This window comes from Trachemys scripta, chromosome 2 (genome assembly GCF_013100865.1).
Source record: "Trachemys scripta elegans isolate TJP31775 chromosome 2, CAS_Tse_1.0, whole genome shotgun sequence".
In the NCBI taxonomy this organism is placed as follows: domain Eukaryota; kingdom Metazoa; phylum Chordata; order Testudines; family Emydidae; genus Trachemys; species Trachemys scripta.
The window spans coordinates 264,714,108-264,786,196 of record NC_048299.1 but is presented as its reverse complement, the minus strand read 5'-3'; positions in this window follow the sequence as shown (position 1 = coordinate 264,786,196).

Sequence of the window (72,089 nt, the reverse complement as noted above, 5' to 3'; positions counted from 1 at the left end):
GAAACTCTGAATCTCCTACTGTGCAGGGCAAACCATTAATTTCCACAGCAGCATTACTACTAAGCAGTCTCAAGGGACAGGACTGCTTCCATACATCTCTATACGAGGCAGCACTGAGATCTAATGACATACGTTTGAGATTGCTTCCCTACCACAACACAAACAGCCTGAAGAATGAGTTTCTCTAATGTACTCATTGTATTGTCCCCTCTGCAATACTTTAGTCTTGACGGCTTAAGTATACCTTCCTAGTAGCTTAATTAAAGCGGTATGTCTGGAAAATCACAACCTGCTAGTGGAAAGACCTCAGTTGCTATTAACAATAAAATGAGAAGTAACTTGTAGCTGATCATTTTTCATGATATATAATTTTGTAGAGAGTAAAAAAACATAAGCAGTTTCCTGCTATCACTTGCACTGAGACCAAGTTTATGCTGTCTCTAATAGCCCTGTCAGAGATATAGATAACCAGGGAATTGTTTGAACAAGGTGGTTGAGGCACGAGGATGTGAAGAATGTCAACAGTGGAATATTCCGCACTTTCACTTGGTTGGAAAGTACCTGTTCTTGTAAATATGGATGGGGGAAATTCCAGGAGTTTGGAAGTTCGGTTTGGATAAGCATCCAAAGGCTTAGATCCTTATCTTATTGGTCAAACACTCTAGCTGGATACCTAGCGAGATCAAATGTTCTCCTAATGGTTCTGATTCTAATGCTGATTCTAATTCTAACCCTTTAAAAAAATAACCTGCCAGTAATTAGGTTCTTCTTATAGTAGTCCCAACTAAAAACAGAAAATGAAGAGCTGAATAGAAACTTGTTTGTTACATAAAGATTAACCAAACTTTTAAAAGCACCAGAAAGGATAGAGACATGGCAAGAGTCTTTGGCTCAATACCCCATACTCCTGCCAAGAATTTCATGGAGCTTTAATAAACATAACTGATCTGCACATAAATTTTACGTCTCACCCACAAGATAGAACCTTCTGCAGCACAATGCCTGTTAGCACCAAGTTAGAACATGGGTTTAGTACTGACTCACTCAGAGGGGAGAGTGCCTAAGAGTTCATCATAAAATGCATTTCAAGACACCCTTTTTTACGCACTGATTCAACAAGGTACTTGAGCACATATATAACTTTAAGCGTGTGAGTAACTCCACTGAACTCAGTGGATAACTTTAAGCATGTGCTTCTGTATCTTGTTGAATTGGGAGCTATATTCCTGTTGCTAAACTACAACAAGAAAGGGATTGTGATGAGGACAGTCATGCTGAATGAGGAGACTATGATCTGTACTATGATCAGTTGGGTGTGAATGAAATAAGACGGAGAGATGACTACCCTTGGGAAGCCTCCAACTGGGCCCCAAATGTTTGTTTTAAAAATGTATGGCTATCAAGATATATTAAACTGTGGCCCTTGGAAGTACCTTGGTTAATAGACCAATTTTGCTGATTTCCTTCACAAAGTTTTTGAGTAGAAAAGCACCACTGGATTTTTTGGTCTTTAACTGAAAAAGTACCATGAAACCCAGGGCAGCTCATGATCAAACGAATTTTTCACACCTGTTTTGTGAAGGTAGAAACCACTAAGTAACCAGCTGGGCCATTTCTGTCAGTAGCAGCATCTGCAGTTTGTGGAGACCGAAGATTCATCATCTAGCTGGGGAGCAGCAGGTGTCGTCCTTTAGCCGTGTTCCAGAACCAGGCTCCATCATTCCACTCTTGCACAATTCACAGATGAGGTTATATTTGGCCACTGCTGCACCTATCCTTAATAGGATTGTGCAATGACCTGGGTATGGCACCTCTAAGAGAAGGAGGGGGAAACAGGTGGGTTGTTATGATCGGTATCTGAAGAAAAACATTTGCTTTCTTTCAGAGCCAGCCCCAGCTTAGTTGTGAAATGAACAGGACCTAAAACACTTTAGTCTTTAAAATGAAAACGTGCATAGGGGTGGCAGTGAGGGGAGGACTGCCTTCCCTTCCCTTCCTCTCCCTGCCCTCTCCCCCAAAAACCCAACCAAACACAAACAATGGCAACCTGTATTTCATATATTTTTCTCTCTTTCTAATCCCGATGTTGACACTTTTGAGTAAATTATTGACTAACCCAAATCTGAACTCACTTTCTCAGGAGCACAACAAGGAAGCTCTTTTTCCTATCTTGTGGATGGCTGGTAATTTACGGTAACATTTTTTCAGCATGTGCAGTCATGCAATATTACTTGAAGCTTTTAATTCCAACCAGAAAAAACATAGATGCTGCTCAATGTAAACCATGCCAGATAATGTTCCCTATGCACAGCATAAACGGATACTGAATGCTTCTGACCCAAGAATGTCTCAGCTAAGTTGTTTGTTTATCCATATGCTTTTTTTAAAAGCTCCAGGGATCTTACTTTATAACTGGACATTTGCAGATGAGATGCCACAGTGTTGGAAAGAAATCAATGGAAAGTGTCAGATCTGGGACCAAGTTCAGGTCCAGCCACTGGTCACAATGTTTTTGGGCCCCACACTACAAGAAGGATGTGGAAAAGTTGGAAAGAGTCCAGCGGAGGGCAGCAAAAATGATTAGGGGGCTGGAAGTGAGGTTTTTACTCACGAAAGCTTATGCCCAAATAAATCTGTTAGTCTTTAAGGTGCCACCAGACTCCTTGTTGTTTTTTTAGGGGGCTGGAGCACATGATTTATGAGGAGAGGCTGAGGGAACTGGGATTGTTTAGTTTGAAGAAGAGAAGAATATGGGGGAATTTGATAGCTGCTTTCAACTACCTGAAAGGGGGTTCCAAAGAGGATGGATCTAGACTGTTCTCAGTGGTATCAGATGACAGAACAAGGAGTAATGGTCTCAGGTTGCAGTGGGGGAGGTCTAGGTTGGATATTAGGAAAAAACTTTTTCACTAGGAGGGTGGTGAAGCACTGGAATGGGTTACCTAGGGAGGTGGTGGAATCTCCTTCCTTAGAGGTTTTTAAGGTGAGGCTTGACAAAGCCCTGGCTGGGATGATTTAGTTGGGGATTGGTCCTGCTTTGAGCAGGGCGTTGGACTAGATGACTCCTGAGGTCCCTTCCAACCCTGATATTCTATGATTCTATGACACATGGAGAGCACGCGTAATCTGCCGTCTTCCCAGCATAACTCCACATACACCAGCTGGTGAGCAGAGGCTATGCTTGTGCCACAACCAGTCCTGCACCCCTCAAGCAGCATGTACCACAGGCAAGGCTGCCTGGGTGCTGCCTCCACCTGCGCTCCCAATAGTGCAGAGCACCATCCTGCATTAGGAGAAGGGGAGTGCACTAAGTGACCTAATACGTTTTTTCCATCTGTAAATTCCAGCTCCGAGTCTGACTCTTGTCTGTGCACATCACTGCTCAGTGAGCAGTGAGCAGCGACACATGTTAAGCAGAGAGACAGAAGATTGGGAGAGGAGTTTACATTTAGAGCCATTGAGAAATGAATCTCACTTTTGTGTGTGATAAACCTACGGACGGCAGAGAAAAATCCCATGTCATCTGGCATTGGATTCATCAATTAATGTTCAAGGTCAGCTGTGGCACAAAGATAGCCAAAATAATGCTGACAGTCTATTAAATTTGCTTTGCTAGGCTCTGTTGCTGCTTCCCCCATCCCAGCCAGCAAGCAGCAGCATCCCCAATCAGGCTATGGGCTTATATTAAGGTGACACTGTCAAATACGACCATGAAGTTCCTTCCAGCATTTACAGGACAGATTGCACTCTCACTTATACTGGTGTAACTCAACTGAAGTGAAGGATGTTACTCCGGATTTTCACTGGCCCAAGTGAGAGCAGAATTTTGTTCCATTGCTCCACTTTGGCTCACTTTAAAGGCTTAATATAAATTCAACAGCAACATCTGCTTTGTTTCCTTTTCTTTCCTTCAATGTGACCCTTTTTCTTACCCATGTCCATCTTTGTCCTCAGGAAGACTTCACCTGATCCTTCCAAATGCTCTGGCATTTGGAATTAAGGTTGAACTTCCAGGCAGGCACTCCAGGCCTGACCCTGCCATCGTTTACACAGGTTAAGTATCAGGAATAACTCCATGGAAGTTTTAGCAGTGTCAGGAAAGCATCCCTATTCCACTAGAGCACTCTAGAACCTGCTTAACTTTAAACACATGGTTAAGTGCCATTGAAGTCACATGATTAAGTGCTTTCCTGATTAGGGATGGACTTAGGCATTTGCTTAATTAATTGCTTTCCTGAATTCAGGCCTGTAGCAAGGACTTACCTCATCTGGCATTGGAACCTGCCACTGCCTCAGTTTCCTCACATTGGAAAACTCCTGTGCTTCTTTTCTTAGCAAATCAGGCCAAGTCATAAAGGTCACCTCCCTGCCCCATCCAAAAGGGGTGTGTGAACAAAGCCCTCATGCCCCGGTCAGAGTCACACAGTATCTTCATCCTTTTCTATTCCACCCCAGCTCAGCAGTCCATTTGCCTTGTCCTGCCACCCTCACCAGAAATCCCAGCTTGGAACCCTAAGTAAGTACAATTCCCTTCAAAACCTCTCCATGCTACCCTGTCCAGGCTACTTCCTTCTAAGAGAACCCTTCCTCAGGGCCTTCTCGTTCTTTTTGCATCGGGGCTTCAGGACCCAGTTCTCTCTCAGCTCCCCAGTTCCCTTCAGCTGGAGAGCTCAGTCAGTCCCACTCTTAACCCTTAGCCTGTATAGGAATCCTCCACCAGCTGTCTCCTAGCATCCCACCTCTCTGCAAGTCTCTCCTAACTGAGCAGGCTCCCTTTTATATGAAGCACTCCCCATGCCCCAAGTTACCACCCCATGATGCCTGGTCACCTGACCCAACCACAGCCCCAGCTGAAGCCCGTCACCTTGGGGGTGGATAACTAGACATATGGGACTGGACCCAACTCTCCTGAAAGGGCCAGCCCACCCTTGATAGGGATTTAACTTGCCTGTTTGGGGTAAGTATTGCAGAGGTCTTGAATTAGCAAGGAGTGATCAACCAAAGGTTCAGAGTTCTCAGAGAAAAGGGGTCATGATGGATCCAGGAAAGGACTCTACAAGTTTTGCAGTTTGGTTTAGTTTTGAATAGGGTGACCCGATAACAAGTGTGAAAAATCAGGACAGGTGATGGGGGGAGGTAACAGGCACCTGTACCAGACAAAGCCCCGAATATTGGGACTGTCCCTATAAAATCAGGACATCTGGTAACCGTAGTTTTGAAATAGAAGCCAAACTTTTGGGTGCTTATTTAGATTGACCCTCTGAACTTTTGAAGATTCACTCATCTCTAACAGAAATATCAAACGTCAAACAAATCCCTTATGACTTACCTGATGAAATAAATATCAATAGCAGTCTGAGCAGCTTCCATATAATCTAGGGGTTTGCAAAACTATGATTCCCCCCTGCCCTTTCAATTTCTTTGTCAATTTTGTTGTGGGTGATTCCCCACCTGCAAAAGTAGAATGGTTTGTGAAGCGGGGTTGCTGCTTTGAAAACATGTGCAAATGGGATTCCCCCCCCCCCATTTTCATTGGAAATATACCTTTGCTTAAAAATGGGTGTAATTTCATTTGAAATATCACCCATTTGTGTGTGCAATTTCCCCTTCTGGGATAAAATTTGGATCGTTTTCAAGTGAAAAATTCAGAAACTTTCGGTGGTTTTCTTTTGTGATGTCAGAACAGATTCTGATTTTTAAAAACTGTGCAAAGACACCGACATTAGGGTTTTTCATTTGGTTGTACAATTTTTGCACTGCTCTTAATATTAGCTAACGACAAATTGCCTGCTACATCCATGGCATCTCTTGGTTGTCTGTTACTTTGATCCTGCAGCTTGCTATCCAATGACAGACTGGTGCGTCCACGTGAAGCCCCATTTAAGGCAACAAATTGCCTTTCTTTGTAGTCTTGGATTTCTTTCACCTTATGAGGTTAGAGAAATGCTGCCAAAAATGTTCAAAGTTAGGTTCCTCAAAGCTAGGCCCCTCAATTCATCCACCCAGATGCCAAATCAGCAACGTAGCTACGTGGCATAAGCTTGTGAGTAATAATGTTGAAGTCAGTGGGACTACTCATGTGCTTAAGTACCTTACTGATCAGGGCTAGGTTAAATTAAATGAAAGTTGCAGATGGCTCTTTATCTTAACAGAAAAAGGCATAAGAACCACCAATATCTGGAAGTTAAAGCCACACAAATTCAAACGAGAAATAAGGTGCAAATTTTTAACAGTCAGGGTGATTAACCATAGGAACAAATTACCAAGGGAAGTGATGGATTCTCCATCTCTTGAAGTTTTCAAATCAAAACTAGATGCCTTTCTGGAAGATACGCTTTAATCAAACACAGTTTCTTGGCCTCAGTACAGGGGTAATTGGATGAATCTCTGAACTGAAAACCAGGTTACTTATTTAGATGCTTAAATATCCACATAGGCACCTAACTTTATGAATCCAACTTTGAACATTTTGGCCATTATTTGTTGTAGGTATTTTTAAAGCTAATAGAATTATTTTTTTTAAAAAAAAGCCATTTGTTTGCATGCAGAACCAGCCACGTCATGTTGTAATAATAATCAAATCCCCCCCACCCATCAATGTCACAATGTTTGTTTTAGCAATCTTAAGTTCAGCTGCCAGCTGTTCTGTACTTTGGGTTTTATTGCAGGAAGTATAAATTCCTGTTGGCTTGAGGTGCCTTTAGAAGACTGGGAGGGAAGGGGAGCATGAGAGGGGAAAGAACAGCATGTACATGTGTATAGCTATCTTTTTTTTTTGAGTAGGGTGACAATCAGTTAAGGACTATTAAGCTTCATGGCCTTCATGTTATCAAATTGCATCTCTTTTTACCATTTCTTAATCACTGCAGTGTAATAGCATCTTTCAAATTTATTGGGACAATTAGAAGCAAGCGCAGTTCCTTTGACCCCAGCTGTTTTAAAGACACATATGGATATTTTTTTTAAACAGGAAAGAGTAGCCACGGGATCTGAATTCTTTTCAAGAGGTTTCTACCTTGAGACTTAGGTCAAGTTCCAGACTGCTGATAACATGGTATATTATATTAAACCATGAAAAGAGAAGGGAAAAAGCAAACTTGAGCTCTGGTAATACTACTGTGAGGAATGCAGACTGGAGTTAAGAATGGGCAACCCGCTTTGGAAAAAATAAAAGCACCCCTTCTCCCCAACTCTAGACTTTTGTCCAAAATTCGTCCTGAAGGTTTTGGATAAAGTTTTGTTGAATCTCTTGCTGCCCCTTCATTTTGTTAATGTATCCCTCAAGTAGTATCCCTCACCTTTGCGTGCCCATGTTCCTGGTGGGAACAGAAATGCAAGTGAAACTGAAATACCACAAAAGAGGCTGCTTTCTGCCTTTTACTACCTGAGATTCAAGCTCTTTGCCCACATCTTCAAAGTTCGACATCATCTCACCCCTCTGATCTCATTTCCTCTTCCCAGTTGTCTCTCTCTTTTCTACTTCCTTCTTATCTTCTGTTGTATTGCCCCCTACATCTGGAACAATTGTCCATTTCCTGTCCACCATGCCTTTGTTTCCTTTATCCTATTCCAGATCCCTCCTTTTAACTAACTTCTTCCAGGTCTTCCCTACCTGATGCTCTTAAGTAATAAACTCTCCACACTCTCTGCCTAGGTCCCTCACCACAGTATCTGAGTGCTTCACAGTCATTACTGTGTTTACCTTTACAAAACCCATGTGAGGTGGGGGAGTAGCTGCACTTTTACAGCTGGGGAACGGAGGGACAGGGGGGCTAAATGACTAGCTTGAGGTCACAGAGCAGGGATTTGAACTTTGGTCTCCCAACTCTGTGGCTTAATCTCTAGACCATCCTTCTCGTACCACTGTCCTGTGGTTTTGGCTTGGTTTGTGCGGTCTCTCGCATTTTAAGCTCTTCAGGACAGGAATCAACATCCTACTCTATATTTTGAAAAGTACCATGTACATTCATAGTGCATATTCTACCAGCCTTAATCATGTTGAGCACTTCCTTATTCCACAAATAGACCCTTTGTAATTCAATCATGGAGTAAGATGCTATTTACTCAGAATGTGCTACTTGGTTCAAACTCCGGCCCAAAGTGATTAGCAATAACCACTCCTCCCCCAACAGGAAGGACTGGAATTTTGCAGGAGAGCTTGTGAGAGATCTGGTTCTATTCTATGAACTCAAGATGCTCACATCTGCCTCTGAACATTTGGGTACTCATCCAAAAAATCAGTCCAGACTATAAATCTTTTGAGATTGGCCAGTCATTGTTCTATCAAACTCTAATTCCTCTCTGTCCTTAACTCATCTCAGTTGTACTTAGGTATTGCACTAATTGCTCTGGTAAATCACTCAGTGTTTGGAGAAAGCTGCAGAAACTGAAGATTCAATTTTAGCTACAGCAGGCCAAAAAAAGAAAAGAAATTGCTTCCCTCCTCCTCCACCAAGAGTTTTCCATGTTGTTTTCCAAAAAAAAAAAAAAAAAAAAAAAAAAAAGATTTTTTTCTCAACTTGCTCTTTAATAGGTCAAAAATGTGAGGAAAATTGAAAAGATATCAAGAGGTCGCTCTCTGTTCCCCTTCCTTCCTTTTTTCCCCCTCCCTTTTCAATCCTTTACGTGTTTGTACTTTTGGGTTTTTTGTTCTCAGAATTTTATTACTTTTATACGTTATTGGTCTCATTGCATTTATTGGTCTCATTGACATTTGCGTAATGCCATCAAATACCCCTATAGAGGCTTAACTGAGTCAATATAGCTACACATATAAATCATCAATAACTTAAAATTCTTAGCCGCTTTAAATATTGCTATATAAACACTGAGATATTGGTACCTTGAATAATCAAGTATTTTCAGCATAGAACCATTTGGTCAGACCCGGAAAAAGAAAATTCAAAGATCAGAAGGCCAAAAATTCTGTCAAAAAAGCCAATTTCTTTCAAGTAGAAGAGCAGTGCTTGAGAGACAAGCAAAGAACCTTAAATGACTGGCCCTTGAGCAATGATGTTAAGAATCAGAAGCCCAAGACAAAGCCAAGTTCCCAGCAAGATGCTAAAGGGAGGATTTCATGTTAATTTCTGATCGTTTTAAACCCCACTACTATGGCTCTCTTCTGGTGGAGTGTGAAAGTGGATTTGGAATGTGGAACACATTCAGAGAATTCATAAATATAACTAACCTTTGAAAGTCAATGGACCCTCAAGGAATTCTAGTAAATCCATGCTGAGTTGGAAACGTGTAGAGTATACAACTCTAAAGGCTATAGACAGCCCTTGACCTGTGTGCACAACTCCCGGTGCACCAGGATGGCCTACGAGCTAGATGTCTTTTACATTTAAAAACACCCTTTAATGGTGGTGAGGCACCTCCCAGCTCCAATGGTGTATCACCCTCAAAGCTATCCAGTGCTAGGAAGGATGGTGAATGGTGGAGGGCTTTCTTACCTCACTGCTAGTTATGGTTTCTTTGTGGGAGATAGAGAAGTTACACTTTGGTGGACCTCTGATATGTCCTTTCTAACTGACAGCTTAGCCAGCAGATGTTTTGGAATGTAGGACTCCTCTAAAAATATTCCCCAGCTTATCAGACATTAGTTATCTGGGATATACCCTACCCTATGTTAAGACCTCAGGGAATGTATTGAGTATGTCCCATGGAGCATTCCCAGGAACCTGACTGTCACTGACATTTGGCTGCTGCTACCAAAGACATCCACATGAACCGGGTCATATGATCTCCTCTGGGCAAATCTCAGTAACACCATGGTCTGTTCAGACAATAATATTTGAAAACTCATGGACGACAGCAGAGTTCCTGGAACACTGAAGAAGGGTTAACGCATCTTTAAAAAGGGGGAAAAGGAGGAGCTGGGGAACTATAGATCAGTCAGCCTGACTTTGATACCTGGGAAGCTCCTAGAACAACATACAAAACATTCAATTTGTAAATACCTGGAAGATGAAGGGGCGATCACTAGCAGCCAGCAGGGATTTACTAAGAACAATTCATGCCAAACCAACTTGATTTCCTTCTTTGACAAGGTAACTGGTTTGGTGGATACGTGGAATATCTATGCTGTGGACATACTATACCTGGACTTCAGCGAGGCTTTTGACACTGTCCTACATGGCATTATCATAAGTAAGCTGGAAAAATGGGAGCATGGTAGAACTACCATTAAGTGGACACATAATTGGTTAAACAACTGCAAACAACGAGTAACTGCTAATGGAATGATTGGAAGGAGGTCTCAAGTAGGATTCCACAGGGCTCTGTTCTGGGTCTGGTGTTACTTAACATTTAAAGAATTTGAAGAACAACTAGCCAAAGACTCAAAAAGGAATAGCACACTTTTTTTTTTAAGTACATCAGAAGCATGCAAAACAACCAGTGGAGCCACTGGACGATCGAGATGCTAAAGGAGCACTTAAGGATGATAAAGCCATTGCAGAGAAACTAAATGAATTATTTGGATTGGTCTTCATGGCTGAGGATGTGAGGGAGATTCCCAAACCTGAGCCATTCTCTTTAGGTGACAAATCTGAGGAACTGTCCCAGATTGAGGTGGCATTAGAGAAGGTTTTGGAATAAATTGATAAACTAAACAGTAATAAGTCACCTGGACCAGATGGTATTTGCTCAAGAATTCTGAAGGAACTCAAATGTGAAATTACAGAACTACTAACTGTAGTTTAAATCAGCTTCTGTACCAAATGACTGGAGGGTAGCTAATGTGATGCCAATTTTTAAAAAAGGGATCCAGAGGTGATCCTGGCAATTTCAGGGCAGTAAGCCTGACTTCCTTACCCAGCAAACTGGTTGAAACTATAGTAAAGAACAAAATTGTCAGACACATAGATAAACATAATTCATTGGGAAAAGTCAACATGTTTTTTGTAAAGGGAAATCATGCCTCACTAATCTACTAGAATTCTTTGAGGGGGGTCAACAAGCATGTGGACAAGGGAGATCCAGTGGATATAGTGTACTGGTTGGGCAAGGAGTTGAAGCCTGGGCAGAAGACTTGGATGGGGAGCTCATGTAGTGAGCCTCAGTTGTTGCAGAAGTTGGAAGCTATGCCCCAGACCTGCCCAAATCTAATGGCTTGCCCCCTCTACTCAGGGTGGAGGAACCACAAAACTCAGGCCACAACTGAGTTTATGGGGTTGGGAGGACAGGGGGAGAAAGAGAGAAAACAGGGATGGGAGTGAAGGTCATAGGACCAAAATGTGAGATCAAGAGGGGGACACTAAGCAGAGAACTCCAGACAGAGCCCACTGCTCCTCAAATAAGTCCAAGGAGCTAGTGGGCAGGGCCCAGAGGAACTATGCCCAGACACATGAAGTGAAAAGGGTCCAGAATTGGAACATGTGTACTATTTGCAAGACTGGCACAAGTGGGTCTAGGCCTGTCCAAAAACAAAAGGCCTGCCCCCTGAACTAAGGGGGAGGAACCACTAGGCCCAGGCCAAATTTGAGTACTTGGGACAACAAAGGAAAAAACAGTGACAGGAGTGAGGTCAAAGGTTAAAAATCAGGAAACCAGGGAACACCGAGCTAAGAATTCTGGATGGAGTCCACTGCTCCCGAAAGGTGTCTAAAGAGTCAGTGGACACTGCCCAGAGGAACTCTGCCTGCGTACATGAAGTGAAAAGGGACCAGAACTGTAATGTACATAGTGAATGAGGCAGGGGATTGCAGGAAGAGGAAAGGTGGTCTCACGGCTAAAGACAGCTGTCCTAGAGAATTAGATTCTATTCCTGCCTCTGCCACAGAGTTCTTATCTGAGGCTGAGAAATAAACTTAAAACCAAACTTTTCACATGTGGCCACTAATTGTTTATTCCTCATTTTCAGGGGTGTCCAACTTGAGACCCTGGGTCTGAGTTGCACAAGTGCTGAATACATATCGCTGCAATTGATGTCAATAGGAGCTATGCTTTTAGTGTATGAAGTGCCATATAATGCTTAATATTCGGAAGAATCAGGCCTTAGCCCTCTTGGACTAGGCACCCAAAATTAGTGGACACATTTGACTTTAATCTCTCTGAACCTAAGTTCACCATCCATAAAATAGGGATAGTAATAGTCCCTCATCTCGTAAACTCTGTGGGGCAAGGACTGTCTGTCCTGTATTATACAATGCCTAGCACAATGGGGCCCTGGTCCATGACTGCTCCTGTATTACTACTACAGTAATAATAACAGGTTTTATGAAAATAAATTCATTAATGTTTGTGAAACACTCAGACACTGTAGTGACAAGTGCCATAGAAAAGCGGAATTCAGAGCAAGGCTTGAATAATGTGCAGTGAATTAGGCACAAGGCCAACATGGAACAGCGAGGATAAAAAAAAATATTGAACAGCTCCCAATACAGTGAGCACCACCCATCCTGTGCACCGACTGAGGCAGAGGTCCTGTGGGGAAAAAAAGGGTTCATGTAATTTAAGACTGTTTCAGAAAGCGTACTCACAAGGGTGTGTGTGGGAGGGGGGCAAATTAGGGCTGTCCAAACAACTTTAATTCTTTAATTTCCTAACTAGTGAGTAATGGACTTTGCAACCTTAATGTTCTTTTAATGGAGTTTTTTGGATGTTACATATGGATACATTGTAATCTATATATACATTGTGACAAAGTTCCTCCACTGCCTTGGTGGGTCCTGCACTTTCGGCGGATTTGCTTGCTTCAGAGGTTCACGGCAGCCCTCAGTTTGGCCACTTTTGCCACTGGCTCAAACCTGCCGTGCACTCAGCTAACCTCAGCACTGGCCAGCATGGGGGAAAGGGAGGAGAACAATCCCCTCAGTCTCTGTTGTCCCACCTAGTGGGTCGGGGACAGGCCAGAGACCTTTCCCTCTGATATCACAGTCCAGGTCAACTCCTTTTGTGTCAAATAGGGAGTTGGGGGGTTGGGGGGGGATCCCGGGCCTGCCCGCTACTCTGGGTTCCAGCCCAGGGCCCTGCAGATTGCTGCTGTCTACAATGTGTCCTGTAACACCTGTGAGACAACTACAATTCCCTGGGCCACTTCCCCAGGACCTCCACCCAGCACCTTCTTTGTCCTCACCACAGGACCGTCTTCCTGATGCCTGATGGTGTTTGTATTCCTCAGTCCTCCAGCATCACATCTTCTCACTCCAAGCTCCTTACGTGCATCTCCCTAACTGAAGGGAGGTCTTTCTTTTTAACCAGGTGCCAACACATTACTGTTGTGAAATCCCCAATGGTGACAAAGTGGAGAGGCCATGGCTTCTATACTTAAAAACCCAGAATGCTGCATACTGTTTTTGTTGCAAACTCTTCCAGTCTAATGTTCCAGCCACATTGGGTTCTACAGGAACAAAGGACTGGAAAAATATGGCTAGAAATCTGGCATGCTATGAGAAGGCAGCAAATCACCAGAGAGTATTCCATAGGTGGAAAGAGCTTGAGATGAGACTAAAGTTAAAGGCCACCATCGATGATCAGCATCAAGAGAAGATTGCATCAGAGTCTCTTTACTGGCAAAATGTTCTGAAAAGGCTCATTGCCATTGTGAGAATGCTTGCTACCCAAAACCTAGCACTGCGTCGCACTTCAGATCAGTTGTATGTGCCAAACAATGGAAACTTCCTTAAAATTGTGGAGCTGATGGCTGAGTTTGATGCTGTACTCCAGGAGCATCTAAGAAGAGTCACCACCCAAGAAATGTACACACACCACTACCTTGGAAAAACAATTCAAAATGAGATCATACAGTTACTGGCAGCAAAAGTCAAACAGAAGATTGTGGCAGACCTGAAGTCAGCAAGAGATGACTGTTATTTTGGACTGCACACCTGACATCAGCCATATGGAACAAATGACTTTAATGGTGCGTTTTGTAACAACAACAGAAGTTAGTGAAAATGTTCCTGCAGTGGTGACTGTCAAAGAGCATTTTCTAGAATTTATTGACATTGATGATACTACAGGAGCTGGTATGACAAATGTGCTTCTTAAAAAGCTGGAAGATATGGGAATTGCGATAGCTGACATGAGAGGTCAGGGCTATGATAATGGTGCCAACATGAGAGGAAAGAACAGAGGAGTGCAGACACGGATCTGAGAATTAAACCCTCGAGCTTTTTTTTGTCCCATGCAGTTCTCATTCATTGAACTTGGTGGTCAGTGATGCAGCATCAGCTTCTAGTGAGGCTGCTGAATTTTTTAATGTAATTCAAAGCATCTATGTATTTTTCTCTGCATCAACTCATCGATGGCAAATTCTGAAGCAACATCTGGGGACATCCTCTCTGACACTGAAATCACTGAGTGCCACGTGATGGGAAAGTCAAGTGGAGGTGGTAAAGCCTATCAAACACCAAATTGGGAAGATAGATGATGCCATGGTTGCCATTATGGAGGATAATGCTATGACAGGAACTGTTCGTGGGAGAACAGTGGCAGAGGGAAATGGAGTCACAGAAATATACATAACTTCAAATTTCTGTGTGGCTTAGTGTTGTGGCATGACATACTGTTTGAAATAAATGTTGTAAGCAAGAGACTGTAAGGTGTTGCCCTTGATATCTCTGGAGCAATGGAACAACTGGACAAAGCCAAGTCATACCTACAGTCTTACTAGTCGGATGAGGGATTTCAAAATGTTCTGAAGAGTGCACAGAAGTTGGCAGAGGAACTTCACACTGAGGCTATTTTCCCACCCATTCAAGAATACAAGAGCCACCGAAGAAGATGACATTTTGATTACGAGGCATGGGATAATCCCGTAAGAGACCCCCAAACAATATTTCAAAGTTGAATTCTTTAACCAGGTGCTAGATTGTGCAATACAGTCAGTTGAAGAACGTTTCATGCAGCTCAAGGAACACAGCAGTATATTTTAGATGTTGTATGATATTCCAAAACTCCTCACTATACCTGAAGAAGACCTACACCAGCAATGCAGGGCTCTAGAGACAGTGTTGTCACATGATGACATGCACAATATTGATGCGAGTGATTTAGGTGATGAACTGATAGCCCTTTCAAGATACATTTCAGCAGAATCAACTCCAAAGGCTGTTCTGGAATATATGTGCACAAATAAGATGACCACCTTCTTTCCAAATGCTTTTGTTGCTCTGTGCATACTTCTAACACTTCCTGTAACAGTTGCCAGTGGAGAATGCAGCTTCTCCAAGCTGAAGTTAATAAAAACACATCTACGCTCCACAATGACACAGGAGAGGCTGGTCGGCCTTGCAACCATCTCAATAGAGCATGAGGTGGCCCAGACTGTGGACCTTCAGGAAGTAGTTCAAATCTTTTCAAACAAGAAGGCACGGAAAGCATCACTTTGATTATTCAAACATAAAAATGCCAGTGTTTACCATGCAGACAAGAAAAGTTAACTTTCAAATGCTTGAACAGCAAATGTAAGTGTTACTTAAAATTTTTGAACAAGGCATTTTAAGTTGTTCATTCTCCTTTATTGGGGTAGGTAGCAGAGCAGTACCATGAGAGGAGAAGAACAGGAAGAAGGCAGAATTGAGACCTTTCAAAGTTTCGGCCCAAGCGAGGGGGCATGGGGGTGTCATTTGAGCTCCCCGCCTCAGGTGCCAAAATGTGGTGGGCCGGCCCTGCCGACCTCACCTAGCTATACATATGTGGAGTACAACCTGGGCACAAATAGAAGTGAATATAGTAAGTAGGAATGGATACAAAGTAAGGGTGAATGAAAAAAGAGATGGTTGCATATAATCAAAACAGCTGGAAATGGTGGATAAAACCCACAAAATATCAGGGTGTGAATGAGAACCCAGATGAAACTCAAATCAGAATAAAAATGATTAAGATGAAATAAAATGACAGTTGTTAGGGAACAAAATTCAGATGGATAAAGATTTTAAATAGGGAACAAAGGTGAAAGGAATTTGAACGAATATGCTTTTATTAATTGTTAATTTGACAAAATTACATTAATCATACAAGGAATCAAAATAACGTTTTGTAAATTATCTTTTAAACAGAAATTAGCGATCAAGCTTTTATTTATTTAAGTAATAATTAATATTTCCATGTATTTTTAATATATGTTAAAAATATCAATGGGACATCAGCATATGCTTAAATGTAACGTGCTTAAGTGCTTTGCTGAACAGGCATGGATGTAAGTACAACTGTAAGTGCTCCTCTGAATCTGGGCCATAATGCAGGCATGATCAATAGAACTCGGAGTTATGCACCTCACCATCAAGTGGAATCCAGTAAAATGGGAAACAATGGTGGCATTCAAATTAAAAACAATGGGGTTACAAGTGGTGTCTGGAAAACCATAGGGATGCGTGATAACGTGAAGGAATTTGTTTTGTTGGTTTTTTTAATTCCAGAGTTTATTTTGACTGTCTCTAATGGATGGAAAACATTTGCAAATGTGTCAAATAATACATGGACTTATAAATAATACTGAAGTGTCAGAAATAAAACAAAAATGTATATGTAGTAAGATGTGTGAAATGCAAAACCCATATCAGTAGAGTAAACCCATAACATCTTATATTAAGGGGATTAGGTGGGATTAGTTCCAGTGTTACCTGCCATATGAAAATATATGACAACAGGTGCTTTTAAATTACCGTAACAAGGTAAGGCCTCCCCTCACAGTCAAAAATGTCAGGAACAAAAGAAACTGCTTTTTGATGAGAAGCCATCACACACAGTGTGAAACTAAAAGAAGTGCACTGGCAATAAGTATATCGCATTTGTACAGATCGATCTCAGAAGACTTTGCCCCTTACTGTAAATTCAATTGCTTTTTTTTAAAAAAATTCAATTCCTTTCATTTCTGCTGAAAAGCCTTTAGTGCAGAAAGCTGCAGTAGTGGTGAGCTTGCTACGCTCCCTCATGAGGTTATGCAAGCATTCCTATGAGGCGGGACAATGAGTGAGAGAAAAGTAGAGATAGGCCTGAACCAGAAGCCCAGGTCTGAATTTTGCAGAAGTTTGGGTGGGAATTCGGATACGAACACTACCGCTTGCACCCATCTCTAGAAAGAAGTAAAATTAGAAAATATGGTGGCTACCATCTCGGCGGACACTGAGGATTGAACCAAGGATTTCCAGATCTAAAAGCGTGAGTTTGAACTAGACTATGTAAAGGAGAACTGGAACAGACCTAAATCCTCCATCCACACATGGACCAATGAGTTACAAAAGCAGAGGTGTAAACATCACTTGGACCCAGCCCTGGTTTGGAATGTGTGACAGTGGGAAAAAAGGATCTCTTTCGGCTTAAATTGTACAGAGGTGAAGTCTCTTGTACCAAACCACATCATATTTTTTCTCTTTATTTCAGGGGTATTAAGCTTATCATATTTGATAGGCTGGACTCCAGTCTGATCTCACTAATCTTTCTAATATAGGGATCAAATGTCCCACAGCACTAAGGGGTGGTGCTAGGGTGAACAGATGTCCCAATTTTATAGGGACCCAGTCCCAATTTTGGGATCTTTTTCTTATAAAGGCTCCTATTACCCTCCCCCCCGTCCCAATTTTTCACATTTTCTCTCTGGTCACCATAGGTGGTGCAGAGCAAACCACCATAGGGGGGCAGCATAGGAGGGATTATCAACACTATCTAGAGCCTAGCTCCTTATACATTGCTGCTCTGACTCCTTTCTAAAACAGCACACAGTGAACACCACTAAAGGGCTCTCAAGCTATTTAAAAGTATATTCACCAATTCCTATGCACTGTAGTACTCCTTGACTATGGAGTATATTCTATACTTCTTCACGTAGCGCAATGTAGCCCAAGATATTTATATTCACATAGCATAAAGAGAACCTGTCGAATGTGCAAAAAGAAGAACAGGAGTACTTGTGGCACCTTAGAGACTAACAAATTTATTAGAGCATAAGCTTTCGTGGACTACAGCCCACTTCTTCGGATGCATATAGAATGGAACATATATTGAGGAGATATATATATACACACATACAGAGAGCATAAACAGGTGGGAGTTGTCTTACCAACTCTGAGAGGCCAATTAATTAAGAGAAAAAAAACTTTTGAAGTGATAATCAAGCTAGCCGAGTACAGACAGTTTGATAATAAGTGTGAGAGTACTTACAAGGGGAGATAGAGTCAATGTTTGTAATGGCTCAGCCATTCCCAGTCCTTATTCAAACCGGAGTTGATTGTGTCTAGTTTGCATATCAATTCTAGCTCACCAGTCTCTCTTTGGAGTCTGTTTTTGAAGTTTTTCTGTTGTAATATATTCCACACAAAGATGGACTACAAGCTATCAGGAACAGTATCCCTGATAATGTCACAGCTAACCTGGTGGCTGAACTTTGTGATTTTGTCCTCACCCACAACTATTTCACATTTGGGGACAATATATACCTTCAAGTCAGCGGCACTGCTATGGGTACCCGCATGGCCCCACAATATGCCAACATTTTTATGGCTGACTTAGAACAACGCTTCCTTAGCTCTCGTCCCCTAACGCCCCTACTCTACTTGCGCTACATTGATGACATCTTCATCATCTGGACCCATGGAAAAGAAGCCCTTGAGGAATTTCACCATGATTTCAATAATTTCCATCCCACCATCAACCTCAGCCTAGATCAATCCACACAAGCGGTCCATTTCCTGGACACTACTGTGCTAATAAGCGATGGTCACATCAATACCACCCTATACCGGAAACCTACTGACCGCTACACTTACCTACATGCCTCCAGCTTCCATCCAGGACACACCACACGATCCATTGTCTACAGCCAAGCTCTAAGATATAACCGCATTTGCTCCAATCCCTCGGATAGAGACAAGCACCTACAAGATCTCTATCAAGCATTCTTAAAACTACAATACCCACCTGCTGAAGTGAAAAAACAGATTGACAGAGCCAGACGAGTACCCAGAAGTCACCTCCTACAAGACAGGCCCAACAAAGAAAATAACAGAACACCACTAGCTGTCACCTTCAGCCCCCAACTAAAACCTCTCCAGCGCATCATCAGAGATCTACAACCTATCCTGAAAGATGATCCTTTACTCTCACAGATCTTGGGAGACAGACCTGTCCTCGCTTACAGACAACCCCCCAACCTAAAGCAAATACTCACCAGCAACCACACATCACTGAACAAAACCACTAACCCAGGAACCTATCCTTGTAACAAACCCCGATGCCAACTCTGTCCACATATCTATTCAAGTGACATCATCATAGGACCTAATCACATCAGCCATACCATCAGGGGCTCGTTCACCTGCACATCTACCAATGTGATATATGCCATCATGTGCCAGCAATGCCCCTCTGCCATGTACATTGGCCAAACCGGACAGTCTCTACGCAAAAGAATTAATGGACACAAATCTGACATCAGGAATCAAAATACTCAAAAAACAGTGGGAGAACACTTTAACCTCTCTGGTCATTCAGTGACAGACCTGCGGGTGGCTATATTACAACAGAAAAACTTCAAAAACAGACTCCAAAGAGAGACTGGTGAGCTAGAATTGATATGCAAACTAGACACAATCAACTCCGGTTTGAATAAGGACTGGGAATGGCTGAGCCATTACAAACATTGACTCTATCTCCCCTTGTAAGTACTCTCACACTTATTATCAAACTGTCTGTACTCGGCTAGATTGATTATCACTTCAAAAGTTTTTTTTCTCTTAATTAATTGGCCTCTCAGAGTTGGTAAGACAACTCCCACCTGTTTATGCTCTCTGTATGTGTGTATATATATCTCCTCAATATATGTTCCATTCTATATGCATCCGAAGAAGTGGGCTGTAGTCCACGAAAGCTTATGCTCTAATAAATTTGTTAGTCTCTAAGGTGCCACAAGTACTCCTGTTCTTCTTTTTGCGGATACAGACTAACACGGCTGTTACTCTGAAACCTGTCGAATGTGGTTGCTCAGACCCACTCAGGATCAGTCTATGTTTATAAATTAATTTAAGGTGCATTTGGGATCCTTCAGGGTTACATTTGTTATATGAAAATATATTTTTGTACTGTCTCAATCAGAAGGGAGCCCAGAACATCAGCATGAGAACAGAGGACCTCAAGTATGGTGTAAAATAATTATGTAATATAGCAGGAAAAGGTTTTCTAAGTTTTAATGCTGGTACAGGCTTGTGGCAAGTTAACATAACAGTAATAATGTACTATAAAATATACCAAGCTTTAAACACTAGCTTAGAGACTGATTATTCCATTTCCGGAGAGAACGGATACAGGTGTTTGTTCTCTAAGTTACTAGAGCACGTCTTCAGCAGGTGTGCATCGGCGTAGTTTCAATGGTGCTATGATGATTTATACCTGTTGAAGATCTGCACCGCTGTTTCATACTATGCTTCAAAATATAGAATCATAGACTATATGGGTTGGAAGGGACCTCAGGAGGTCATCTAGTCCAACCCCCTGCTCAAAGGGGGACCAATCCCCAGACAGATTTTTGCCCCAGATCCCTCAAGGATTGAACTCACAACTCTCGGTTTAGCAGGCCAATGCTCAGACCACTGAGCTATCCCTCCCCATATGTATTAATATGTATGGTTTGGTTTTGTTATTAACGTTTCTGACCATTCCTATCCTCCTGCATTTATACTGTTAGCCCCTCCCCCCAAATATATGATCGTACAAGTGGTGAGTGCAGTGTTTCTCTAGCATATGCCAAGCAAAAGCATTTAAATACCTCATAAACATGAATGCTTATGGTATCTTGGCTGCAAATGAAGGCAAGGGCCTTGTCTGGTGGCACTGCAGTTTGAAAGGCCTGGCACAGTTTATTTTCATGTGCTCGGGAATGCCACTCCTTCCTCTGCATTCAATTTCTCTGTCTCCAGCTTTATTTAGTCAGATGTTTCTCTTGTGCATCCAGTAAAATTCAACCACAAAAATGAGTAGTTGCTGTTTATAAATTCAGCACATTGTTATATAATCCAGATGACAGAAAATGTGTGAAATGGTGTTAAATACTCAGCTACAACCACAATTCAATCACTTGTAGACAGTTAAAATTGTGTAGTGGCGTCTAGCTTTCCAGAAGAGCTGATTCTCCCAATGAAATTTGCTCTTAGTCATATAGGTGTAGTACATACAGAATAACACCACAAAAATCAATGAACTCATTCTAAATTTTCACTGGTCTGACAGCAGCATTCAGCCTGAAAGTGTAATGAAAGTATATGTATCTACAGCACTGCAGCCTCTGTTGATAACAGTTACCATTTCGATTTGAAAGACCAGTCCAAGAGAGGAAGACTGGTATAGAGAAAATGTTTTTATTATGTATTATAAAAAATACATATTTCCTTTAAAATACAGGCCACCACACAGTATGGATCTGATGTATAAGGAATTAAATTTAATTCTGTCATGAGCAAATTTACAAACCATGAAAAAATAGCACTTTTATAGAATTTTTCATTCATAGATCTCAGAGTGTTGGAAAATTCCATAAAGTTTCTGCTCAGTGTGACCAAGGAGCTCCTGTAGCTTCACTTCAAGATTAATAGTAACAATAATTGATAACATGATCTTGTTTGATTGGACAATGAACATAGGCTTTATCAGATCTGACCACTGGTCAGTCTTGTTGGATATTCTGACTCCAGCTGTGGCAAATACTCTCAGGAAAGCAAACTGTTTTCCTCCTTATAATACTCCTCGTCTGTTGTACTGGGGGAACTGGGGAAGCTCCCTTCCTGAACCCTCAAGATGATTAGTTTACACCTAAAGCATGAGATTTGGTTACCCACTTTAGAATGCTTAACTATAAATATTATTGGTCGGAAAATTAGATGGCCTATTTAAAATCCAGCTGTAGTATTTGATCAATGTTTTCCTATGTTTGTACATTCCACAGACTGACTAGAAGCAGTACAGTAGTAAGGCTATATCCACTGGCAGGTTCAGCTCCTATTTAGATTACATGTTATCTACTCTCTGGAGTCAGGTCATAAATCACCCCAAAATGAGCAGGGGGGAGCAGGGACATGGCCTTCCCAATCCTGCATTAGCCCACCGAGCCAGCTGAACACAAAGCAAGAGGCCCGTTACACCACCCAATGGAAGGTTGGAAGATGCACGCAGTCCGAAAAACAAATGTTGATGACTAGACTTAGGAAGTCATTGGTAGTCCATAACAACAACATCATTATTCAAGCACCTAATTTATGATCAATGCTGCATATTTTGATGTGCCAGTAGACGGCACTCTTTGCATTAACCAACCATGTACACCTGTATGTAACCCTTCCGCAAGGTATTGTTGGCAGCAAAAATTTCCCATTAAAATTAACAAACACCACCAACTTAATCCCCCATCCAGAAATCTGGGGAAATTAAATACCTCTCTGGGGTGCTCTTCATAGGCAATATTTCCCCACTTGTGAGCACTGAATCTGTGAATATAACAGAGAAGCTTTATTAGAGGGAAAGGGAATGCAGCATCCACTTGGGAGAAAAAAGCAACACTATATATAACTGAATAATAAGTAAAATATCCACCCTCGTGATATCTTTGGCAGTAGTACCTTACCTCAGTTCCCCACCCACTGGTGTGAGCATCCATTAAACAAGTGTCACTTTAAGACACCACTTTCCTCATTCCCACTCTGACACACCACTCATAGTTTTGGCGTCCCTGATAAGTGTAGTCCCAGAATCTGAGCGTGTACTCAGACAGAGCTGTCTCTAGTCTCTAGAGGGGACATGCTACCAGCTCCACCACCTAAAGTGATTTCAGCTTTATTGGTGCTAGGTGGGGAGAGGCCTCCCCGGAATTCATGCAGCACTGCTACTGCCTTCTAGAGCTTCAGCAAAGAGCTCCCTTGGCAATGCCTCTCTGCAAAGTCACCTCTACACCATATCTTCTCAAAGTCTCCAGTGAAGAGGGATCAGTGGCATAGGACCCCCCGAGCAGAATCCTTGCCACCAGAGTTTCACCCCTTGACACAAGATCGGAGCCCCTCTCTCCTTTCAGTTCAGTCTCACTACCCTACGCAGTCAGCGTTTGTGTGGTGATTCCCCAAAGTGTCACTGGGTGGATTTCTGGGTAGAAAGCTTACACTCGCTCTGTAGCCATATTTCCCCCTGTTCATGAAGAGATGGTGGCAGAGTGCTTCTTCCCTCACTGAGTTTCTGTCCATCTGGAGTTTTAGATAAACAAACAGTTATGAAACCACTCCTGGACACTCCTTCCCCTCTTCAACCACAGATGGTAGCAGTGTGTTCCCTAATGTCCAGAGCTTCAGGCCACAGGGCTTACATATAACTGGACCTCTCTCTTTCATATAGCACTCCCATAATAACCAGAAGGGATTATACCCTCTGTGCAGCTGCACTGCTACTTATTCAGGGCGAAGCCTAAATGCTGAGTCTCTAGTCCTTAGTTTGAGTTTTGCAACTGAAAAAAAGACCAAGCAACATCAACACAACAAAGTAATAGAAGAAAGGGAGCAGCAAGCTATTACTGTACATGAAGCATTAGCAAAGTGTATCAAGTAGGTTTATTATTAGGAGCCACCAGCATCCGTCTGGCCATTGAAGCTCCTATGCAGGGGTAAGAGTCCTCAGAAATACGGCAGGAGCTACTTTAATTTCCTTCTCCCTCTCCTATCACATTTCCTTCTTTATGTGGCCCCCTCATATACCTGGAACACCTTTCGTCCTACAAAGGGGTCTCTATGCTAGGTCACATAGACCAATGTGGCGGGCAGCACTGGATATTTCCTGTACCACATGCTGGATAAAACGTGGCTTAGATGCCACAAAGACCAATGTGGTGGACAGCACTGGATATTTCATGTAGCACATGATGCATAAAATGTGGCAGAGATGCTGCAAGTGCAGCTAACAATCTACCCATGGGCAGCGCCGTATTATTGCCTAGGCCAACAAGGCCTAGACCTAGGGTGGCAAATTTGCAGGGGCGGAAGCTCCCCTCCACGCCCCATCCCCCTGCTCCAGCTCACCTCCTCCTCCTCTGCAAGTGCGCCACAGCGTCCTGTTTCTCTCCCCTCCCAGCGCTTGCGCCGTGAAACAGTGGAGACCCTTTCTTTCTGTTAATCAGCATTACGTATGCACGGATTACTGTAGTATCTAAGCACCGTTCTATGTCTCTGCTTCTTTCTAACATATTGCTCAGTCACTGGCAATTCCCCATAAGTTACATCCTAAGAAACTTCCTCACCAGGCACAAATTTGATACTGGCCGATTGCCAGTAGTAGGTCATAAACCAGATTATTCACATGCGAGCTACAAAGGTTCAGATATGCACATATATTCTGAAATCTAGACGTCTGCCAGGTTTTTTAGCTGGGACACTTTGTCAAATTGCCCATCCTTTTTTCCCCAGCCAGTGCGGTTGGGGGATGAAGGAATAATTAAACCTTATTTTGGATAAGTGCATTGTCCAAAAGTGCTTTATGAATCAGGGTTACTATTGCATGAATAAGAAGGAGTCAGGTATTTTACATAAGAATTTTATGATGGATAATTCCCCCCCTGCAAATTATGAGTTAATCTTTGGGTAAATAACAATATCATGTATATGAAATGGACATTTTAAAGTATAAAATTAGGGACCTATGTGAATCGCTGTCACAAGTTCCATAGTTACGAACTCTATTTTATCTTTCTCAGCAAAATATGACAATGTAGAGCTCTGTTTCACCAGTTAGTCATATCCAGCTGCTATGAAAATAATATGTTTGATATAATTCATTTGACATTTGATGGGTTTAAGGCTCCTCTGACAAGATATAATCAACTCATTATGGGGAAACAGAAGCCTTCCTTGTTACAAATAAATTATTCCTAGTCATGATTGAATTACTGTATGTTCAGTGAAACTGGGATGGCTGAGCTTCCAGTACAAGCGGATGTTTTATCCTCAGGCCCCAGTGATAAAGCCAATATTTTCACTGATAGATGCACTGATTAATGGCTGGCATTACTTTCCTAAACCAACAAATTAGGTTGTCCATCTCCCTCCGCCCATATTCTACGTTTGTAAATTATAAAAGATTCCATACTTCCTTCTAATGCTTAGGCATTGAATCAACAACTGGGTCAACATGCCTTTGATATTTTAATTTCCTTCTGATTCATTTTTTGTTAACAAAATACCATACATGGGCATTACATCCAGGCAAGACTAGCTGCATTGCTGGGGTTTTGGGATTATCTGTTTTAAATCAGTACCCGTGACTAATAATTTTGGTGCTGTTATTAAATCTGTTGTGTGCGCAGTTCAGTACCATTAAATTAAAGGAACAGCACTCATTTGTGCCACCACACAATTAAAAATAAATTACCACTGAGAGTGATGGGGAAGCGACCATCCAGAAAGGTTGAAATACACCGCGCAAGTAGGTTTACAAGGCACAATCCCGCAAGCCCTTCATCGGATAAACTCCCCCTTGATTTCAAAACAAGCTGCACAGCAGAGAGGTCTGTAGAATTTGGCCTTTTGCTGGTTTTATAGCTCGTAAAAAGAGATCAAAATAATGTTTCATGGTGCAGACACAAAAGGAAACAATCAGAAGAATAATATGACAAACTTAGGGCAGGGCCTAAAATGCAAGGTGAAATCATGTGAATGCTACAGAGCGACCAGAAAGACACAATTCAAAGGACCTCTCACGTTTACAGCAATATTCAATAGGCATTGGAAAGAAAAGCCCTAGAACTGTATGAAAAAAGGCACATAGTTAGCTAATAGCTATTAACTATTTCTCTAGATTTGCAGATATTCTACTTCTTACTGGACCAACAAATTATTTCTTTATATCAGGGGCAGCAACTAGGGGATAAGGAAGTTTCCGGGCGGAAGCTCTCCAATGAAGGGAGGAGAGAGAGAGAGTAGCCTCAGGGATAATACTGTTTTCTTTGTTCTAATTAAGTTCCTTGTTCGGTGTTAGAAGAAAACAAATATTTCAGAATGGTTCAATACAAATAAACTCATCCTAAGTCTTGTTAATTCCTCATATAACATTCCTTCCTTTGCACTATGTAGTATCATATTGGACTTACAAAGAATGCAATTCACCATGACACAGAGGGATTTCAGAATTAGCCTCCAGTGAGTACTATCCACTAAAATATGATAAAGACTCAAGGGAAAGTTTGCAAGAACTTCCAAGCCTCCTATTGAGAACAGATAGGAAACAAACACATTTTCAGAGTCCCTGCTACTTTTCAAAGGACAGCACTGTAACCCTTGGCAAGAGTCAGAATAATCTCCTGTCACCATACATTTAGATCTCTTAGGTGGCTTTGGAAACCCCAGCATCTAAAGTTTTCCTCATTCAGATATTTCTCAGTCTACACTTGCATTAGAAGTCAATGGTGCTTTGTGATTTTCAGCACCAGACCTGAGGAACAGCATCATGTCCACGGATCACCCTTTCCACCGCTTCAATATTTTTCTTTGTGTTTCCTGCAGTCTTGAGTCAAACTTCTGAGCTATTTGTATACTTTCTTCCATTGAGGGCCCATTATGGTAGCCATCCATACCAAGTTCTACCATGGTTTGATTGATTAGATTTATTGTTTCCAGAGGTGTTTGAAATTAAAAGGCAAAGACCCAACTCCTAGGGTTAAGATGCAGACTAATTAGCATGACACAGTACCCCTGCTCTCTACTGAGTGGATTCACACCTGCTCAAGTATGTGAAAACATGTGGTTGCAACCTATGAAGAATATTAAATCTACTATCAATGTAAGCAACATTGATACTTTTAGCTCAGGTGGTAGAGTGGCCAATAAGATCTTGGCTTCTATATCCAATGTTGCATGTTTTTGGCTTAAATGAGGACTGTGGTGTCCATGCTTTGTGGCCACATAAGTTACAATTTGGCACCTGACTGCTGAATTGGAACTTCTAGGAACCCCAGATCCTTGGATATAAGCTTTGCCTAGTTGGGTGGACCATATCATGATGTGATGTATGGGATACTGTATATTGCCCCTTATTGATGTAAAATCAAAGTTGCTCAAGTGTGTATGTGGGAGATTATGTTGCTCTGTGGTGCCTAGTAGCTAATAATAGTACAACTAGCCAAGAGTTTCCATTAAGTTAGGTGGCAGGAGTTTGTGTTTATGGAGCAGAAATTCCTAGTTCTACATGTCTGTGGTTTAGCTGTCACCCATAGTCTTCATTATTTCATGCTACTGATTTTTCCCTCTAAACCAGAAGAGGCTTTGGGAAAAAAAATATCTGTGGATTATTTAGGGTGTGGCAAGGTTGGCCTACATCTTAAAAGAAGCTAATATAAAAATCAAATATTATAGAACATCAAAAACATAAAACAATAAAATGAGGATGTGTGAAAGCAGCATGCAACCCCCCTCCAAAAAACTCTACTCTCCCCCAACCCTCCCTCTCCCCCCTCCACATTCTACCATGCATCCCTTTCCTATATATGTTCATCCTCTGATAAAAGGTAATGCTGTTCTGAATCTATCAGAGCAGATTAAATAATCACTTAAAGCAAATAAATACAACCTTGATAGTAAATGCTGTAAATAGAACCCCTTGCATTTAAAATGTCAGATAAGGGTTAGATTTGCTACATTGCAATTGTCTGTTTTGGAGTCATTCACAGCAAGAACAGCTGCCCAGTGTAACCCCTTTTGTTACCATGGGAATAGAAGCAACCGATTTAGTGTAAGGGTAGCCAATCAGGCTGAATCAATCTGTGTGCATTTCATGAGAGGATGTTTTCTCTGCTCCGTGACTGTTACAAAAATTAATCTGTTTATCTGGCAATGGCTGAAAAAGTGGGGGGGAGGGGGAGAGGGAGACCAAGTGCTTTAAAATGATTGGAAACCGGGATTTTTACTAGACTGATTATTTTTCAAGGATCGAACCATAATACTCTATTTATTTTTAAAAAAGACCAAAGATTACAAACAAAGCAGAACAACACTGGTAAATTGGTATAGATTTTTAACTGCTCCTCGATAAAATCCATCGGCTAGACAACATGATGCCAATAGTAGAGCTATTTCCTCTTATCAGCAATAAAAAAAATGATTAGAGAGCAGTTTACAGAACCAATAAGATAATTTAAACAATCATTACATTACAAATGATGTTTCAACTGTATTTAGTAATTGTAGAATGATTAATTTTGCGCCTTTGGATCAAAATAATCTTTGGTTTTCCTATCTCATACACTTGTTGATTTTCTCTTTATTTATGAAAAAGTAATTTAGAATCATCTTGGGCCTTTATTTTTTCTTCTCCTGAATTAAGTGCCCACTACAGGGCTAGTCACAGAATACATACTTCTCAGCATGGATACATGTAGTAGAACCTAGACTATAAACTTGCAGTTCACTCGCTCTGGGACCCGCTGCCGAAATGCCCCGAAGACGTGGAACGGAAGGACCCCTGCCGCAGAATGTTCAGAGGAGGAGCGCTGCCACCTAGGGCGGCAAAAACCCTGGTGCCGCTCCTGGAGGTTGTAGGTCCGTTTTCCAGTAGCACATTAAACAATATGGTACAATCTGCCAAGTATGGAACTCTCCTTCTTTCTCTATTTCACTCCCTGGGGAGGAAAATTACATGTGGATGTGTGTGTTATTGTTGGTGGAGGCAGGTCAAAATGCACTGTGTACTTGGAAGCTGGTAAGGTTTGTGGTTGATCCTGTAGGAGTTCATTCCTCAATCTTGGACCAGCCACTGAGAAGACTCTGCAGGCAGACCCCTGAGTCCATACAGAACCCCATTTAAGTCAGCTGGGCTCCGTGCAGGCACAGAGATCTAGCCACGTCGAGGTTCTTACAAGATTTGGACCTTACATTTAGGCCCTGGTTCTGCAAAGAAACCCCCCCAGGTGGATCTCTGCAGCTGTGTGATGTCCCATTGCCAAAAATAGGGCTTGCAGATTACCAGCATTCCAGCCACATTGGCCACTTCATAGGATCAGGACCCTAAGTGGTCATTTTAAAACAAGACCAAGGGCCTGCTCGTGCTGCCATTGAAACCAATAAGAATTTTGCCCTTGCTGTCAGTGGGAGCAGGGTCAGATTGTAGAGCGATGAATTTGTTTGTGGAAATGTTTATTCACAGCACATTACATACTTACCTTTTGTTAAAAAAATATAGCATTTCACAGGCCATTATCTACCATCATGTGAGTTAAAGCACTTAGGTATCTAATCCCTCTCTCTGATAGATAACTGTTTTAAAATACTGCTCTGAGGGACTGGCTTATGAGATACACATCTTGTTTCCTAGACAGTTCAAGTAGAACAGTAATTAAGCAAATCCTCCTTCAGCCCAGTTCAATAATGGCTAATAAATGCTTGAAAATCAGCCAAAACATTACTTTAACATATTTTTGCAAGGTTTATTAGTAAATAAAGATGCCAATTACGTTTTGTTTCCTGCTCCTCCAACAGTCCATAGGGCATCAGGATACAGGCAACATGGTTGTAATCAGAGTGTAGCTTTCATTAACACATTCCTCCAACAGATGGTTGCATTTCCTCCCTCCCTTATTTGGGTAGCACACTGTGATTTACATCAGCAATAATCCCTACTGGGATATGAGAGGCTTCCCCCTTTAAAAGTTTTGTTTGTTGATTGAAAGGGGCAGGGGGTGGCTAGCTTATTGGAAAAGCCATGTGGTGAAACCTGCATGGTCCCTGGGCAACTTGACAAGAGAATTCCATTTGCTTGTAGAGTTATTTCAAATCTATATGTTTCCATACTCTCCTTAGAAACCAAAATGAAAATAAATGGAAATGTCTATTTCTTTTTAAAATTTTGGGCATGAATTGGAGGATCCCCAAAATGAAGCATTATTGTTACTATGACTTGTATATATTGCAGAAGTGTCAAAGGACCTCAGTCAGGGATCAGGGCCCCATTGTGTTAGATATGATAGATAGTAACATAAAGATAGTCCCTGCCGTAGACAGCCATGCATAGTACAAACCTGCTTCTCCACAAAGCCGTGCCAATATCCTTTAGCCCTAACATGAAACTGCCTTCTCTTTCAGACTTCTCTGAAACAGGCTGCCTATCTGGGAACATGTGATGGTTTGCCATATGGCAAATATTTGAGTCCCTAATGAACAATACCACAAAATTAATTACGAGAACTTATTTAATAGATTATAATAATAGACAATAATTATAATAGAAGGGACCATTGTGATCATCTAGTCTGACCTTCTGCATCACTCAGGCCACAGAATTTCTTTGAATTAAAGTCCTTTTTGAACTAATGCATAAACGAACTAGGGAAATGTGGTCTAGATGAAACTACTATAAGATGGGTGCATAACTGGTTGAAAGACCTTATTCAAAGAGTAGCTGTCAATGGTTTGCTGTCAAACTGGGAGGAAGTAACTAGTGGAGTCCAACAGGGGTCTGCCCTGGGTCCAGTGCTACATTAACATTTTCCTTAATAAGTTAGATAATGAGGTGAAGAGTGTGCATATAAAATTTGCAGATGACAACGCACTCGGAGGGATTGCAAGCACTTTGGAGGGCAGGATTAGAATTCACAATGACCTTGACAAATTGGAGAATCGGTCTGAAATCAATAAGATGAAATTCAATAAAGACAAGTGCCAAAGTACTACACTTAGGAAGAAAAATCAAATGCACAACTACAAAATGGGGGAGAACTGGCATGGCAGCACTACTGCAGAAAAGGATTTGAGGATTAGAAATTGAATTTGAGTCAACAATGTGATGCAGCTGCGAAAAAGACTAATATTGTACTGGTGTGTACTAACAGGACTGTCAAATAGAAGACATTGGGGATAACTGTCACTGGTGAGGTCTCAGCTGGAGTATTTGTCCTGTTCTGAGTGCCACACTTTGAGAAAGATATGGACAAATTGGAGAGAGTCCAAAAGATAGCAACGAAAGATAAAAGATGTAGAAAACATGATTTATGAAGAAAGGTTACAATAACAGGGCATGTTGTGACAAAAAAGGACTGAGTGGGACCTGAAAACAGTCTTCTAATATGTTAAGGGCTGTTATAAAGAGAATGGTGATCAGTTGTTCTCTATGTCCACTGAAGGTAGGACAAGAAGTAATGGGCTTAATCTGCAGCAAGGGAGATTTAGGTTAGATATTAGGAAAAACTTTCTAACGACAAAGATAGTTAAGCATTGGAATAAGTTTCTAAGGGAGATTGTGGAATCCCTGTCATTGCAGGCTTTTAAAAACAGTTTAGAAAAACATCTGTTATGGATGGCCTAGATATACTTAGTCCTGCCTCAGCACAGGGTGCAGGACTAGATGACATCTTCAGGTCCTTCCAGCCCTACATTTCTATGATATCCTTTAGGAAAACATCTACTCTTGAGTCTTGATTTAAAAATGTCCAGTGATGGAGACAAGTATCAGGGGGTAGCCGTATCTACAAAAACAACAAGGAGTCTGGTGGCACCTTAAAGACTAACAGATTTATAATAAATCTGTTAGTCTTTAAGGTGCCACCAGACTCCTTGTTGTTTCAGAGATGGAGAATCCACCACAACCTTTATAAGTTGTTCCAATGGTTAATTACCTTCACTGTTAAAAATTTGCATCTTATTCCTAGCTAAATTTATCCAGCTTCAACTTCTAGCTATTGGATCATGTCATACCTTTGTCTGATTGATTGAAGAACCCTCTATTATCAAATTTCTGTGCCCCATGTAGGTACGTACAGACTTAAACTGTTATTGTGCCTTATGCTAAAGCAAAAAGAAGAACAGGAGTACTTGTGGCACCTTAGAGACTAACAAATTTATTAGAGCATAAGCTTTCGTGGACTACAGCCCACTTCTTCGGATGCATCCGAAGAAGTGGGCTGTAGTCCACGAAAGCTTATGCTCTAATAAATTTGTTAGTCTCTAAGGTGCCACAAGTACTCCTGTTCTTCTTTTTGCTTTAGCATAAGGCACAATAACAGTTTAAGTCTGTACGTACCTACATGGGGCACAGAAATTTGATAATAGAGGGTTCTTCAATCAATCAGACAAAGGTATGACATGATCCAATAGCTAGAAGTTGAAGCTGGATAAATTTAGCTAGGAATAAGATGCAAATTTTTAACAGTGAAGGTAATTAACCATTGGAACAACTTATAAAGGTTGTGGTGGATTCTCCATCTCTGAANTACTTCTTCGGATGCATCCGAAGAAGTGGGCTGTAGTCCACGAAAGCTTATGCTCTAATAAATTTGTTAGTCTCTAAGGTGCCACAAGTACTCCTGTTCTTCTTTTTGCGGATACAGACTAACACGGCTGTTACTCTGAAACCTATGCTAAAGCACTTTCAGTTACCTTAAAAATGAAATTTAAAATTCAAAGTTAACTCAGTCCACAAAGTTTCTATTTAGTTAAAAGAAATCCTTCAAAACAAATGTCTGAAATTTAGGCTTAAATAATGGACATTCCTGATATCAAAAGACAATGGAACAAATTCAGCCCCGGTATCGAATCACAGAAATGTAGGACTGGAAGGGATCTCAATAGGTCTTTTAGTCCTGGCCCCTGCATTCAAGGCAGGACTGAGTAATAACTAGACGTCCCTGAGAGGTGTTTGTCTAACCTTCTCTTAAAAACCTTCAATGACAGAAATTCCACAACCTCTCTGGGCAATTTGTTCCAGTGTTTATCTACCCTGACAATTAGGAATTTTTTCCTAATGTCCAACCTAAACCTCCCTTGCCGCAATTTAAGCCCATTGCTTCTTGTCCTATCCTCAGTGGTTAAGAAGAACAATTTTTTGCCCTCCTCCTTTTAACAAGCTTTTATGTACTTGAGAACTGTTATCATGTCTCCCCTCAGTCTTCTCTTCTCCAGACTAAACAAACCCATTTTTTTCATTTTTATAAGTGTGAACAACTTCCACTAAAGCTGATGTGAGATGGATGTGCATGACATCCGCCCACTGAAGGGGCATTTCAGAAGTAAAAGTACACAGAGACCTGCTGGTAACTTCTAATATGGTAAAGTCATGGATGGAACTGGTTGGAAAAATGGGTGTGGGGATCACGTTACACTGAGAAAACAAATTTTTGGCCCAAAGTTTTCTGACAAAAAGCTGAACGTTTTCAAGCACAGCAGACTCTTTCCACAAACATTTTGATTTAATTGAAAACCCAATTTTCCATTGAAAGAAAAGGTGACAAAAAGTTGTCACCACCAGCCCTAGTCAATCGTTGAGTGAGAAGCTTTTAAGGTAATAACACATAGTGATGGTGCTGTCTAGTTCCAAAGTAAAGATAATACCATAGGAATAGTTCTGCTTACAGCTACAATGGTGCCTCACAATGAGACAAGAGCAGCTTAGCACAAGACCTAAGTGGGGTGAGAAGAAAGTTAGTCCCTAGATTCTGGGGCTGTCCAAGGACTGGTTTAGAGCAGCTAAAGCAGCCTTAGAGCTTCTCTGGCTATACCTGGCAACCCACTGGGTCATTCCACCTGCCAGGAATAAATAGAGAGCAGCAATGCTTTGCTTACAGACCCCTTTTCCCCGGCCATGCCTGTTTGGGTCAGGGAAGATCTTACCCCTTTGCCGGCGGAATTTCCAGGAGGTCCGATCCACTGGCTTTATGGCCTCTTTGCACTGTTGTCAGGCATGCGTGAGTATGTGTGCGTGCGCGCGTGTATGTGTGTATTCCAAGTAGGGCTGTCAATTAATCACAGTTAACTCACGCCATTAACTCAAAAAAATTAATTGCGATTAAAAAAATAATCACGATTAATCGCAGTTTAGTCGCACTGTTAAACAAGAGAATACCAATTGAAATTTATTACATATTTTGGATGTTTTTCAACGTTTTCAAATGTATTGATCTCAATTACAACACCGAATACAAAGTGTACAGTGCTCACTTTATATCATTATTTTTTATTACAAATATTTGCACTGTAAATATTATAAACAAAAGAAATAGTATTTTTTTAATTCACCTCATATAAGTACTGTGGTGCAATCTCTTTATCATGAAAATGCAACTTACAAATGTAGATTTTTTTTGTTACATAACTGAACTCAAAAATAAAACACTGTAAAACTTTAGAGCCTACAAGTCCACTCAATCCTACTTGTTGTTCAGCCACACAAAGAGACACAAGTTTGTTTACATTTACAGGAGAAAATGCTTCCCACTTCTTATTTACAATGTCACCAGAAAGTGAGAACAGGCATTCACATGGCACTTTTGTAGCAGGCATTGCAAGGTATTTACCTTCCAGATATGCCAAACATTCGTATGCCCCTTCATGCCTCAGCCACCATTCCAGAAGACATGCTTCCATGCTGATGATGCTTGTGAAAATATAATGCGTTAATTAAATTAGTGACTGAACTCCTTGGGGGAGAATTGAATGTCTCCTGCTCTATTTTACCCGTATTCATGTTATAGCAGTCTCGGATGATGATCCAGCACATGTTGTTCATCTTAAGAACACTTTCACTGCAAATTTGACAAAATGCAAAGAAGGAACCAATGTGAGATTTCTAAAGATGGCTACAGCACTCGACCCAAGGTTTAAGAATCTGAAGTGCCTTTCAAAATCTGAGAGGGACGAGGTGTGGCGCATGCTTCCAAAAGTCTTAAAAGACCAAAGCTCTGATGCAGAAACTACAGAACCTGAACCACCAAAAAGAAAGTCACCTTCTGCAGGTGGCATCTAACTGAGATGATGAAAATGAACATGCATCAATCTGCACTGACTTGTTATCAAGCAGAACCCGTCATCAGCATGGATGCATGGCCTCTGGAATGGTGGTTGAAGCATGAAGGGACATATGAATCTTTAGTGCATCTGGCACTAAATATCTTGCAACACTGGCTATAACAGTGTCATGAGAATGCCTGTTCTTACTTTCAGGGGACATTGTAAACAAGAAGTGGGCAGCACTATCTCCTGCAAATGTAAACAAACTTGTTTGTCTGAGCAGTTGGCTGAACAAGAAGTAGGACTGAGTGGATTTGCAGGCTCTAAAATATTACATTGTTTTATTTTTAATGCAGGGTTTTTTTACATAATTATACGTTTGTAAATTCAACTTTCATGATAAAGAGATTGCACTACAGTACTTGTATTGGGTGAATTGAAAAATACTATTTCTTTTATTTTTTACAGTGCAAATGTTTGTAATCAAAAATAAATATAAAGTGAACACTGTACACTTTGTATTGTATGTTGTAATTGAAATCAATGATTTGGAAATGTAGAAAACACCCACAAATATTTAAATAAATGGTATTCTATTATTGTTCAACAGATTAGTTTTTTTAATCGTGTGATTAATCACAATTAATTTTTTAATCACTTGACAGCCCTAATTCCAAGCTAGTTTCAATCAATATTATTTGCCTCCTGCATAGTTTGTGAGACAAGAAAACATGTTTGTGTTCTCTATCAAGAATTTTACAGCTGAAAAAAAATGTAAGGTGCCATCCAGAGGGAAGTGGATGGACAAAGGACATTCCTACACTATGGGTTCAGTATGAATAATGCTTAAGACACAGAGAGAAATATTTCATCTACCCAACATGACTTGACAATGAAATATACATTATTGAGCTTATCCTTTCAGTGAAGTCTGTTTTCTCTGCACACTCATTGGTTTTCAGTAACCCCTGCTTTAGAATCACAAACTGCTTGAGGATCCATCCCACCTTTGGTAACATACAAAGATTTCTTTCTTGAGATGAATATTTGATTTTCTACTGTTAATGAAAAAGTAACATTTTAATTCTTCCAAATATTAATGAACATGGTAGTAGAAATGAGACTTACCAGATGTCTAGCATTATAGGAAAAATATCATCATCCATCCTTATTTGGTATTTATAAAGTGATAATATTCTATAAACATATCACTTTGCTTAACAAGGCACATTGTGGGATAGGTAAGTAACACACTATATAACCAGAAGAAAACATTATTTTTTAGGAGAATATTGCCAGCATTTTTGGAGTTAATTTTCTGCATTTTTCAGAAATATTCTGCCGTGTGCCTGGTGTGACAAGGCAAAGAGCCGCTTATTGATCCAGGAGTCTCATTACAGGTTGTACATTGTGAACTTAGCATCACTGGTCATGCCATTAGTGTAATTATATTATTTCAGTCGAGATAGTGCCACTTTGCATTACAGTATATTGGCTCACTTAAAAAGTAATGAAGATTTTCCATGAGGGGAAACATTTGTTACTTTCGGAGTGTGTATATGATCTTGTCATGGCTTTAAAAGTTACAGCGAAGGGCCAAGATCTGTTCTCATTATCACTTTGTGCAACTCCATTGAAGTCAATGTGGTGGAGTGGGCCGCTGGCCAGCACAATATACATCGTTTTAAATAAACATAAGCCATTTTATCCAGTCAGGTGAGACAGATTTCCCTAAAGGGCAGTAGTCAAACAGACACAAAGTAATTCTTTGGGAGTGGCTACACCAGTGGTTCTCAACCTTTCTAGACTACTGTACCTCTTTCAGGAGTCTGATTTGTCTTGTTCAAGTTGTCAAGTTTCACCTCACTAAAAACAACTTGCTTACAAAACCAGACCTAAAAATACAAAAGTGTCACAGCCACACTATTACTACAAATTGCTTACTTTCTCATTTTTACCACACAATTATAAAATAAATTGATTAATAAAATCAATATTGTACTTACATTTCAGAGCAATATAAATAAGTCATTGTCCGTATGAAATTTTAGTTTGTACTGACATCTCTAGTGCTTTTTATATAGCCTATTGTAAAACTAGGCAAATATCTAGAGGAGTTGATATACCCCGTGGAAGACCGTTGTGTACCTCTGATTGAGAACCACTGAGTTACACTAACCGTTTTTCTCCCTGTATCATTGTGTTATGTCAGGCACTGGTGTCTCTTTAGTGTGATGACGAACGGAATTTCAGTGATGGAGGAATGGTTGTTCGTCTGCAAAGTACTTTGGGATCCTTCAGGATAAAAGGTGCTATATAAACACAAAGGTTATATTTATAAAATTTCCTCCATAGGGGATTTCCTCCTCCTTTCCCCTCTCATATGGCTCCATTTTGTAGGGACCTTAGTTGTCTGAGGACAGCAGGACAGGACTTCCTTTGGAGCCCAAACAACACTGGTCCTCTACTTGGGCACAGAAATCACAGAAAGCACCTTCTCCATTGAGAAATCGGCATCTGGGACCTATATAACCCATAGCTGGTCGAGTCTCCTGATTTTAATTTGAAAAACAGACCTGAATTTGATTTTGTACTACAGTAGTCGCTACCATACAAGTGCATTGACTAGTATTCTGTTACTTCTGCCTGGTCTTAGACAAAGCTACCATAATAGAGGAAAGATCAGTGGGCCTCCCCCGGCCTCCTCTCAGAACAGACCCAGCTATTAAGCCTTCTTCCCCTTCCTGGAGAAGTGGATGAGGGATACCCCAGTTCCATTCCCTCCTAATCTTGCAGCGAGGGAAGGAAACAGGAGGAAATTGTTTCTCCTTTTGATCACATGGAAAGGGAGATGGAAAGAGAGAAGACCTGTTTCCCCACTCCTTGCAGTGGGGATGGAAAAGATGGGAAGGAGAGGTTTAAAGGATCAAAGGGTTGAGGATACACCAATCGGTTTCTGGGACCCTTCAAACAAACTAAACCTGTCCTGTCGAGCATGGACTGAGTATGCGGCCTCTTGGCTTTAGGAGGGAGATGCTGAGCCCAGTAATGTAACCCACATCATTTGCACTGCAGTAGGGGACACAGGAATTACCATAGTAGATCAGACTAGTAGTCCGCCTAGTCCAGTATCCTGTATGACACCAGAGGTTAAGAAATAAATGCAAGAAATTCCATAATATATAATTATTAAATAACATGCCAATTGCAAAGCATCCTTCTAACCCCAGGCAATTCATGGTTGGGTTATACCCTGAGGCATGAGGGTTTATATCCCTATTTTTTTTATATTTAATGTAACCGAAAATGTTCTTCTGCAAAGAAATGTCCAAGCTTTCTCTGAATTCTGTTCAGGTTTTGGCCTCTATGATCCTCCCACTAATATAAAAACTTTTGAAATAAAAAAAAAAAAAACCTAACGTCATGATTCTCATAAATAACATACAACAAACTTTTTAAAGCCATAATAAGATGAAATGGCATCCTGGATCTGGCAGTTGTAATGGTATTTTATGCAAATCCTTGGCTATTTCATGATTGCAACTAAACTTCACACCCTGGCAACTCAGAACCTCTCAGAGACAATGGGAACAGAACTAATTCTGCTGCCAAAGACAGATAATAATGAGGAAACTCCCTTAGCTAGTAGCAATAAAAGGGCACTATTGAAAGGAGCTATTTTTTCCAGTAGAAGGGTCTGGTAAACGTATGTGCTAACCAATTCATTCCAGTAGACACAAATTAGTTAGAACCCTTTGAAATATTGGCAATGAAATGCAAAATACTAATATGATCATTTTCCTTCCCTGTTCAAGTTTGGTCCCAGTTTTACAATTTTCCAATTAGAATTGTCTCATTTTACAACAAAATTGTCTTCACTGTGAAAACAAGAGGTGTGCCATTGTTTTACCCATTTTCACTGGTCAGTTGTGTTGTCCTGAAGACACAATTTGTCAGGTACACGGTAACAAGAAAAGCAAAACTGGGAACATTTCACACACAGTCACACACAGTTTCCTCCATTCCACACAGCCAACTGATCGCTTCATGGCTCAGGAAGGTTGCCTAAGAACACTAGAAGATACACTGTTGGGTACAATACCACAATAGCAGGGAGATGGATTAGAGGACTTTATCACTCTTTTCCATCTCTAACCAGGGCCGGCTCCAGGCACCAGCCCAGCAAGCAGGTGCTTGGGGCGGCCAACAGAGAGGGGTGGCATGTCCGGCTCTTCGGCGGCAGGTCCCTCACTCCCTCTCAGAGCGAAGGACCAGCCGCCGAATTGCCGCTGAAGACTGAAGCGACGGCGGTAGAGCTGATCGTGATCGCGGCTTTTTTTTTTTTTTTTTTGCGCTGCTTGGGGCGGCAAAAACCCTGGAGCTGACCCTGTCTCTAACTCTATGATTTTATGAACTATGCAATATGGTATTTGATTTGGTGGTATGGATGAATGACAATAAATAAATGCCTGGTTTTTGCACTTATTTTTTCAGTACAGTTTTAGCTAGAACATGAGTGGCGTCATCTGTTTATTGCTAATGTGAAGATGCGTGTGTGGGGGACAGCTTTAGCAATACAATATATGTAAAATGTCTAATTTTTTATTCATTTCAGGATCACTCTGGTATCAGAAGTGTGAATTACTGCCTCTCATCTCCTCAGTCATGATCCTCATATTGTAAAACCAGAGGCTTTCACTGTTATTGTAAAATTACTTCTAGCGAACCATTTAGTAATGATCTCATCTTTGAAATGGATACAAATGCACTAGGCCCATGGGACCAGCAGATAAGGGTCACACTGTAATAGTGCCTGGCAGCTCACACAACCAGATATTCATGTCAATTTCTGGCAGGGAGACATTTAAAATAACTGGTACCAAAATTAAGTTGGACTACCAAAAAAACCTGTAAAAAATGTTAAGGGCTAGGCTCCAATGTACCATCATCCATGTTGAATAATACTTTACTATGTGAGCTGCCCCAGGAAATCAAAGGCACTACTTCAGGAGTAAACCAGAACTCAGTAAGGGTGGAAGAATCTGTCTCTATGTATTGTTAAAATCCACTCAAACATGCTCCAGAAAATCACAATAGCCATGGCAAAAATCACCTATCAGGTGGTGAGTGCAGCTTCCTTTACAGACATTAAATACAATCTAGATAGGTGCATAACTGGTTGGTTCCCAGAGAGTAGTTATCAGTGGTTCACAGTCAAGCTGGAAGGGCATCAAGTGGGGTCCTGCAGTGGTAAATTCTGGGTCCGGTTCTGTTCAATATCTTCATCAATGATTTAGATAATGGCATAGAGAGTACACGTATAAAGTTTGCATATGATACCATGCTGGGAGGGGTTGCAAGTGCTTTGGAGGATAGCATTAAAATTCAAAATGATCTGGACACACTAGAGAAATAGTCAGAAGTAAATAGGATGAGATTCAATAAGGACAAATCCAAAATACTTCACTTAGGAAGGAACAATCAGTTGCACACATACAGGAAATGACTGCCTACGAAAGAGTACTGCAGAAAGGGATCTGGGGATCATAGTGGATCACAAACTAAATATGAGTCAACAGTGTAACACTTGCAAAAAAAAAAAAAAAAAAGGCAAACATCATCCTGGGATGTATTAGAAGGAGTGTTGCAAGCAAGACACAAGACGTAATTCTTCTGCTCTAATTCGCGCTGATTAGGCCTTTACTGGAGTATTGTGTCCATTTCTGGGTGTCACATTTCAGGAAATATGTTGACAAATTGGAGAAAATCCAGAGAAGAGCAGCAAAAATGAATAAAGGTCTAGAAAACATGACCTATGAGGGAAGATTGAAAAAATTGGGTTTATTTAGTCTGGAGAAGAGAAGACTAAAGGGCGACATGTTACCAACTTTCAAATACATAAAAGATCATTACAAGGAGAAGGGAGAAATATTGTTCTCTTTAACCTCTGAGGATAGGACACGAAGTAATGGGCTTAAGTTGCAGCAAGGATGGTTTAGGTTGGACATTAGGAAAAACTTCTGAACTCTCAGGGTGGTTAAGCACTGGAATCAATTGCTAGGGAGGTTGTGGAATCTGTGTCACTGGAGATTTTTAAGAGCAGATTAGACAAACACCTGTCAGGGATGGCCTACATAATACTTAGTCCTACCACAAGTGAAGGGGATTGGACTGGAAGAGGTCCCTTCTAGTAGTATGATTCTATGATTATTTGACTTGATAAGAATGTCACTAGAAGACAGGCCCTGAAAGCTTATGATCTTAACATACTATTCAGACTACTCTCTAAAGTGTTTTAACATGGTAAGTAGAGAGGAGAGAGAAACTCTGCATTTTTCTAATAAGAGACAAAACTGTGATCCGTGAATATATAAGAAAATTTTCACAGGCCTTATATACCATCAGGATAATTTGGACCTGATCCTGTGAGTTCCTGAAAGGTACTAGGCATCCTCAGCTTCCAGTGATGGCTATGGAAGTTGAAGGTACTCAGCCCCTCCTAGGATAGGGCTCTTTATCACCGTTTAACCCACTACCTAGGACTTACATTGAATTCCATCTCAGTTACTGGCCGCAAGATGACTCTTGTTAAATCCTCATTTGGCCTGCTACAATGAGGCATTTTCTGTTTGATTAGGCCTCATGCCAAGTGAGAAGTACCTATGATTTATAGGATAGTAACATATAATCTATGCAAATAATGGGAAAGGAGTGTAGGGAGGAGAAGGGGGGACAGGGGGAAAGAGGCCAGATGAGAAAGTAGTTATTAGCTCACACTTAGGGTGGATTCCTGGGATCGTTCATTCACCAGAATAGAAAGTGTGCTAAAATGCATTGAGGCTGTCTCTTCCTTTTATTGTCCAGAGTTTCCAAATGAATTTTAAGCATACAACTGTGGGTAGTTCAACATCCCTAATTATAGCTTGTGCACCACACAATTCTGAAGTGTTGCTGATTTCCCTGGCACAACGACTATTTGAATGTACTTCCCAGAAGTCTTGGGCACCTTGCCATAGAGCAATGCACTTAATTTACGTCGGACTTTTAATAGGGGAATCCAGGGGAGACTTTACTGTGCAGCTGATGATCATTTTTCCTAAATCCCGCAAGTCAAAAGTGGCCATTGTTCCACTCTCGCTCCTACGTCCCTTCCAAGTGAAGCGTCTGGAGTCAGCTGTTCCCACAAATGCTCCCACAGGAGCAGCAAATCTGTCTCAGTGTGGGTCTAAGAGCTTTTTCTTCCTTATGCGATCTCACTTGACAGTATGCAATAGCTGTTAAAGAGGATTTCTTTTTGTTAGGTTACTGCAGGATTTGAGACTGCTAAGCACAGACCACAAGAAAAAAGCAAAGCAAAAATCTTCTTGGGTCTAATTTACCTCTCAGCTACCCAGGGTAGCTCTGTGGAAGAAGTCAGTGGAGCTATTCTGGATTTACAACAGAATATGACCTTCCATGCAGTACAGCCAATGATTTTCCTGCATGGTGGAAAGTCAACCTAGTGCAAAGGGTTTCCAGATCTGGTAGTGCTGGCTGGAATAGTCTCTAGTTTTTGTATGTGGGGAGACATCACGTTCGACTGCGTCAAGCTTATTTGTTTCTAGGAGGCATGGAAACACGTTCTACAAACAGTGCAGACAGATTGAAACTTTCTTGGCTGGGAACAGCAGAGCGGGACTGTAACTGATTATGGTTTCCCTTGTGTTCTATGAGATCCTGACTATCACTAATCCATCTCCTTAAATAAAACTGATTGCTACTCACCAGTAAATAAAATTGATTTTAACATTTCAACTATCAGGCTCCTAGGTTACACTACCTAAATTAGGAACATGGCATAGGCTAAACAGACTGAATGGGGGAAGCACTTCTCCACAGGGGCGTAGGACACATATAGAATAAGCATCTGAAATGCGAACATACTGTGATCACAAATTGCCATCGAGCTCAGAGTTAAGTGGACTGGTCAGCTGAAGCATTGTTCAATTAGTTATTTCTGCACTTGACAGCTGGCTTTGGAAACTGGAGTGATGATGAAGGAAGAGAAAAAAAAAGATAGGACTCCTACCAGTGTCTGTATAATTCTTCTCAACATTGCTGACTGGTTCTGACTGGCACTGAGAAGGCAAGTAAATGAGAAGGCAATTCAAATGAATTTCTTTTTCCAATTGCATCAAAAATATCTGCAGCACATACTACTATGAAATGCAGATTAATGGCTTAACTTTTCAGAAGTGTCTAGTGATTGTGGGTGCCCAGCTTGATACACCCCAGTAACCTGATTTTCAGAGTGCATGGCCTCTGTACTTTCTGAAAATCAAACCCAGGATGGACCTCACCCATTCAGGAGAATGTACCCCCGTCTCATAGCACAGGAAGTGATGATCATGGCCAGTGATGAGCTCCCAAAATCCTAATAACCGGTTCCCTACCGGATCCTTGGTGGCACTTTGGTGGCGGGTGGGGGGGGGTTGTCTTCGCTCTGGGTTTTCAGAGGCGGGTCCTTCAGACCTGGAGTGTAAGACCTGCCGCTGAACTGCCGCTGAAGACCCGGTAGGGAACCGCCCGGTGAGTACAAGCCCCACGTACCTCTACCCCCACCATCTGAGCCCCACCCACGTCCTGCCCCTGACTGCCCCGCCCCCTACCCAACTCGCCCCGCTCCCTGTCCCCTGACTGCCCCGACCCCATCCACCCCCACCCCGACAGACCCCTGGAACTCCTACGCCTACCCAACCCCCCCCCGTTCCACATCCCCTGACTGCCCCCCAAGAACCTCCACCCCCTCCAACTGCTTCCTGCCCCTTATCCAACCCCTCCTCCCAGCCCTAACCCGGCTCCCTTACCATGCTGCTCAGGGCAGCGTGTGTTGATGCCGCGTGGCCTGCTGGAGCTTGCAGCCCCACCCCCTTACCACGCCGCTCAAAGCGGCAGGAGGCACGCTGAGGCTCTGCGAAAGGGGGGAAGGTGGGGGACGGGACGGGGGAGCCTCCCCAGCCGGGAGCTCAGGCGTGCCGGACAAGACAGTCCCACGGGCCACATAGTTTGCCCACCCCTTTACAACCGGTTCTAAACCGGCTTCTAAATTTAACAACTGGCTCCAGCTCACCACTGATCATGGCATGGGTAAAATTGAGATGGTAACCACTTGGGATAGTCCAATGACTGTCACAGTGGCCATTAAACCTTGAGTTATCTCAAAAGAATCATCAACGGAGTTGTTAGTCTCTGAATACTATAAGCCTTATTGTCAACTAGGGAATGAGCTTTTCTGAATTCCACAGCCATCTTACTTCTAATGTATTTACATTATTGTTATTTAAGTTGAGATCATTGGCTACTTACTTCACATACCGACAAGTATTGCATTCTAGCTGCTGTCTGCTTAGAACAGGTAGCATGTGTTACAATACTTTATTTATTTTATATAGCATTTCTCAACTTCATGTGCTTCACAAACCTTGCAAGATCTTTTTAGTCCTAATAAACCTATGTACTCAACAATGATGGGTTTCGTCTCCCGTGTTTGTTTTTTGCTTAGAAAAATAGAGACCATCCATGCCTCAAATACAATGTTCTCAAATAGCCCAAAGGCAAGTCTGCAATGTTCCCCTCAGCATGCGTTTAACCACTATTCTCATAGTGCTAAATTCTGCTTTGAATTACTCTGATCCAAGTCCAGAAGAAATTTACTGTAGTCGGCTGCTTGGCCCTACGTTATTGATAAAGGGAAAGTGGCTCATTGTAAATCTAAAAGCGAGGTGATGCACGTTATTTCCCCTCCCACTGTTCCTTCTAGTGCTTCTATGCGACTTCCTCATCTTCCACTTTAAAGGTCACATGATAGAACTGGCTGAATTTTTCTGTGCACTATGGAACATTGCCCCTTGGACACCTGCCACAAGAGGACCAGAGAGGAGATTTTGGGGTCAGGCCAGGATCCATGACTACTCAGCTTCAACAGCTAGCCCTCTCTTTCCCTACACATCCCACTTCTCCTCCCCATTCCACTGCTGCCTACGTTGGGTGAAACAGCCGCGGAAGCTTCAGGAGTCATCCCAGAACAATTGGAAGAAGATGATTCCATTCCTCTCACCTTCTCCTTGCAGAACTCCCCTGTGCAAACACATTTACCAGCATGTGAGAGGATCAGGGCTTAAAAACATTAACAAATTATCTCCATCTAGAGTAGAACGCTATGCTTGTGAACAAATGGCTATATAAAGACAGGCAGCCTATCAGACCTTGGTAACCCAGCCCAATCAGCTATACAAATGAAAGAGAATCATTTTAATGTTAAAAGATAACATTTTAGAGAAATGTGGAAGTGTAATATTCTTGAGTTGGCATAACCACACAACTGCTAAATGACAGAATGAAGTGGAGCCATGTAGAAATTATAGTATATTGTCTCCATTGAGTGCAAATTAAATTATTAATATGGTATTACACTATTGGCTGCATACATAAATGGTAATTTTTCAGCTTCTATTGAAGCATCAGGTGTAGGCTACTACCGGAAGCAAAATAATGGACTCGATGAGCCATTAATGTCTTCAGATATGGCAATTCTTTTCTTTATTTAGGAATTCATGAATGTGCAGAGTGAGACGCAAAATGGTAATAATACAGCCAAGCATATTTTTTTGACAACTAAAGCAACATTAGTACCCCACTCAGCAGTCCGCATAGAAAAGATTTAATTTGGGCTGGAATGCCACATATAGTGATATAGTTAAGTTAACTGGCCTACATTTCCCAAAAAGTGGTAATTGATTTGGAGTGCCTTTGTTTTTGGAAAATCCAACTTGAGATGCATGAGAAGGTTTTGAACATGAGTGTTTCCACGGGGAGAATATTCTTCCTCTCACAGACCACTCTTTCAATAATGATCTTTTGGATATTAGATATTAGGAAACACTATTTTGGATATTAGGAAACACTAGTTCACTAGGATGGTGGCAAAGCACTGGAATGGGTTACCTAGGGATGTGATGGAATCTCCATCCTTAGAGGTTTTTAAGGCCCGGCTTGACAAAGCCCTGGTTAGGATGATTTAGTTGATGTTGGTCCTGCTTTGAGCAGGGGATTGGACTAGATGACCTCCTGAGGTCTCTTCCAACCCTAATATTCTATGATTCTATGATTTTGTCCTCAATTAATTGATGAAATAGCCCTCTGGTGTCCTTTCCCCCAGCTTGGTTCCCAAAGATCGCTACAGTTTATAGATGTCCTGTAACAACTCAAGTAGGAAGTAAGGTGCCTAGAAGACTGTTGGTGGAAGTTTCATGCAGATCTGACCAACTGTATTATAACATTATTTTAAAATCTTGTGTCATGGTTCTGTGGCGTAGTGCCTGCTACGTCTCAGTCAGTGGATTTGTTTGATAGCTGACAGTCTGGTTAAGCTGAGCTTCTTTAATTGCTGACACGACTTCTTCCAATATTACGGTATAGCATGTTATTTTGGGGGGAAGCCTGATCTGGAACTGGGCAGTCCGTTTGTACAGGGTGAGATGTGAGAGCACTAGCAGTAAGTCCTCTGCCTGAGCGGAGACCGGTGTCATTTCTTGAGGTAGTATTGGTGTTATGGATATTTTATTTCATACCAACTGCCTTGGGGCCATGTTCTTCCTGGTGAAAGCCAGTGAGGAGGAATTGGGCCCATAGTTGGTTGAGATGGCCAATGCCTCCCTACTGGAGGGCAGATTGTCAGATTTTATTAAGGAAGCTGTGGTAAAAGACATGCGTGCAGCTAAACTTCGCAAAACATAGGTTGGTTGCATTGGCAAAGATAACAAAGTTTAAGGGCCAAATATTAGCAACTGGAGGGTAACTCCCCTTGAAAAGGGGAATTCTTTGGGCTGTGCAGCTGAATCTACAGCACTGGCTCTTGGCCCTCTTCTGGGTGTAGGGCGGTGATCCAGGGTTAGTTAGGGGTGTGACTAATGTGCATTGTTCTCCAGCAATCCTGGGCTGGTAGAACAAACCCTAGAGGGCTGGTATTACTGGCACAAGTTAGGGCTGCCTTGAGCATCTGGCTTTGACCATGTGGAGAGCTGAACTCTTTTATATTTTGCTTTTTAGGCTAAGGAAATTAACTGAGCCTTTTTGCTGGTTCATTCAACCATATACACAAGAGAAAAATATTTACATCAGGGGCCTAATCATGCAAACTCTGAGTCATGTGAGTAGCGCTTACAGTAATTCCATTGACTTCAAAGACACTACTCACATGAATAAGGATTTGTAGGATCAGGCCTTATTTATGTAAGAGCCTGAAAAGTGAGAAATATAAGCCCTTGAGAACTTTTCTAATGTTCACTTCCATTTTATTTATTTATTTTCAAAGTTTGTAAATCTATTTTTATACAGCTTTTTGTAAAGATTTTGCATGTGATCTGAATACATTTTTGTGTGGTCACTTGTAACATTTTGGCTTAGAGATGCCAAAAAAAAAAACCCACCCCACTTAAAAAAATCTAATTTCATTAAAAAAAAGAGAGAAGTTTTATTTATCACCTCACGTTAAAAAAAAAAAAAGCCTTGGGGGGGGAGGGAGGGGCTTAGAACACAGTCTTTGCTGAACTGCTTTTAAATTCAGAAAAAAAAGACGTACTTCCAGAAAGAGAATCCTAATCAACATACATAGCGCATTACTTTACCAAGTTATTTTCATTATGTATGAGATGGAATAAATATTAATACTAATCATGAACAAGAGACTGTAAATAGTTTTTAAAAATCATACTGGTACAAGCATGCAATGTGACAATGAACTCATTGTCACACCTTAAATAGCTTTTAAGATACCAGCTTAATCAGGAAATTCTAGCAGGCTTTCCCACAATGGAATATTTCAGGCACTATGCCAAACTTGCACCAGTGAAAGCAGTTTGAGAATTTTCCTAGCACGCAGATGGTGGATCATTGCCAATACCACAGAGTTCCCTAAATTACCTGTACTGTAGTGAATATGTGGCAAACAGCCAAAGGACACAGTTTCATTCAGGTGAAGGCATGATAAAAGTTTATGACGATCTTTATAACACACAACTTAATTATTCTTACTTTTCACAGCAGTATTAACTCATTAATTTACAATTTCTTCCTTTAAATCATACTAACCAGGGCAAAGAAAGATATTCCAGGTATCTCCAGAGAGGGGAAGTTATAGGCCTCATGTAATTTTCAGGTGGGTGAAAACTGGTTACATTTATAGGTGAGCAGAAAAATATCTTTTCCACCACCAAGGCAGGTTGTCTGAGAAAAGGACAGGTATGGGAGACCATGAACCTTTGGAAATTTGAATGGTAACTTTCAGGATTTTCTTTATGGAGAGTTATTAGAACTTAAAATTATTAGTATTGCTTAGATTGTAAGTTACTTGGGGCAGGGAAGACACCTGTTTTGTTATGTGTTTGTACAGCGCCTATTGCAATGGGGCCCAGATCCCCAATTAAAGCCGCTAGGCACTACTGCGATTCAAATAAAGACTATAGTAATAGTAGTATAGTAATATGGTAGCATCAAGAGACTCCTATTGAGATTGGGGCCCCATTGCTCCGGGTACTGTCTGCCCCAAAGAACTGACAGTCACTTTCACACATTAATAAAGTTCCCACCTACAAGGTCAGGGCACTTTCCTGGGCTTCCCTTCACATTCCTGATCAAGTCTGTTTTCTTTGTACTCAGGTTCCAGAATCTCAATCTCTGACTACATATTTCTGCTCTCACTTTATCATGCACATTCACACTTTGCTTTTCTCTGTCTCCTTCTTTCTTGCCGCTCCCTTTATCCCTTTCTCTCATTCTGGGTGTCAGGCCTTCCCCCTATGCTTGGAACAACTTGTGCCTTCCTGTGTGCCAAGGGCCCGCCTTCTCTTGCTCCACATCCTTCCTTATAGCCCCAATCTTCGGCCAAGCATCCCTTTGTTGATTTTTTCCACTGGTGATCTCTCCTTGCCTTCTTCCATGGGTATTGCCTCTGACTGAGGTAAATGTTATTCTCCTCGTGCCAGGGATCTTTATCTTGCTAATTCTAGTACTACGTTGCAAAAAGAGAATCATAATTATGGGAAAAAACCTGACTTAGGTTTATGCAGTTGTAAGGAGCATGGTCACAGGGTCAATATACCTCCATCAGGCCATTTAACCCACTGCCTCAGTTTCCCCTTCGTGAGCTCCCCAGTAACTGCACATAGGCTCTCAATTTGCCTTAAAAACAAACCTTTTCCAGACTCAGTTTCTTCTGAAACGAAGTCCTCCTGCCTGGCCTTTCCCTTCTTCTTCTGCTCCTTGCAGGTGTCTCTCACCTAGCCTTCCACTCGGCTGGTGCAGAGAGCCCCCTTTCTATGACCCCGCTCTCCCGCTCTCTTTAGACTTGCTCCCTTGTATAGGAAGCACCATCTGCAGGCTGCCATCATGTAATCCTTGGGCAAGTGACCCCACCCTTGCCGAAGCCCTTGGAATAGGGTGCTGGAGTGTGCACACGTACCCCAGGGCAGGCACACTGTTACAGGCATCCAAGTCCCAAATGTCTGTGGGTATGTCTACACTACAACAAAAGGGCCACAGCTGGCCTGGGTCAGCAGACTCGGGCTCACAGGCTGTGGGGCTATACAATTGCAGAGTTGTCATTTGAGCATGAAGGGGGGAGGGTTTCAGACTCTGGGCTCCAGCCCAAATGTTTACACTGCTATTTTTAGCCTGGCAAGCCAAGCTCTGTGAGCCCGAGTCAGCTGACCCGAGCTCTGAGACTTGGTGCTACGGGTTTTTTACTGCAGTGTGGACATACCTTGGGTAAACTGGCCCCCGATGACTGTGTGACTGAAGAGGACCAAGCCCAGTGTGGACTGGGGGCAGAGGGAGCCTGACCTGGCTCCATGGATGGGGCTCCAGTGTGACATGGGGTGTGTTTTTAAGCTGTACTTGAATTCTGAGAAGTCAGAGTTCTCCTGCGATTAAAAAAAGCTAGGTCTTCATTAATGTTCCGTCTGGAAATAGCAAACCAAACTGCAGACTGACAGACAGTATCTAAACCTAGATGACAGCAACAAAGGAGGCTGGAGACAAAATATTTCCCATGCCAAGGTATAACATGGACTGATCATCCACACTCTTTCTCCAGAGACAGTCAATGACCTAAACTGCTGACACTGGTCCAGCTAGCATTGCAATGTGCTGTAGTGAGAACCCTAAAGAGTACTCCACAGATACTGCATTGTACAGTGACGACACCATCAGGAGAACCCATAAGTATTTCAGCATATGTAATCTATAAGGAAACCTAACCTGTCAAAGCAAAGCACATAAGGCTAATTTCATCCTGATATATCACCATCGGTGTTACATCTGCTATCAATTTGGCCCATGCTATCTACTGAATATGGATTAAACATTGCAGCTTCAAATTGTTCACATAGGCATTCCTGTGGGATTCCTTCCTTCAGTGTAAAATAAATCTTTAACCTCAATTTCATGGTTCACTATTTCTGATGTAAATACTTTTTAGCAGTAAAAGTGAGGGTCACCAACTTGGTTTGGTACCTAAGTAACTTTGGCCCTAAAAGGGGACAGCCCTCAAAATGAGCTACATTTGAGAGGTACATAGAGCGCAAGTCATAACAGACTTAAGGAGCAAACAACTTTAACTTTAAGCCAACATAAGTAATTATGCCTCAAAAAGTAACATCCCTACCACTCAATTGTAGGCAAAATAGATGCCAGTGTCCACAAATGGTTCTTGAAACAACTTAACATGAAACTAGCATTACTTCTCATGGTGTTTCAAGGAATTATACTGAACAAATGGACTCTCTTATCTAAGGCCTAGTCTACACTAGAGGGAGGGATCGATCTAAGTTATGCAACTTCAGCTATGTGAATAACGTAGCTGAAGTCGATATACTTAGCTCTACTTACCGCGGTGTCTTCACTGTGGTAAGTCAACGGCTGACGCTCCCCCATCAACTCCGCCTACGCTTCTCGCTCCGGTGGAGTACCGGAGTTGACGGGAGAGCACTTGGCAGTCGATTTATCACGTCTAGACTAGACGCGATAAATCGACCCCCGCTGGATCGATTGCTGCCCGTCGATTCAGCGTGTAATGTAGACTTGACCTAATTTAGACTGCAAATCATTTGTGTGACTGCAGCACATGTAGACATACCCAAGCTAGCTTTGCTCTAGGTAGCTTGAGTAGTAGCAGTGGAGTTGTAGCAGCATGGGCTGTACTTGGGTACATACTCAAGTAGCTAACCTGTGTTGCCATTGCCTCATTGCTATTGTTATTCAAACTAGCTAGATCAAAGCTAGTTTGGTTCCATCTACATGTGCTGCAGTCACACCTCTGATTGCAGCATAGGCATGCCCCAAGAGTGCAACACACACTCATCCAGTCACAGAGGCCCTGATATCAGGCCATTTTAGATATTTCACATTTGCATACTGTATGATTTACAATTACGTTCTGGGGCTCTAAGCCATGAATCTTGCAGACACTGTCCCTCAAAAAAGTAACAGCTGCTTCGGGCAGGCAGTGTGGCCTAGTGCACAGAGTATGGTTTGGGACTCAGGAGACTTGTGTTCTTGACTTGGCTCTGCCATTGGCCTTCAGAGTAACCTTGGACAAATCACTTTGCCTCTCTAGCCCCATTATAAATCACAATACTGACCTTCTTTGCTTTGAGAATTACCGATAGCAAGCGCTATGTAAGAGGGCAAGCTATTATTATTCAGAAAATGCACATGTTACTTTTTGATCAACTCTGTCAGTTAAATTCCATATTCAGTCCTATAAATATTAAGACAAAGAAATAATTCATTACCCACATTTGAAACATTAAAATAGATTTTTTGGGGGGAATAAATATTTGGCACTGCTCCTGATAAGGTCTGCGATACCATTGATCTAGAGAAAAGGAAACATTCCAGCTGAATTTTGATCAACTTTTCCCAGGAACAGGAGCTGTCAGACTGACCCGAAGAAGACATTACTGTATAGACATATACTGTGTAAGCTCAAAAGCTTCTCTCTCTCTCACCAACAGAAATTGGTGCACAGTGGCTCTATACCGCCCTCTCCCTAACGTAAGCGGTGTGGCTATGATAAAGTGGGTGTGGCCAGGGCACTGTTGACAGCCATGTGCAACTTAGCCATGTGCAGTCCTGAGCCTCCTGGCCTTACGACTGGTGGGAGGGGAGGTGGAAAGGAGCGTAACGCTTAATTCTAGAGGAGCTTCAAATCAATTTCTGAAAAACTTTTTCTTTACCTTTGTAACATTATTACAAAGTCTGAATCCCTTGCTGACTTAGTAAAGTTACCCTGAAGCTGAAATTCAGCGTGGCTTAGTTTTTTAGGACACAGTTTGCACAGCAATCGTTTGAATTCTGCTTTTCAGTTCCAGCTTGACAACTGACAATTAGACCTACTCACTGAAGGCTAACATGTTATAGACATTACTGTATTTAAAGCACTTCAGGAATACACCATGTTTCCTGCTCCTGTTAAATGGACTAAACTAATAGCTTCATTATTCAATTCTGAGCAGTGACAACTTCTGTCTGCATTGATTAACACAAAGACAGGGGAATTAAAATTTAAAAGCCTAAAAAAGTAATCTAAATCTGTGCCTCCTATTTTAGGCTGGTATTTTTGGAGGACCTAAGGCAGGTAGGCCCCCAAATACCAGGAATCTTAACTCTTTTCTGGAGAGCACAGTAGTAAGCTTTTCCTTGGTCTTTACAGGACAGTTGTAAGATTTCACTGTCTCCTCAAAATTGAATCAAGTCTCTTCAGATGAACAGCTTGCTCGGGAAATGCAGTCTCCTCCATCCCAAGAAAAATATGGATCTAAGACTCAAAGGGCTACATTGCTCCCCTCTGCAGAAATGACCACCAGAGAGGATCTGAAGAATATTCTTGGGATCATTACATTGGTGGGGAGGATAATTGCCACCCAAAAGAGTGGCCAGTGGTTTTGCCCCCTACAACCTTCTGCTACTGGTTATGTGTTCTGCCTTATGGAAATCAGGACCAGAAAGCCCTGTTAGGTCAACTTGTCCATCCCGATTTCCTACAGCATCTGAGAAACAAGTAGAAGTTGCTGTCAAGTCAGAAGCTGGCAGTAATGACATCAAAACGCATTTAGAAAAGTGTACTTTTGTCTTTTGTATGAGCATTTTTTGACCCTAAAAAATGCCATCATACAAGATACTTGGTTTTTGACTTTGGAAATATCTTAAATTAAAAGGCACTATTAATGCTAATGGGAAAAAAACTGAGCAGCACTTACAGATAGAGGACAGAGACACCCAGAACCAAGTAATTAGTAAAGGGCTAGGGAAGTCTGCAAACATACATAACACAACTACATTGTTTTTCATGCTCCCAGTTTCATCAAAATGGAACATTCCACTTTTAATTGGCCAATAAGAGGTTTTAACAGGTTCCCAGAACAAGCTCTAATCCTTGTCTTTGTTCGCCACTGGGACAAGGGAAATCAAATGTTTAGCAACTGCTTTAAGCACATCATGATGTATATGGGAAATAAACCATTTATTTTTAGGACTTAGGGATCACCACTTAACTCACAAGTAGTGAAGCGCAGAGAAACCATAAGCCAATTACACAAGTCATAGCCCTAGAGAGTGAAAATAAATTGGTTATTCCAACCCGCTCATGTTGTGTGTTAGATTTATACCATGCCCTGCCACTTTGTACTTATTATAATGTTTTCAGTAATTTTCAGTTGCCTTTGTTGGGTACCTGCAGTAGTTTTGGACCTAACTCCTAGCACCTTGACAGGAGATCTTTACAGTGTCAGTTAACCCTACTGCCAGGTGTTGATGGGAGTAAAAAGGGCTGGGTTCAGTTTTCTGCGGGTTTCCTTAAAGACTTAACTAACATTGGCTCGGGCTGGGTTCAGTTTTCTGCGGGTTTCCTTAAAGATTTAACTAACATTGGCTCGAGCCCTTACCCAGAAACCTGGGAAACTGTACAACCACCTGGGGGGGGCCTTTGACGTGCAATGCTTCCCTACTCACATGCACTGAGTCCAGGGGTTTAAAACAAAAGTGGGTGGGGAGGGGAGGAGAGAACAGAATTAATTTGGGAAAACCAGCAATTAATAAATCAAACACATTCTATGAGGTAAAATTCCCACCACCGTAGGACTCCTTAGCCATAATATCTCCCAAGCTCTGTTCTCCTGGTAATTGCAAGGGGGTGACACAGTGTAGCCACTGTCCTCCTCCCTAGTTCCCCACTCACAGTTGTCCTGGGCTGGAGAAATCCAAGGATGATGGTAGGCCAGGGCTGCCTGGGCTCCTCTGGGGGCCCTACCACCGGACCAAGCTAGGGAGATTTCAGCTTTAATGGCTTGGTATGGAGTCCCTTAGGTAGGCTGCTGCGCTCTCTGTGGCTTCAGCCCAAGCAGCCTCAGCTCTGCTCCGCTCCAGCCACTGCTGCTCTGTGCCATCCATCTCTTCAAAGCCACCCTCAGCTCTGCACCATCCACTGTTCTGCAGCAGCCTCAGCTCAGCTCTTGAGAGTAGAACTCTTTTCAGAGTCCTCGGGACCAGAGGGGCACTCCCAGCCGAAGGGAGGAGTGCAAATACCGTTGCACCACAGTGTGGCAAACCTTGTGTGATCCGTGGCTGCGGCCCAGGAGGGAGGATACAACGGTATCCTTTGCAATCCCAAGTCCTAAAGTTACTCTGGCACATGCCGGTCCCTTGATGCAGGTTAGAGAAGCTTACAGATGCTCATGGATGCAAGAAGCTGTTACAACAGCCGGGATCTCGGGATAAAAAGGAGCCCTGGCCAAGTTTATCCATCAGCAGTCAGGAAGGGATTGTGTAGAAGATGCTATGGCAGCTTTATGCCTGTTGAGTGACCCCCCTCTTCCCCAACCACTAGGGAGATCCTCTGGGGACTGGATGTGTCATGTTTAGGGATGCTTTGCACCAGCATCAAGGCCCGTGGCCAAGATTTTTTTTTTAAGTGAGCAATTAATTAATTTTGGGTGCCTCGGTTTTTGGGTGCTCAGCATGTGGGGCCTGATTTTCAGAAAGTGCTGAGCACCCACCCTTTGATAATCAGTGCCCGCCCCAAAACAGAGGCAGCCAAAATAACTAATTGCTTTTGAAAATCTTGGTCCATGATTTTATTACTATCCACTGTATTATGCACAGTGCCGGGACATATGCATAATGAGGGTAAACTACCCGTGTATCATGTGGATATTAGGCCTATAGGATCTCTTTAAAAACAGATTTCAAAAAGCAGTTTAAAATCGCCTGTTAATTAAAATGACACTGTTGGAAGTCTCACATAGTTGATGGACACACATCTGGGAGGGAATTAGACCATTTAATTAGCATCAAAGATCAAAAAGCCTCCTGGCAGAGTGCACTGGTTTTTACTATCTCTGTGTGCAGGTGGATCATACAGGATCCCCATTGTGGTGCTGTCTGAGAAACACTGCAATCAAAGCAGTCCTGTAGCTCTCTTATCTGATGTGAGGGCTGGCTGAGTCAGCAGTTTCCCACAGCAGGGCATTGTGGGATTGCCAAGGTAGCTATGAAAGTCTTCAGTAGGCTCAGAAGCGTAACTATGGGAAGAGACAGGGTGAGAGGTTGGTCAGAGAGATTATTAAACAAAGAGGTTCATACAAGTTGGTCGATATTCTGACCACACTGACATTTATGGGAGTTTTGCCACTGATTTCAGTGAGGTCAGGATTTCATTTGCTGTCCCCCCTGTCATTCCCCAAGTTTTATCTAGATTTCCATGAAACTGGCTGCAGTTTGAGAAAATGTTCCCTTTCCTAGTTCCTCCAAAGCATAGCTCTGACATCCACATTCATCCCCAAAATAAGGCCACTGATAATGAAAACCTATCTACAGTCACCCTAGCAATGAACAGTGCTTGTTACTGAAGCACCTTTTATAAAGATGTTGATTATCCAAACGAGGCTTCAATCCTTTTCTGCCAATACAAAACTTTGCATCCCCCTTTCCCTTAACTACCCTCATGCATTTAGCTGATTGATAATGCTACTTTTCTAATAGCAGACACAGTTATAAACAAAAAATCATCTTGCTTTTGGAGCTTGGACTCTTTGTAAAAGTTTGGCTGAACTTTGCAAACTTTACCGAAGGGGGAACCCTTTCCCACAATTCATTGCAAGACCAGCCCCTTTCATGTCACAGCTGGCTCAAGTAAACTCATTTCCTCCTTTGCTAATGTGTGTCTGATGCAATTTTGGCAAGCAGCCTCTCTCTCTCTCTGTGGCTGCTGCTCCTGCTGCCTGTTTTGAAATGTGGCCAAGAGCAATGTTTAATGTGAATGTTTGGTTTGGCCTAAACGTAGCCAAATCATCTGTGCTTTGTTTCACTAGTAAACTATATTATATATTTCTATATCCAGAGCTATCTATAGAGATACTGAAGCACATTTTTTCTTATTTTGCAAATCATTCACTCCATATGTTTTCAGTTTATTTCTTTGTGGTCTACTCCACCCAGTTCCTAAATCAGTAAATCATCTTCATGCTTCTTCCCTTAAGGAAAGCAAGTTCTCCATTACAGAGAGACACTGAATGTAGTTTTGCAGCATTTGGATGAAAGGGTGGGGTTATTTTCTTGCTCTATCAACTGTAACATTCTTATATGCTTGAAATAATCAAATAAAGTTGTAGAGTGGCAGGATTTGCCCTGTAATGTGCAAGCAGATACATACTGCCTGATTACAGTGGGAACAATACAGATACATAGTGTGACAGGCAGGATGGAAGGAGCCTGAAAAGGGATTCTAAACTATCTGCCTTCTGTGGAGCTCTCTGCTTTCCATGACTGGAAAGATCTGTGTGCTGAGCACAGGTTGGAGGGTATTCAGCACATCCCACATAGAGCTGGGTGGGAAACGGTTTTCCCAGCCTCCAAAGTTTTTCCAAGAGATTGAAATTTTTTCACATCTCAGATGGGGACAAAACTGTAAAATCTCAAAAATATTGCATTTTTGACCTCTCTCTCTACTTTTTTCAGTCTTACTAGCTTACATGTCCTACATGAAAAGTCACTTTGAACTGGAAAGCCAGAATTTTTCATTTTGAAAATGTCAAAACAAAACATTCCCAGAATTTTGAACCTTCTCCCCGCCCCCCGCACCGCCGCCTCGCCAACATTTTTTATGAGTTGGGAAATTAGTTGAACCCGACCCTTTGTCATGAACAGTTTCAATGAGTTGGCATTTTTCAGCAAAAAAACATTTGTTCAAAAACTCCCAACCAGCTTTACATCCAGTGGCCCTATCAATTTGTGATGGGTTGGGTGAGCAACAGCCATGTAGGGTATTTCAGCCCTGAGGGTCCCCCGCAGTGTGTAGTGGGTGAGTGAGTTGATTCAGTTCTTTCCAGACTTCTGTGGAACCAATTTGAGACAAATCTGTTTATTCAGGCTTGGTGCAGGCACCAAGGTTTGGCTCTAAGTCAATACTTGACAAGTAAGTGCCTAGATTTACACTACTAAGATGGAGAAGAACTGATCAGAAATAGAGATGTGCTTGAATATGGGTAACTGGTATAGTATTCAGAGCATTGAGATAAAAATGATTTTACACAGGGAAGGGCAGAGTCTTTTATGCTTCTGTATAAGACCTTAAGGAGTTCATCTGGAAGCCAAGCAGGACTCTGAACACAAATAAATCCAACATTAGGCCCCACTGACTACAAATACTAAGCAACCACCACTATCCCTGGAAACTGGAGAAAACACACAACACTTCAGCAGTATCGCCAGTTCCAAGTATTCAGAAATCTAGATTGACTTAAAAATCATGATTTAAAAAAAAAAGGGGGGGAGGGAATTGGGAAGGGGTGCCTTTATTTACCTTCTGGTTTTTGAACCATTAGGGGGTGAACTTGGGTCACAATTCCAAGCTTCTCTCAATAATCATGAAGGCTAAAAAAAGAAATGAAAGCTGAGATTCTCATGTATTCACATGGCTTTAGGAGATGAGGCTTTAAAAAATACAACAAATATCATAAGACTCACAATACAATTACAAGAATGGGCAACCCTGCTCTAATTACATGACTAAATGANTATATGCATCCGAAGAAGTGGGCTGTAGTCCACGAAAGCTTATGCTCTAATAAATTTGTTAGTCTCTAAGGTGCCACAAGTACTCCTGTCCTTTTTGCGGATACAGACTAACACGGCTGCTACTCTGAAACCTATTCCCAGAGAGTAGTCATCAGTGGTTCACAGTCAAGTTGGAAGAGCATATCAAGAGGGATCCTGCAGAGATCAGTCCTCTTCAATATCTTCATCAATGATTTAGATAATGGCATACAGAGAACACTTATAAAGTTTGCAGATGATACCATGCTGGGAAGGGTTGCAAGTGCTTTGGAGAATTGGATTAAAATTTAAAATGATCTGGACAAACTAGAGAAATGGTCAGAAGTAAATAGGATGACATTCAATGCAAAGTACTCCACTTAGGAAGGAACAATCAGTTGCACACATACAAAATGGGAAATGACTGCCTAGCAAGGACTCTGCAGAAAGGAATCTGGAGGTTATAGTGGATCATAAACTAAATATGAGTCAACAGTGGAACAATGTTGCAAAAAAAAAAAAAGCAAACATCATTCTGGGATATATTAGCAGGAATGTTATAAGCAACACACAAGAAGTAGTAATTCTGCTCTACTCCATGCTGATAAGGCCTCAGATGGAATATTGTGTCCAGTTCTGAGTGCCACATTTCAGGAAAGATGTGGTCAAATTAGGGAAAGGCCAGAGGAGAGGGACAAAAATGATCAAAGGTCTAGAAAACATGACCTATGAGGAAAGATTGAAAAAAGTGGGTTTGTTTAGTCTGGAGAAGAGCAGACTAAGAGAAGAGGGAGGACGTACCAGTTTTCAAGTACATAAAAGATTGTTACAAGGAGGTAGCTGAAAAATTGTTTCCCTTAACCTCTGAGATTAGGACAATAAGCAATGGGGTTAAATTGCAGCAAAGACAGTTTAGTTTGGACTTTAGGAATAACTTTCTAGCTGTCAGGGTGGTTAAGCACTGGAACAAATTGCCTAGGGAGGTTGTGGAATCTCCTTCACTGGAGGTTTTTAAGAGCAGGTTAAAAAAACACCTGTCAGGAATGGTCTAGTTATTACTTAGACCTGCCTTGAGTGCAGGGGATTGGACTACTGACCTCCCTTCCAATCCTACACTTCTATGATTCTGTGACTTTCTTTACTTTAATTGACTAGCCAATGATATTTTCTGACATCTTTCAAGGAAGGATATTAGTTACATTTACCTTCATCAGTCACAATTATTATCATCAATTATTTTTATTACCATATTGCCTAGGAGCCCCAATAATGGGCCAGGACCCCGTTGTGCTAGGCACTGTACAAACACAGTTGGGGCTAAAGCTGCTTGAAAGGAAGTATTCACTTGGAAGGCCAGATCTTTAGCTGTGGGTAAGGAGTGTTAAAGATGGGTGGGAGTGAATGTAGTTGGGATAGCTTGTACAAAGAGGCATTACCCCAATGGAGAAACATTATGATAACCACTCTAGCTGGGCTAACTGTAGCCATCTTTTATTTTTGTTACCCTTCTCCTCTCTATTCCTAACCCCAGACTGATTTATGTATCTGTTATTTCTTGTTTTTAGATTGTAAATAGAGCTGGTCAAAAAAGTTTTGATGGAACAGTTTTCTGTCAGAAAATACAGTTTTGTCTAGATCAAAATGTTTCATGGGAACATGTCAATTCTGACAAATTTTTGACAGGAAAAAGTCTAAACAAATCATGTTTCAATGTTGTCAAAACATTTCATTCTGAGAAGGTAAAAATGTTTCATTTTGACTTCATCATTTCAATCCATTTTGTTTTGACATTTATATTATATTAAAGTGTCATATTTTATATATTGGTTATATTAATTATATTACATTATAACATTTCTACTTTATCAAAATGAAATGTTCAATAGCCCCAAACTGAAATTTCTCAGAATTTTTGTTCTGCTGGAAATATCTAAATTTTGGCTTTTCTTTCTGATTCAGAACTCTTTGGGGGGGGATGGATGTGTGTGGAATTTTGGTGTTTGCTGCAGAATGGAAATTTTGGTTTCTAACCAGCTCTAATTGTAAACTCTTTGGGACAGGAACTGTCATTTACCATGTTTTTCTAGCACGATGGGGCCCCAGCCTTGCTGACCTCTATGGCTGACTAGACAATATTTAATAATCCAGCAGCTGCTCAGCAATAATCACTACCTGGCCACTTTATTTATATGTTCATAGGTGGTGGGTATAATAGGCCAGGGGAGGCTAAGCTTCCCCTGCGGCACAGCCGCCTACCTGCCGCCTTTCAGAGCATGAACACTTGGGCTGTGGTGGCCCCACCTGCGCTCCATTACTTCCTGTCCCTGCTCCGCCCCTTCCCCCGCTCCCCACTGCCTGCCCCTGCCCGAGTCCCTCCTCTTATCCACTCCCCTCTCACAAGGCTCCCACTACCTGCCGCTCACCACGTCCCCCCTCCTGGTGAGCAGAAGGCAGCAATTAGGGGTTCCTGTTTTTGTACTTGTCCCAGTACAAGACTGGCAAAAACCCTGGGTACGAACTCAGGTTGTTGGCCTGTTTCAGGGACTGTGTCACTGCGTCTTCACTGCTATTATGACCTTTGCTATCTGGATTAAAGCTAACACAGGTATGTCTAGCCATGCTACAATCAGTTCTTCATTTGGGGGATAGACATACCCCAAATAAGATCGGACTAGGCCTGGTCTCTGTGCCCCAAAAGCTCACAATCCAAGTTTAAAAAAACAGGAGTACTTGTGGCACCTTAGAGACTAACAAATTTATTAGAGCATAAGCTCTATAGAATATGCATCCGAAGAAGTGGGCTGTAGTCCACGAAAGCTTATGCTCTAATAAATTTGTTAGTCTCTAAGGTGCCACAAGTACTCCTGTTCTTTTTGCGGATACAGACTAACACGGCTGCTACTCTGAAATCCAAGTTTAGTCTTTTGAGCATTGGGGCTGGGTGTTCTCAGGAGGAGGACATTTTCTTAGACTGCGCCCAATCCTATCTATGTTCAGATTGACATGCAAGACCTGCCTTCTTTCAGACAAAAACAACAAAGGATCACATCCTGCAAGCCGCTCCCGGTATCCATGGGAAGGCTGAGAAAGGAGACCTATTGTGATTTAACTGAGGCCTGAGATGATAAGGTGATAGGTGCCTTAGACATACTGAAGACAGTCATGTGCATGATACATTGTTCTCAAAAAGAGAATGCAAATAATTGCCATGCAGGGCTAAAATCTCCCATGTTTGGTCTCTGTTCTGTGGGCTGTTTGGGCACAGTCATGTTATAAGTATCTGTTCTAAGATGCATCCTTTTTAAAAGGCAGCACTATCCTGGCACAGTAACACTTTGGCACAGAGGATGCTGCTGCTTGCCCTATACAGACATAAAATGCTGATCTATTTTGGGGTGATACCTCATATACATATCAGGGATCAGATCCTTTTAGCTATCAGACAACAGTGAGTATCCCCTTAAACAACTGTTCTTATAGTAGTTTTTATTTAGAAAACTGAAGTGTGTTTTCTTTCTTCGAGATTTGATATACTGTCAAAAAAAAATTCTTGTTGCACTTGAACAGTGGGAATTATGGGGCTTGTAGACTCTTGGCTTGTCCGATAGCTTAATTCTTATTGTGTTCAAAAACTAGGCACTGGAGAATTTACACTACCAGCAAGAGTATCAAATATTCATTTTAACATGTGTGTGAATTTTGCAGTTTTCTCACTTGACTTGACATCAAGGTTGAGTGAATTGGTTTGGAAAAAATTAGAACTGACCTGAATCTTCACTGAAGCCAAACTAGACGTGCCAGGAAAAAGTGCAAGAGAACTTCTTACCCTTTACTCACCAATCTTCTGGAATCAAAGTTAAGAAGAACTAGCTTCAGTCGGTTGGAAACTAGATGTGGCTAATTTTTTTTTTAATTAAGCCTTTTTTTCTGTTTGTGAATCATTCATGACCTGATCCCTGATTTCAGGGAATGCATTCATTATTCATAAAATAGTGAAATTATGTATGCATACAAATGTCAGCCTGTGGATTGCTGGTGAAAGATGTCTATTGAGTTCTAAAGGCTTTGGCTCAGACTCTTAGACTACTCACAGTTTGCCCTTCATTATTCATGGTCGGTTGACAACATATGCTCTTTGGGGTGGGATTATCTTTTAGTTTAGGGGTTTGCACAGTACCTAGCACAACGGGGCTCCTAAGTACTATCATACTACAAATCAATATTAATAATAATATTATAAATTTACAAATGAATAATCCTTTGTGCTAGAATTTGGGGGATTGACAAACATTTTTATAAGAGCCCAATGCCCATCTAGATAAAACCAACAGACAAATATTATGGTTCCATAAATAAGAGCTATCATGTTCTTTCTTCCCTCTTGGTTTTACCCCCTCCCCGTTCAGAGTCAGGTGACAATTACCTCATCGTTGTCCCAATCTGACCAAAGGAAGGGGAGTGACTCATTCGAGAGTCCAACAGATCCTTTGTTGCTGCCTAGGTCAGTGTTCTTTGTTCCTGTGAGGCTGGGCTGGGTTTGTCTCATACATGCCCTGATGAGGTGTGAACTGCCCCTCTGCTCTTAGAGAGTTTTGCCTGGGCTTGTTTTAAGTCATGAGGACACATTTTCAGCCTCATAACTATATACATGAAATTACAACCTATAACATTACTATAACAACAATGCTCAGTGCATCATGAGCCTTCCAAAGACACCCAACATGACAAAATTTGCATTGGATACCACACAATAATATCATAAGGAGGAACATGGGAGTGCAGGGTGTTCCCCCAAGGCACAGAGTGTCTCACCACTGTGGTCAGATTCTCATTTAATGTTTTTTTCAAACTTGCTGAAATGGGGTTCCAGCACCACAGGGAAATTGGAAATAATCTTTGCCACTGTTTTACTAGCCATCCCCAGAACTGCTGATTCTTCTTCTGACTTGGGGTATGTCTACCCTGCGGTCGGCCTCTGTCAGCTGACTTGGGCTCACACTGCAGGACTATAAAATTGCAGTGTAGATATTCGGGGTCTGACTCCTTGCTATGCATGTGGCCTCTTTCCTTTTACCCTCTTTCCCCTTTCTTTGTGTTTTGCATCCAGAGTTCCCAACCACCACCCAAAATTCCGGGATAGACCTACTAACTAGAAAGCCACCTGCTGTACCAATTTGTATTCTGGCTGCTGCCAGGCTCCACTGATCCAGCCTTAAACCATGGGAAGGTTTCCTGTGCCCCTTTCAATTACACTGTCACCACCAGCACCACCTTTGCTCGCCAGAGAGGGAAGATGTTTTTTTCTCTCCATCCCTCCACCGCAATTCCTTTTAGGTGTGTCACTCACTACCCCTGCTGCCACGGTTTCCAGCCACCGCAACTTCCACAGAGGCAATAAAGGGGAGGGGGAAGAGAGATGACCCCTGACCCGCAAGGGGGAGGGGGTGGACTTCCCATTTATTCCATTGCTCAGCTCTCTGGCAGGGAAAGAAAGTGTCTCCCACTGTCCTATTACCAGTGAGTTCAGGAGATGGAATGGGAGAAACAGCCCTCAGCCCACAAGTCTCCTGCTCCTTACAGTCCTCTAGGGAGAGAGATGGGGGTGGGAATGGGTCACCTATTCGCTGTTCTTCTCAGCTTCCCAGCAAAAATGGAAAGCATTTATTTCCTCCACCTGTGTTATCAGTGAGTTCATTTGTGTGTGAGTGAGAGAGAGAGAGAGAGAGAGAGAGAGAAACTGTTGCCTTTCAATGCGTATACACCAGTGATGAGGCCAACGGGCCTATTACTCACCCCTCCAACAAGGCTGATGTCATGTGTCAGATGGGGTGGGAGGCCCTCAATCCATTCTCATCTTCCTCTCTGCTCCTACCCCCTCTGTGTTATTCTCAACTGCCCCCCTGCTCTTTGGGGATGCCCCAAGTCTTAAGCTAGTATATAGGATCTAGTTGGGGGCTTTGCTGGTAACTAAGGAAGGGGAGAGTGGGAGCTCACTAATCTGTTTCCCCACTCCCTCATGGCAGTCATGTGCCAACATCACAACACATCAAATAGGGACATTTTAACCTATGGTGCATCTTTCCCTGGAAGTTCCATATAGGGAATAATACTTTTGAAGGGGGGGCGTGTTATTCTTGTTCAGAGACCATGTGTCTGTTGCAGTCACAGACACTTGTCATCTGAGGATAGGGGTAAAAACTGGAATCCACAAATTCTAATCCAAGCAATGCCACTAACTTGAAGTTTAGGCTTGAGGCGAGTCACTGAACTTCTCTGTGTCGATTTTTTTATCTGCACATTGAAGATAATAGTACAGTACATATTTCCCTCATTCACAAGGGTGTTGCAAGGCTTAATTAATTACTGCTTGTACATCACTTTGAAGAGGTAAGTGCAAAGTAGTATTATCTGGGCGTGACACCCTGTCTACAAATAAACTGATGCACAGTAAGAGGGCCCAGAAACAGACATAAACACTGTGATTAGAGAGACACATTCGGCACACAGATGTGTGATAACTCTCGGAATTGGCATGATCTCTCCACCTGCACATCTCTGTCCACCTGCTCTGCAGCCATTGAAAAGCAAACATTTGACTCCTCCATGACCGCACAGAAAATTGGAACAAATGACATTAGAAATCTTTAACCCCTAGCCTGCTTTAAATTAGTCCCTGCATCCTGTATTTTACACATGAACCCTATAAACTCCTGTGAGCGCATTTTTTCTTATGCTCTGAATAGGCCACCACAATCAGACATACTAAATTCCAAGTGCATTTTAGAATCATAGAATCATAGAATATCAGGGTTGGAAGGGACCTCAGGAGGTCATCTATTCCAACCCCCTGCTCAAAGCAGGACCAATTCTCAACTAAATCATCCCAGCCAGGGCTTTGTCAAGCCTGACCTTAAAAACCTCTAAGGAAGGAGATTCCACCACTTCCCTAGGTAACCCATTCCAGTGCTTCACCACCCTCCTAGTGAAAAAGTTTTTCCTAATATCCAACCTAAACCTCCCCCACTGCAACTTGAGACCATTACTCCTTGTTCTGTCATCTGGTACCACCGAGAACAGTCTAGCTCCATCCTCTTTGGAACCCAATCAGTTGGATTCCAATGGGAAAGAAGTTTCTGATGTTAGGGACAGACACATTTTATAGACTATGGGACAGATCCTCAGCTGATGTAAATATACATAGCGCCATCAAAGTGAATGGACTTCACTGATATTGAAGCTTATGCTGATTTACACCAGCTGAGGATCTGAACCCATGTTCTGGAAGTTACTTGTGAATGTTTAGTGTTCCCAAGACATCACACCACACTGTAGCTGGGAATGGTCAATGGAGACATTTGCAGCACATATCTATAAAGTCCTTTGGGGGTTTACTGTAAATACATCACACAAGAATAGTAATGATTAGTGAAGTATCAGAGGGGTAGCTGTGCTAGTCTGGATCTGTAAAAAGCAACAGAGAGTCCTGTGGCACCTTATAGACTAACAGAAGTATTGGAGCATAAGCTTTCGTGGGTGAATGCCCACATGCATCTGACGAAGTGGGCATTCACCCACGAAAGCTTATGCTCCAATACATCTGTTAGTCTTAAAGGTGCCACAGAACTCTCTGTTAATGATTAGCGAGTTATTAGTTTTCCAATGATATATTACATGAAACTTTTTGGGTATACATTATTGTACTGTGTTAGATGTAGTGAGCATTTCAGGCCTGACAAAAGTTGCTGACACAGAGTGGCAAACCCCCAAGTGACCCTACTGTCATAAGCTTTATGCCTGTTCACAGAGTGGTCCATGGAAACAACAGAAGTCATGAACCTCTAATACAGTGGACGACCAAGGCTGGATCCAAGCAATTTGGGGCCCTAGGCACACCTTCAATGGAAGCATCTCTATGTCCTGTTTAGATTTGGGATGGTATTGGCATGGGCCACTCATGCAAAGGCACCTGCTGGGTGGGTAGGTGCCCATCATGCTCCATTTTGGGCAGGGTACAACCTACCAATTTCCTGTACCACCATTACCTCTCTGAAGGTGGGCCGGGGTCCATACCAGAAAAAGGACTGAGCCTCCACACACTGGAGCAGAAGACTTTGTATGTGGGGACCTCTGCCAACCTCCAGCAGAATCTTGATGGGAATGGGAGCAGCAAAGACCCTCTCCTAGAGTGTCCTCTGCTAGGCTGGTGTTGGTGGGGTCCCTTCCACACAGCAGTGGGTTTCAGAGTTAACAGCCCATTAAGATGAATTGGACACCTCACACATTGCAGGCTCTTACAAACATTCATTAGTTATTGGAGTTAAACAGTTCTTACCAGAAACAAAGGCTTAAGCAGTCTGACTAAGACGAATTTTCCCTGTCAGTGGCTCAGCTTTCATTCCTTCGACTATCACAGTGTCATAATTTCACTAGTCCTCCGTATCACCATAGAGTCTTCGAGGGTATACAAGACATGAATTTCTAATGTAAAAACTTCCGGGCTCTCTCTCTCTCTCACTCACATACACACAAAGGCACATGCTTAATTTTTTTCCCCTTTGCAAGTCACCTTTAACAAGAATTCAATTTATTACCATGAAATAAAACGTATCTCCTCAGTTACTCTTTTCAGAGATAATAATGGATTACGAATCTTTCTGATGTCTGTGACAGTAAGATTAACTCAGTAATCCTGTTTGTTATGTGTCTCCTACCTCTCCTTGTACATAGGATAAGTCAATAGAGTTTAACTTCTTTAATTGAAATCAGCCTACTGACTGAGTCTGCCCATGGATACAAGAGCTGGACTGTAATAATCTGTTCAGTGGAGAATTAATCTCCTGGGAGTGAGGCAGACCTAATTACCAAGTCGGTAGAAGAGTCTGCTATCACTGCTCATGTGCCTAGCTGGAGAAAAAGGGCCAACATACCATTTAACTAATCTCTTCCTGAAATGTTTTAAACCTGGCTAATATTGCATCTTTGCTTGCCAGCTGCTAAAGCAAATCACGCAACAGTACAAAGGCTTCCCCCTCCTCACACCAGGCATAGAAGGAATGGGGCAACCCATTTGGGTCAGGGCAACAGCCTGCAAGTTCTAACATTAAATAAAATAAAGCAAATCTCATGAAGAATTATAAAATATATTTAGAAAACACATGTTTAAATTACAAATATATCAACCTTTCTCCTGAGAGCAGCCATCTTGCTAAGAAAAAAAAATAGTGATGTTTTGCCAATGGCAATAAAGGATCTTTTACAGGGTGGCACTGGCCTTTTAAGAGGAAAGACGGCAATGCACCTTTGACTAGTCAGCTGTCTCCTAACTGGGTTTAAGCAAGGACTCCTGGGACATATAAATGGGGGGATGCCTGAGGACAGGCAGTGAGAGTCAGTCAAGAAAAGTGGCAGATGAGGGCTGCCTGGAAGTGAGAGATTGACACATGAAAGCTGCTGGAGACCAGGAGACTGCAGGCAGTCCCTGAAAGATGTTGTAGGTAGTTCCTGGGTGAAGGCAGGAGACCAGCAGAGGGAATTGTCTTCTGATTTCTAAGCTAGAGAGCTGAGGGCCAGAGAGGGCTGAAGGCAGGGGAGCAATGGAGAGTTAGACAAAGAGGGTTGGAAAGGGATGAGGGCCAAGGTGAGTGTGGGATGCTCTGCTGGTGAGGATGAACTCACAGAAGAGAGGCTGTTGGAGTTCCCCCGGGGATGAGCGGGATTGCACTCCAGTGAGAAGGGCTGGGAAAAGGACAGATGAGAGCCAAAGAGCCCTAGTGTAGCAAAAGAAGCTGGAGCATGGTATGTACTATGTCAAAAAAGACTAGAGGATATGGGATTTTAAGGACTATAGACAGTGGGGGTGATAAATGGAATATGTTTTGGGTCTCTGAAGAAAAGAAGCTGAGGCAGGTGTACCTGTCACACTGCCACAGAATGGCGCTCCAGGCACAGGTTGCCTTATGACAGGACCTCAGTTTAAGGGATTGTAAACTGGTTTCCAGCAAATGTGGTATATCTATATGATATTTCCACAGCTGTGGTCAGGGGATGTGCCCCTCTGTATAGAAGAGAGTGAGCAGCTACCAGCGCGTACTAAACCGGAGTGTTCTCCATCAAGACTTCTAGTTACTAGAACTTGTTCCTATTCCCAAGTAGTCCAAAATGGCCTAAATCTGTTGACCACTGCAAAGACCTGCTGTTGGCTAGGGCCAAGATTTTCAAAAATAGGTGCCTAAAGTTAGACTCTTAAATCTAAGATAAGAGGTCTGTTTTTCAAGACTGATGAGCATCCAGTAATTCTCACTGACTTCGCTGGGAGCTGTTGGAAAAATTTGAAAAAATCAAGTCATTTTACAGGGAGCTTAATTTTAGGCAATCATGTTTGAAGGGCTAGGCCGTAAGCATGTAAGAAGGGCTGATGGCATGGGTGTGATGGAGGTGTGGGTGAGAAGAGTGTTTTGCTGCTTTGAATCACTGGTAATTACAGTTTATTCTGAGTTTTGTTATGCTGCCCGGTGGTAATCCCTGTATGGATTATTATTAATTAAATTATTATTGATTTTAGGGATCTCTTCCGTATTTGAACTGAAATAAAAACATCAAATCATTCAACTTTGACATTTAAATATATATATATATACACACACACGTAGTTTGTAAGCCAGAAGGGACCATTATGATCCAATCTGACCTCCTGCATAACCCAGGCCATTGAATTTCACCAAGTGATGCCTGCATCAAGCCCATAACTTCTGGTTGAGTTAGAGCATCTCTTTTAGAAAGATATCCAGTCTTGATTTAAAGGCTAAGTGATAGTGCACCCACCACATTTCTGGGTAAGTTGTTCCATGATTAATTACCCATACTATATAAACATATACAGTATTTGGTACATTTAGATCTGAAACAGCACTATTTTTTCTTCAGATTGTTAGAATGGTATCACTTGTGGCTTTTCCTGAGTCAAAACCCAAGAATTTTGTTATTTATTCTAAAAAACCCACCACAAAACCACCATAAAACCCCCTCTGATTGTGTCAGATTTCAAGTTTGATTTCCAAACAAGAGCAATTCAGATCAGTATGGGTAAGAGCTATATACATAAACACACGTATCTAATCTAATACAGACACTCATAACCATGGTACTGAATAACACAATTAGCATCCATGTTCCCATTGAACTAGAATCTTGAAATTTGGTACAAATATTCATTATGGGCCACTCAGAACAGGAGAAAGGGGTGAGGGAATCTCAAATTTGACCTGTGGAGAAGAGATCACTTTCAAATCAGTCCATTTTATTTCAATTCAACTGTTCAAATGCCCTTTAAAGCTGCAGTCATGAAATTTGTTCACTCATTCAATATGTCCTCATTTCTCTACAACCCCTCAGGTCACAAAATCTGACCTCTGATCTTTCTATCAGATGTCACCAAAAGGTCATCATCAGTTTTTCTTCTCTGATTTCAACTGTTCAGATGCCTTTTAGATCTACAATCTTGAAATTTTGGTGCATTAATTCAATATTGAACAATAATTACTGGGAAAAATGGAAATTTGACTCTCTTATTGATGACTTTTGGGTGAGCTCACAAAAGCGATAGGAAGTTTCTTCTTAGACACTGCCATATTGCATCTGAAGCCTTCAGTGTGGAAAAATTAAGGATGCCTGAGATCCCTGGTTTTATTTATTAGATTTTAGCCAATTGTTGAAAGGCAAGTGAGTGTGTGGCTGGAGCATAAGACAGTCACATCCACCCAAAGGATGGGCTGGTATGCATGATGTATATCTATATACACATACATTTTATATATATCTATATATATGTGTGTGTCTGTTTATATTGATATATACATGCACTACAGTACATATGAATTGTGACATTATAGAATACATTTTGGAATCTGCATTTGAGTAACCTTTGATAGCTGCACCTGAATTCTGTCCATAAACCTCTCTTAAGAGGGGTTTCTTCTGACATTCTAAGTCTCTGAGTGGCTTCAAAAAGAGTTTTAAAAAAACAAAAATGAACCCAACCTGCCACACAGGAGAGTGGAAGGGGAGCCCTCGAGGTCAGGCAGGCCTCTGGGTAAAGAAAGTGGAGCGAGGACTCAGAACCTTTTGCTAGCCCATTTCTCCTGGGTAGTGCATAAGCTAGAAAGTTCCTCACAATAGAGGGATCATTCCCCTGCTTACACTAGTGTGAGAAGCTTTGCAAAGCAAGGGAAAGGGGGAGGGAGATTTTCTGAAGGTCTCTTCAAGTAATTGGTTTAACTAATTATGGATCCATTAGCTTGAAGCGCTACTGAACCTAAAAGCTAGAAACTCCTCAAGACTGCTATGCACATCTCCTCATGCTATTAGTTTCTTTTACATTTTGTTACAATTACTGACTTGTTTGAGTGTTGTAACGTTAGTGCTCAGCTGGGATACTGGACCAGCCAGTGAACATACAGCTGGTTAATGGATTAATGAGACTGGTATGTTCATTTTAAGGATCTCATTGTGTCAGACAGCTATCTGGTGATGTAACAGGCTCGATTCCTGAAACATTTAAACCAGCCAATGACTTTGAGAAACAGGTCTCTTGTTAGAGTACATCCAGCATGCTAATGATATTATTGCATCAATGTTTTACTTTGCTTGGATTTCTTGTCTGCATGAAAATCTCAGGCTACTTCAGGTGACAGCTTCCATTTTACATGCTGCTGTTCTGTGTACATTTGTACCAATAAAACATCATATGAAAGAGAATTTCTAGTATTTTACTTTATAAGTAGGAAGATGAGCCTCCTTGACATATGACAAGATCATAACTCATTTCTGTGGGAACAAAATTCATTCTGGTTTGAATTACTACAGAATCAACATTTAGCTGCTGAAATAGGTATTTTTTGTGTCCAATTGTGAATTCAGAGGGGATGAACTTTTAGACCTCAAAATTTGAGTACTGAGCCTCAAATCTGTAACAAGCCTAACTAACAGAAATATTGCCATGAGAATTGAGATAGATCATTCTTTTGCCAGGCTTTATTTAGGATTAGATGCAGATTTTACATCAACACAGGTTCAAATTCTTCTCGCCCTTGCAATGGTGCAATCCTATTGACTTCAGTGGGCTTTCTTTATTGTAACTGAGACCAGAATTAGATCCTGGTTTTCTTCTAAGCAGCTTCTCTTCTCTCTATTATAATAACATACTGAACTTACGTCAATCACTGACTATGTGCATGGAGATGTATGAAACACAGAAGATACAGCCTCTCCCCAAGAAAATTACAATCTCTTTCTCTCTTCCAACCTCTGCTAGGGAATTATCCGCTAACCATCATTTTAACAATTCCATAAAACAATTCAGTTAACACTAATAGCACGATCGTTTAAAACAAAAACTGATAATTACTTGTTCCTTGTAAGAATATAATTTCCTAATACATGCTGATCAGGAATAGTCCTGAATGCAGTGAACTGATCATTTAGTCTCCCTTTTTCCAGGGGAAAAATTGCATTTATGCTTAGAAAAATAAAGCCTTTAGTGTACTGAAGCATGAGGGAGCCCCGTCAGAGAGGAGACTAAAGGGAGAGCACATTGTACTTTTATTTAGGTTTTCCTCTTACTAAAGCTTTTTGACAGCTAAGTGAAATGAAAGAGTGTCAGTGAGCATGGATAAATGGAGTCTTAAAAAAATAAAAAGGAGAAGAATTGTCGTGTCTCAAAAAAAAAAAAAAAAAAAGGGAATTAACTGACAGACCTGTTCTTTGGAAGGCAAGATGTATAGCATGAAACAGGAATTGCAGTCTATGTTTTCAATCATGAAGCACAATCAAGATATCACAATGTTTAATAATAGTAATAAAACCAAGAAAAACTAGAAAACCAAAAATACCTGAAGTTTTCAGTTGCAGAAAACCTTAAAAAAAAATCTGGAGACACTTTCAGATTTCTATGCACACTGGAATACAAACAGAAGAAGATAGTTCAGATAGATAAGGAAAATACCTACTAGCTGAGATAGGACAATAAGTCTTAACTGACGACACTGCTCAGATATTTAAGATTATTGCTTCAGTCCACTGAATAAAAGAGCTGTACAGAAAATGGATTTTCTGTCCCATGAAAAATGTTGTAAAAACAAATGTTTCAAATCGGGGGGAAAAAGCCAAATTTTCAAAATATTTTGTGAAAGGAAATTCTGAAAAAAATTCACTTCAGTTCAACTGAATTTTTTCTTCAGTTTTGACCATTTTAAATGTATTGCTACATATAAAACAAATTTTGAAATGACAAGTAGTTTC